The sequence below is a fragment of the Pipistrellus hanaki genome (assembly GCF_964339955.1).
Source record: "Pipistrellus hanaki genome assembly, chromosome: 2".
In the NCBI taxonomy this organism is placed as follows: domain Eukaryota; kingdom Metazoa; phylum Chordata; class Mammalia; order Chiroptera; family Vespertilionidae; genus Pipistrellus; species Pipistrellus hanaki.
Window position 1 is genome coordinate 192,029,060 of NC_140504.1, and position 69,147 is coordinate 192,098,206.

General features: G+C 60.1%; 1 protein-coding gene across 1 annotated transcript; it reads left to right on the forward strand.

Moving 5' to 3' along the window:
- Window positions 1-25,395: 25,395 nt before the first annotated feature.
- EPHA2 (EPH receptor A2) lies at window positions 25,396-54,020 on the forward strand. Its single transcript, XM_084875301.1, has 18 exons — window positions 25,396-25,620; window positions 30,111-30,178; window positions 32,007-32,676; window positions 41,045-41,200; window positions 41,296-41,628; window positions 42,090-42,205; window positions 42,647-42,800; window positions 43,269-43,368; window positions 43,794-43,849; window positions 44,176-44,301; window positions 44,394-44,579; window positions 44,970-45,031; window positions 45,134-45,343; window positions 45,535-45,684; window positions 46,702-46,895; window positions 47,583-47,738; window positions 53,072-53,432; window positions 53,465-54,020. The coding sequence occupies exons 1-17, from the start codon at window positions 25,539-25,541 to the stop codon at window positions 53,175-53,177; spliced, it is 2,925 nt and encodes a 974-aa protein (XP_084731427.1). The 5' UTR covers window positions 25,396-25,538; the 3' UTR covers window positions 53,178-53,432; window positions 53,465-54,020.
- The last annotated feature ends 15,127 nt before the right edge of the window (window positions 54,021-69,147 follow it).

Consider the following 69,147-nt stretch of genomic DNA (forward strand, 5'->3'; position numbering starts at 1 on the left):
GAGCCTGCTGCTTCCAGGGCCCAGCAGGGCCTGCCCAGGAGCCCCGGGCCTGGCCGGGCTCCCGTTACCCGCCCTGCACCGTGTTCCTGCCAGGCACCTGGCCCTGCTTCTCTGGCTCTCCTTTCCTCGTGCCCCACCCGCTGGCCCAACCATCACCTCATGCCCAAACCCAGCCCCTCATGTCAACCTTGATTGTTGCGGGGGGGTTAGACGAGGGGTTAGAAGACCTGGGTGTGAGTTCCGGGGCCACACTTACTGGCTGTGTGTCTCTGGATAAGTCCCTTGACCTCTCTGAGCCTCAGTTTCCCCACCGATGAGATTCCACCCATGCTGGTAAAGGGTAGACAGTGCCCAGGAGGGTGCCCGGCGAGCAGGAGGTGTTCAGGAAATGGTTCTACAGACTCTCCCCCGGCACGACCTGTTCTCCCAGGGCCTGTGGGAAGAAGGAAGCGGTGGAGCCTTCTGCTCGCCCATCTAACATTAATCAGCACGCGATCAGCACTCCCAGCACGCATGGTGCTCCGCTCTCATTGCGCGCTTGTGACATGGGCCCGGGCCTCGGCGTTCTCCGGGCCCCTGGCTCGGGCAGAGCTGGCTTGTGCACCAGGTCCGGGGCTCCTGGCTTAGCGGGGCCTGAGGGGTGGGTAGCGAGTGGGCACTGCAGGGGCTGCTGGCCGGGCGGGGTTGGGACTTGGGGGGATCCAGTCTGTCCAAGAGGGCAGTGGGCAAGGCTGCCCCGCGAGGGCTTCAGCGGGCACCCCCAGACTCGGAGGCCCGGCCACGGAGCCCATGCTGGAGGAGGGGCCCACACCCCGGTCCTCAGCACGTCACCCCTGCTTCAGACAGCTCCTGGTCAAGGGGGCTCCGAAGGCAGGAGGCAGGGATTGCTCAACAAGTAACCAGTGAAGAGGAAGTGTGTGAACGGGGGATTGAATGAGTGAGTGAATCAGTGAATAAAGGAGTGAGTGGGTAATGAATAAGCCAATACCTAAGGAATACTAACTCTTATGCAGCTCTCACTACATGCCCGACACTGCTCTAAGCACTTGACTGATCTGAACTCACTCGGTCTTCACTGAGACTTATGAATAGGCCCTATTGTTACTTCCACCGAACCGAGAATAGACACACACACACACACACACACACACACACACACACCCCTGCCCCTGCCCCAGAGGAGTGAAGTAACGGTGCCCAAAGTCACACCACTGGTAAGGGACTGAGTCGGCACTCGAACCCGTGCAGGCTGGCTTCAGAGTCTCTGGGTAGCAAACGGGAGCGCAGCCCCAGGGCTATGAAGGAAGGTCATCGCTGAGGGGTGAGAAGATGGGTTTTATAGTTTGGACCTTGGGACTTTAGACTTTGCGTTTTTTTTTCAGTGGGTCATTCATTCTTCGTGTATCTGTTAGTCACCTGCTCATTCATCTGCTCACTAAGTATTGGCTCTGGGAGAGGGAGGGGTGAGATGAATAACATTCCATCCTTCAGGGCTCAGCGCAGGTGCCACCTTCTCCAGGAAGCCTTCTCTGATTTCCTCTGCAGAGGGCCCCCGGGCTCCTGGGCTTCCCTCAGCATCACCTTCTCTGTGCCTGCCTCCCTTACCAGCTGCAGAGGGCTTTTTTTTTTTTTTTTTTTTTTTTTTTAATATATTTTTTACAGAGAGGGACAGAGAGTTAGAAACACCGATGAGAGAAAAACATCAATCAACTGCCTCCTGCACACCCCCCACTGGGGATGTGCCCGCAACCAAGGCACATGCCCTCAACTGGAATCGAACCTGGGACCTTTCAGTCCACAGGCCGACGCTCCATCCACTGAGCCAAACCAGCTTCGGCTGCGGAGGGCTTTTGTCTCTGAATTCTTGGTACACCATTGGTGCTCAATAAAGGCTGGATGAGGCAGCCCGTTGCTGCTGGGCCTCCTGAGGACTCCTGAAGCTCGCTGCTCTCTGCTGCTTCCTCTCCCCACTCCAGGCAGGATGCTCCGGTGTCCGGGCAGAGCCCGGTAGCCCCACACCCCCCAAAGGCCTTCCCAGCCCCTCGGTGGAGTGGAAACTCACCGGGCACAGAGGCCATGTCAGCGGGGCTGGGATTCACTCCGGCCTGTCCCGGGAGGGAGGGAACCGGGCCCATCTGGCTCAGCAGCCTCTTCCTTCGCTGGCTGCATGTTTGTTTTCAAATTCCTGAGGCCTTCGTCACTCCCACCCCGTCCCCACAGGGCCCCTGGCCTGCCTGGCTTCCTTCCTCCCCTCGCTTGACCAGGCTGGTCTGCAGGGTGGGGCACCCGGCCAAGCCTCTCCTCCCGCTGCCCGCCAGCCGTCAGCTGACTGAGTGGGGAGCCCCAGAGACTGGGGGATGAGATGGGGAGACTCAGGAACCTCCAGGGCCCTCTGCCTGGAGTAGGGCAAGGCCGTGTCTTCCTGTTCCCCCGGGAACAGCGGTAGGGAACCCCAGGCTGGCAGCAAGGCTGGGCTAGCTGGCTGGGGAAACCCGGAGGGGGGCGCTCCCTCGGAGGCCCAGCCCGGGCCCAGGAGGCCCAGGCGGACCAGACCTCACTGGAGCTCCTCCTAGCCGGCCCTGTTGGACGAGGAGGGTGACGCATCCCCACCTTGACCTCTTGTGCTGGGACCCTGACGCAGACACAGACTCCTGGGCCCGTGCACCGCGTTCCTGATCGCAGGTGGAGCCGGGGAAGCTGGGTCTTCCGCTCGCTCCCCTGGGGTCCCTGGGAAGGGGGTCCCAGCTGAACCTCCGCGGGGAGGAGGAGGAAAAAGGACAAAGCTGCGTCCGGTGGCCTTGGGGTCTGACCCAGCTCTGCCGCTGACCTGGCGCGGGCCTGAGGGGAAGGGCGCTGCCAGTTCAGTAGGCACTGGCCGCCGTCGCTGTTTACATCTTAATTAATTAAAATGAAGTCAAATGGGAGTTGGTTGCTCAGTGACTCCAGGCCCATTTCAGGTGCTCAGCAGCCACGTGTGGCTGACGGCCACCAGGTGGCACAGGGCGGACGGAGCAGCCAGCCGTCCTCCGCCCACAGGGACAGGCTCGGTCACCGCTGTCCCAGGACACCAGCCCCACAGAGGCAGCATCACCCTCCGCTCTCCTCACTGCCGTCCGCCCGAGGCAGCCAGCTCATGCCTGGAACGTGGCTGGGGATCAATAAAGACACTGTAGACTGATTGTTGTGATTATGGTAAAACATGCATAAAATCGACCACATAGCCACTGTAAAGCACTCCGCTGAGTGGCATTACGTAGGTTTATTTTATTTTTTTAAATATATTTTATTGATTTTTTACAGAGAGAAAGGGAGAGGGATAGAGAGCTAGAAACATCGATGAGAGAGAAACATCAATTAGCCGCCTCCTGCACACCCCCTACCGGGGATGTGCCCGCAACCAATGTACATGCCCTTGATCGGAGTCGAACCTGGGACCCTTCAGTCTATAGGCCGACGCTCTATCCACTGAGCCAAACTGGTTTCGGCTAAGTAGATTTATTTGACCACCACTTTCTGCAGAACTCTTGCTCATCCCAATCTGAAATTCCTTCCCCGTGAGACAGTGCCTCCCTATCAGTACACTTTTTTTTTTTTAACTGGATGAGTTACCTTGGTCAAGTCACTTCCTGCTCAGGGCTTCAACTTCCTTCCCGAAAGGAATGAGCATCAACCCTGGTGAGTCGGTTGTAAAGATTAAATGGGATGAAGCTGTGCTTAGCACATAGCAAGTGCCCATTCGAAGGCTAGCTGTTACTGTGTGGTTGCCCCATCTGGAAGTCTGGCCCGAGTACCCCACACCTCCCCGCTCTCTGAACTCTGCAATCAGGTAAACAGAAACGGGACCCTGTGGCATGAATCACACGGGTGTGTTCTGTGTCCGGGGCGTGATCCGCTGCTGATCCTTTGTGAGCCCAGCTGGGCTCCTTACCATGACAACCACTGCTTCACCAACTGCCTCCCCTGGGACCCAATCTCCCCCCACCCTGCCTCTCCCCTCCCCACCCCTCCCCAAGTGGGGAGAGAGGTTGCAGGGAGCCCTCACAGATGATGCCAATGTACAGATGGGAAAGTCGAGGCCGAGGTACCGCAGGAAGCAGCCAGGGGCAGGCCAGGACTCAGAGAGGGGTCGGCTGGCACACGGGAGCCATGAGTTGAAGGAAGAGCCGGCTGGCTGGCCGGCTGCTGTCAGGCTGAAGAGCCTCGTGCTGCTGCTGAAGAAACCGGCTCCGGGAGGTTAAGTGAGGTGCTGGGTAAATGTTTATGGAGCTGAGCGCACGGTGTCCGAGGGCAGGGCATGCTGGCACTCTGAACTCTGAACCCTGTCCACCTTTAGTCCCTGCTCCAGGGACGGCCAGGGCAGCTTCTTGCCCTGGACAGGAAGTTCTCGTGGTGGAGTCGACAGAGACGCGAACCCTTGGCGTCAGGAGGGAAGGGAGGAATTTCTTTGGCTTTGGACTCAGACAGGCTCAGATCTGTCACAGGCCTTGAGACAAGGGAGCAGTCTTGCTAAGCTCTTAAACTTTCTAAACTGGGGACCTTTCTGAGACACTATAAAAGCCGTGGCCTCCAGCTAGTGGTGAGCTGTTAAATGTTTAACACCTCGCTGCTCTCCGGATGGAAAACAAAAAGCACCCAGGTTTGTGTCATTGGCCGATTGCTGCGGTGTAAATACTTCAGCTCACAGTTGATTTCCAGGTACCCGTGACACCTGGCTCCCAAATCTGTAAAATGGTGTCAACCTGCTCTCTCTGAGCCAGCCCACCACCGGGTCTGCGTGCTCTTGGGCAAGCCTCTCCCCCTTCCCCGGCCTCAGTTTCCTCATCTGTAAAGTGGGGCCGATGGGTCCTGCCTGCAGGGGTCTGTGAGGATGACTTCCATGCTCCTCCCCAGCCAGCGGTGAGGAGAGCAGCAGCTGGTGGAAGGCCACGCCTCTGAGCCCCTGGCAGGGGCATGTTGTGGGGTATCTCATCCCCTTCCCACCCGGAGCCCCGGGGCAGCCTTTCTTTCCTTCCTGACCCCTGGCCCACGGATCTCTGGGATGCCTAGAGGGGGTGACTATGCAGCCCCCCGCCCTTCCCTTTGGGCCCCTTCCAGAAGCCACGCTGGGGGGCGGGGAAGGGGAGGGCAGAGCAGCTCGGTGGTGATGACAGAGTTCGCCCAAACCTGGAAAGACAGGCTCACCTGCCCCAGGCTGGCTAATCCCCCTCATTTATCCGGCTTAACTCCTGGCACCACAGGAGGGGGAGAAATCCCCTCCGCCACCCAGGCCGGGACCCCCTGGGATCCCTCTTCCCCTGCCTCCTGTCCCCACCTGAGTGCCCTGGCCACCCAGGGTCACACCTTTGACCATCGGGGACCAGGTCATGGTGACGCCCCCTACTCTGAGTCTCTCCTCTTGGGGTGGCATCTAAGGCGCTTGTACCCGGGGGTCAGTGACCCTGGAAGTTGAGGGGAGCGGGTCACGTGGAGAAGGGTCAGTCTCACGCTGGGGGTGAAGACTGCATCCCCGGCCAGGGGTTCTAGGCACGAGGACCCAAAATATTAGGGAGAAAGGCGCCTAGTGGCAAAGATGAGCCTTCTGTTAACAAAGGTGGGGAAACTGAGACCAGCAAGGGAAAGGCTCACGTGCACAGTCACACCAGGAGCTCCGAGGCTGAGCAGCGACCTGGATGGCTGGTCTCTCTTCTTTGCTGCCTGGTGAGCAGCAGAAGGGGCTGGAGGCCGGGGCCCAGCAATAGGGCTGTCCTGGGGCTCGGTGACCAGCCCAGGCCTACGGTTTCTCAGGGGGACTCTCGTGCTGGGGACCCCTTCAGGGCAAGGTGGTCACGCCCCAAGGAGCAGGCCAGCCTCTGGAAGACCCAGGACCTGGGAAGCCAGGTGGCTGTGAATCTGTTTTGTTGTTGTTGTTGTTGTTTTTTGTTTGTTTTTTTGGGGGGGGGAGTCACTCCCCTTCCTGAGGGGTCTGTGATGCTGCCTGCAAGTGGGGACCCTGGCCTGCCCCCCTTCCCCCAAATCCTCTGTGTGCTCGGGCAAGTTATGGTCCCCTTGGCACCCATCTTTCTGGCTGCCAAGCGGGTGGTTTGGGCCGCAGCAGTGGTTGGAAACTTGTTGCAGGCCGCAGAGAAGAGGATGCTACAGAGAAACGCAAGAAGGCTGGGCCGGGGGAGACGGGGCTTGGACGGAGGAGGGCAGGAGGGTGGGGGAGCTCGGCCCTGGGCCCAGCTGCTCTGACACTGGTGCCCTGGAGGGGACTCAGCCCTCCCTGGGCAGAACTCCTGCCTGGGGCCATGACACCCCCCCCCCAACCTCATCTGCAAGGAGGTGGCAATGCCAGCGGCCTGGGCCACACCCAAGCGTGCCACTCCTGACTCCTGAACGCTGGAGAGAAAGAGATGAGAGGCAGGGAAGAGATAGAGAGAGATAGAGACAGAAATAGAGCAAGACAGAGGAAAACAAACAGAGAAAGAGAGGCACCAAAAAAGAGAAATATTTGGAGATGAGATGGAGAGGGAAAAGGAGGGAGAGCTAGAGAGGGGGAGAAGGAGGGACACATGTTTCCACTCAGCGTTGTTTTCTGTTTAAAATAAAACCGACCCAATAATCTCTGCTGCTGACGGTTGGCCGGAGCCCAGGCCCCGGCTGAGTGTGACCGCAGGCCTCTGGCCCTCCGCCTGGGAAACTCAGCTAATAGCTGCCGGGTCCTGCTCTGGGCGGCTCGGCCACACTGCCTGTCCCCGAGGCTGGCTCCGGCCAGGGTCCCCGGAGAGACCCCCGAGCAGGGCGCCTGGGGTCCCCCTGCTCAGCCTTTGGCCATCTGGCCGACAACAAACAGCCACCTGGAGGCCGGGAGCCGAGGGCCAGCAAAGGGCTGCGGCCACGAGGAGGGCCTGAGCAGGGAGGGACAGGCTCAGGACCCGCTTTACCCCAGGGGCCTGGTCAGGAGGGGATCCAGCCTCCCCCAGAGGCTCTGAGGCCCTCACCCCGCCTCTCTAGGGTAAGGTGAGCAGACATCCCGCTTTGGGCGGGACAGTCCCGATTTCTAACAATTTGTCCCGTGGACTTATTTAAAACGCAGCGGGATGCGGGACAAATTGTTAGAAATCAGGACATCTGGTCACCTTACTCTAGGGACACAGTCTAGGTCTCTGCAGCCCATGCCCAAGCCCTGGGTTGGGTGAGCCATGTGCCTGGGGACTGTGGAGGGAGCTAGGGAGGCAGAGCAGGCCGGGGGCGGTCAGGAGCTGCCACCCAGAACACCTGGTCAGGCTTGCTTAGAGCCCAGCTCACACACGCGTGCACGTGTGCGAGTGCACACACACACCACACACACACACACACACACACACACACACACACACCTATATAGCGTGTCCCCGAAAAACGTATGCACACTTTAACAGCTGATAACTCACTTAATGTCCGCTCCTTTCCAGGTTTAACTGATTGGGAATAACGGGGGAAGCCAGACGACTAGAAAGCTTTGAACAAAGAAACTTTATCCTCAAGTGCCACTAGACTGTTTTTTACGGGGATGCATAAAAGATAAAGTTTACGGCCCCAAACCAGAACAGTCCACGTGTGGAGGGCGCACAGTTACGGAACGCAGTGGTTCTTGATGTTTGTGATTCCACTGCTTTGCGACCTCAGCAGGGCCTGGACCGGCATCGACCAGAACATTCTTCATTTCTGTGGATTCTCCTAAATCTTGAAAATGGACCGAATGTTCATAAACACTGACCCTATAATCAGTGGGTACATTTCTAAACGCTGGGGGGACACCCTATAGTTTGCGCTCAGGTCCTGTATTTGATCTGCCCTAAGCCCACGTCTCCCGGCAGGAAGGAAGGTGGCCATTCTGTACAGCACCTTCCGGGCCCCGGGCACTGCTGAGCCGGAACACATCCTCTGTCATCCTCTTCCCCAGAGGTGGGGCCAGGACACTGTCCACTTCACAGATTGTGAAACGGAGGCTCAGGGCCGTCAGCGCACTTACCCAAGTCTCACGATGAGTAAGACGTGGGATTTGAATCCAGGTTTGCGCCTCGACCCCAGCCCCACACCCTGGGGCAGTGGGCAGCTTCTGGGGTATGGGGCCGCCCTGGCATCCCAGGGCCCACGGAGAGGGCACAGTCTGCCCCCAGGCCCGGGCTCCCATGCCTTCCGGCGCTGAGAGAGGCAGGTCTGAGAACAGCTGATCCTCTGGGTTTTGTTCTTGGCACAAAGGCGTCCGGATCCAGGCTTAGTGGTGAATGGTGAGGGGCCGCAGCCCCCTTCCGCGGGCAGGCCTGGCAGGCTCCGCTCCTGCCTGCTTCCCCGCGGCTGTGAGCCCTCGGCTTCCTATTCAGAACCCGGCTCAGCCAGTGACAGGAGTAATCAAAGGCAGGCAGATCCGGGGATTAGAGAGACGGTGAGAGGCTGGGGCAGGCCGGAGGGGCCGGGGGGACTCACACGGAACTCCCCACTATGTGCTGGGCACTTCCTGATCCTGTGTCATCCTCATGGCAACGGGTGGGATGATGGGAAATAGAAGGCCAGAGAGGGGAAGGAACTTGCCCAAGGTCACACAGCAAGTCAGAGGCAGAACCAAGGTGCAAACCCAGGTGACCCAGCTCCCAGTCAGGGCTTTGTTTCATGCAACGTGGCTCCTCTGTGCTTAAGAGTCTCTGTCCAGCCCTAACCAGTTTGGCTCAGTGGTTAGAGCATTGGCCTGCAGACTGAAAGGTCCCAGGTTCGACTCCGGTCAAGGGCATGTACCTTGGTTTCGGGCATGTACCCAGTAGAGGGTGTGCACGAGGCAGCTGATCCATGTTTCTCCCTCATCGACGTTTCTAACTCTCTATCCCTCTCCCTTCTGCTCTGTGAAAAACCAATAAAATATATTAAAAAGAAAATTTAAAAAAAAGACACTCTGTCCTATGGTCTCTTCCAGAGGCAAAGAGGGCAAAGGCAGGCAGAGAGGGGGGTGCGACCCCAGTTGGCAGGGGCTGGCACAGAAGGGAGTGGGTCCTCCTGTAGGGCTTTCCCTGACTGCCTGAGTGGGACCCTCGGGGCCCAGCGAGCACTGGAGTGGCACTGCCCTGCCCCAGGCAATGCCAGGTCTGGTCTCAGAGCAGAGGGAGGGCAGGGTCCCCACCAGAGCCTCCTGCAGCCAGGTCTGCCCCTGGCAGTGCTTGGGGTGGGACCTGGGGACCCCCACAGCCCTGGGACTCAGACTGGCCCCGGAGGGAAGGGAGTGGGGGTCTCGCTGGTGATGGGTGCGGGAGGGCAGAGAGGACTGGAAGAGCAGAGTGACGGGCAGTTGGCCCTGGGGTGTGGCCTTGCTGTGTGGCCTCGGGGCGGTACAAATCCCTCTCTGGGCTTCAGGCATCTCCCTTTAGGGCCCCAGAGCCGGGCGGTCTCCCTCACAGGGACGTGGGCTGCATACTGAGGGCTGGTGCCCTGCGTTCTTTCATCCTCACCGCAGTTCCCCCGGGGGAGGCGGCTGCCATCTCCTCCCCACTTCACAGAGGAGGACCCCGAGGCTCAGAGAGGTCTTGTTCAAGGTCAGATAGCTCCCGGAGATTTCAGAGCCCCTGGCCTCCCTCTGCCCCTCCCCTCCCTCAGGGTGCCAGGCCCTGCCTGTGGGCCGGACCTCAGCAGGCTGGCTGAGGGCCTGGGTGGCTGCAGGGGAGCCCTGGAACCCGGTCTGACAACAGTCCCCCCACCCCGTGCCAAGGTGGCCGAGGAAGGTGCCTACCTGCCCCACCCCCAGGGGCAGGCGGCCGCACTCCCAGGAATCCGGCACATTCCTGCGGTGGGGGTGTGGCTGCCCAGGGCCCTGTTTGCCCAGGGCCGGGGCCGGTTGCTAGGCACGGCCCGCCTCCCGCGCTGAGTCAGCAGGCCGGCAGCCCGTGAGCCCGTGGCTCCCGCAAATCCCTCTCCCCGGGAAGGCCCGGCCAGGCCGGAGGGAAGAGGAAGCTCTACTTCCCGAGAACGGGAGGGGGTGGCCTTGGGGTTCACACCTGAGGACACAGGCTGGGAGTGGGGGAGGGAGGAGGAGGAGGAGGTCTGCACGGGGGAGGCCAGACACTCTCCCTCACTCTCCCCCCCACCCACCTCTCTCACCCCCTTGCCCCCTGCAGAGACGTGGGGGGTAGGGAGCTCAGGCTGAGCGTGAGGACTTCAGACTGGACCCAGGCCACCGCGCTGTCCTAAGTGCCTTCGCTGTGCCAGGCGCCGTGCTGGCTGCTCTGCCTGGCTCTCTTATCGCGTGCAATAAACCTGGCTCACGCGGGTCACCCTCCACGGCTCACATGGGGAAACTGAGGTGCAGGCAGGCCGCCGGGGAGCGCAGGGCACGGGCACCCTGTCCTCGGTGAGTGAGCCGGGACCGGCCCCTCCCCGGGCCTCAGTTTCCCAGCTCTGCCGCTCCCAGCGGAGGGTCTGCCCACGCCCGGAGAAGGATGGGTAAGCAAACGGGGTGCCCGCAGCTTCCAGCTCAGCACTGTTTGCTCTCGATAAGGGGAGAGTCACTTCCCCTGGACCGGTCTCGCCCTGCGGCCAGACTTTGATCTCCTCGCTGCCTTCGGATTCCTTTATCTTTATGGGCACTGCCATGGGCCCCCCGCCCCGCCCCCCTCAGGAGACACAAGGGCGGTGGTGGAGCCCCGGCCGGCGGCTCAATGGTTAGAGCCTCAGCCTGTGCCTCAGAGGATCTCAGGCTTGACTCCTGGTCACGGGCACCGACCTGGGTTGCAGGTTTGATCCCGTCCCAAGTCGGGGCATGTGTGGGAGGCAATCAATGGATGTGTCTCTCTCACATCGATGTTTCTCTCTCTCTCTCTCTCTCTCTCTCTCTCTCTCTCTCTCTCTCTCTCTCTCTCTCCCCCCCAACTCTTCCACACTCCCTGCAAAAAAAAAAAATCAATGGAAACAATATCCTCACTTCTCAAGTGAGGATTAAAGTCAAACAAATAAAAAAGAGGGGCGGAGGGACCGTGCCAGGAGGGGTGGGGACCTGGAGGCAGGCGTCCTGGATGCTGGTCTCGTGGGGCCAGTTCTTTCCAGCCCTGTTCTCCTTGGAACAGAATTGATGGGTCGTGGGCACTGGTGCCAGGGTGGGGCCGAGGGCACAGGCAGGGTGCGGTGTGGGGGTCAGGAGGCCAGGAGTTTCGATGGCTAGTTTTGGTGGCTTTTTGATAAGAGGAAAAAGGAGCGGTCAAAGTCTGTGGGAGCCGGTGGGGCAAGGGTAGCGGGGAGAGGGGCAGGGGGGCTGGTTCCCAGGCTGCTTAGCGGTTTTGTCCCACTGCCCTGGCGCCCTGTCAGGCTGGGGGGGAGGGGACTCCCAAAGATGACATGCTTTGGGGGTCAGGGAGAAAGAGGAAGAGCCTGTGGTACTTCCTCTGAGGTGTGCATCCTGGCGCTGATGGGCTGGGACGGGGGTGGGGGTGGGGAGATGGGGGGTGGGGTCCCAGTCTGATGGGAATGTCTCTCCTCCGAGAGGGGCACACACTCCATTCCTCAAAAATCCCAATCCAGCCCGGCCAGCATGGCTCAGTGGTTGAGTGTTGACCTGTGAACAGGAGGTCTCTGGTTCGATTCCCAATCAGGGCCCATGTCTGGGTTGCAGGCTCGATCCCCACTGTGGATCCATGTTGTAGCTGAGTCTCTCTCGCCATCGGTGTTTCTGTCTCTCTCTCTCCCTTCCTCTCTGAAATCAATAAAAAGATTTTAAAACAACAGCAGCGGCCCAATCCACTGGAGGAGCTGGCCTCTTCCCCGGTGGGTTCACCGTCTGAGGGTAGAGGCAGGCCGGCCGGATGCTCACTGGCAGGACCGCTTAGCTCCCGGCCTTTCCCCTGCTGAGCCTGGCCAGGCCCTTTGAAGATGAGGAAAGCAGGCAGGATCCAGAGATGTCCCGTCCCAGTTCCCTCAACACCCCCTTCCCCCGGGATCAGCCTGGGGTCAGGCCCGGGCTGGGGAGGGGGTCTCTGTCAGACGGGCAGAGAGGCACCTTTCAGGCTGTGACACGAGGTGGATCCTCTGTGCAAAACAGTTATTACCGCTCCCTCCTCCGGGCGGCGAGACAGGGAGGGTCTATTACAGGGTTGGAGCCGCAGCCCTCCCACCTCACCCCACCCCACCCCACACACCCCACCCTGCCCACCGCTCAGGCATGCGCGCACACACACACACACACACACACACACACACACACCCCTGCACACACACGCAGAGAGACACTTGGTTGTATGATTTTGAGCAAGTTCCTTCACCTCCCTAAGCCGGGCGCTGAGGATACCATGAGGCTCATAATGGCACGCACACCTGGAGCTACACCATCAGCCTGTGCCAGCGCCTTCCCACCCCCCACATCCCCTTCCCTGGGACATGCAGACATGGGCACCTCTGCATTCCTACACACTCCCCTGGCACACACATGCCCTGCTCAGACCCCCCCTCACATGCAACATGCCCACACATTCTTCTTTGTAAACTGTCATGGGAGAGCACATACATTTGTATGTGAAGGTGGGGGGCTGTGGCAGGATTCCCAGGACCCCACATGGAGCCTTCACCCGTCCCCCAGCAGCCTTCTGTCTCTGGGGTGGACCTCCACGTCAGCCAGGCCCCAGGCAGGCTCGGTGCTGACCTTACCCTCTCTCCTAGGAAAATGCCAGTTTGGCAAGGTTGTGTGTGAAAGACACAGAGATCTGGCTGCAAATGCCAACTCTGGCCCTGAGCCTCGGTTTCCTCATCTGTAAAATGGGGACATGAATAGCCATGGAGAGGTCATAGGATAGGGGTCCAGTCTCTGAGCTGGTCTGTGTGAAGTGTGATGTGTGTGAAGTGCCCAGGACCTAGTAGATGCTCAATAAATGCTGGTTGGGTTGATAGGGAGGCCGGGCCTTCCCTCCTGGAGTGTGGAGGGTAACAGACAGTATCAGGTGTGCTCACCGAACCTCTTATGTTCCCGGCCGTGGCCAGACACTGGGCCTCAGATTTAAAACAAAGCAAAGCAAAACCAAACCCTCTCCACTTCCCTCAGGATGCTCACCCCAACCTGGAGACGAGGAGTCAACAGCCAGTTTCCAGTCGGAACGGGGTGGGCCGGGAGACTAGTCAGAGAGGCAGGCGGGGGGGGGGGGGGGGTGCCAGGGAGAGAAGTGGGGCGGCCACTGTCAGGGGGTGATTTTAGTCCAGTTCACCCCGATACTGAGATTTGGTTTTCCCTCTTTGAGACTCAGTTTCCCCTCTACAAAGTGGGCATGAACACAACCAGCTCACTGGACTGTTGTCCACATTTGGGGGCGCTGGGCACAGCTCACCAAGCAGAAGGAGGAGGATTCTGTGTGGCTGCTGCCAGGAGGTGGTCCCGGGGCCCCTTTCTCCGTCTGAGCCCGAGTCGGGGAAAGTCAGAGGGTCTGGGATGAGTTTGTCTGTTTCCATAGCAGAGCCTGCATTTCTTCACCAGGAACCCCCCACATGGACCCCGGATCTCAGGGGCAGGATGAGGGGCAGGGCGCACCCCCAGGATGTGCTTGTCCATGGGCAGATGTGTCAGCCACCCCTTTGAATTTCTGGCAACCACAGACCTAGGGGAGGGGTTCAGGGTCGGGGGACAGAGCTTTACTTACCCTTGGAGGTGACTCAAGAGTCACCAGGGGCTGGGCCTGGAGACACCCACTCAGGGTCACAGGGTGGGACTCGCTGTGGGGAGTGGGCGTGAAGTGCAGGCCCTGGGATACACTGGAGCCTGCACATCCCATCCAAAGACCTTCGCCCGATCGTGGTGGCTCAGCGGTTGAGCCTCAGCCTATGAGCCAGGAGATCAGGGCACAGGTTCAATTCCCCGTCAGGGCACAGACCCGGGTTGCTGGCTCGATACCCAGCCGAGGGCCAGCAGGAGCAGGAGGCAGCTGGATCAATGATTCTCTCTCATTATTGATGTTTCTGTCTCTCTCTCCCTCTCCCTTCCTCTATGAAATCAATCATATATATATAAAACAATGTTCTTCAAAGTCAGGATTTCACACTCTCTTCTATCTCCTGCCCTTGGCTGGTCCGCTGGCGAGGTCTCAGCACACCCTTCTTTCTCCAGGTGGGAAACTGAGGCCAGAATAAGGTGGCAGTTTGCTGGCCGCATAGTTTTCTCCATCCCCGGGGGTTCCCGGGGGATGAGGACAGATGATGATGGACACGTGGTGACGGATGGGAAGCGCGCCATCCACCGCCTGGCACCGGGATGAGGCCCCGAAGCCAGCGGTAATAATGATTACAGCTAATTATTTCTGCTAGGAGGCCCACGGAGCCCGGGGCCAGGGGGTGCAGGCTCCGGAGGAGGCGGGTGTAAGGGGGGCGGAGGAGTCAGTGGGCTTGGGAAGGAGGCTGGGATCCGAGGGGAAGAACAAGCAGACTAATTGCCCAGCGTCCCCGCCCCCCGCACCAGGGCGCCCCGGTCCCCCCGCGCCGCCCCCCCGCCCCGTTTCCATGGAGACGGCGGCCCCGCCCCCGCCCCCCTCTTTTACAAGGTGCCCGGGCGGCTCCGCGCAGCAGGGACCGGGCTCGGCCCGGCTGTAAACCGCGCGCGGCGACCCTCAAAGGCAGCACCTGCGGGGCCGGAAGCCGGGGCGGCCGGGGTGTGAGACGGGGAGGGGGGCCGGGGGCAGGGCCTCGCCGCCTCCACAAAGCGCTGCCCGCGGGGCCCCTCACCCCCCCCCCCCCCCCGCCCCGCTCCTGGGGCAGGAGCTGCAGCCCGCAGGGCACCGGAATGTTACCTCCGTGGTCTCTCTCCGCCTCCTCCCCCTCCCCCTCCCCCTCCTGCAGGCTCGGCCCTCTCCACCTGCCCGGCTCTCAGGGCCTTTTCGGGGCTCCCCCCACGTTTGCACCTCCCTGTCTCTGTCCCTCCGGGATGGGGCATGTCTCTCTGCAGCAGGACCTGGACGGGGAGAGGACCGCATGGCCTCAGGCGGGACTTCCAGGCCTGGGAAAAGCACCAGCGGTGCACGGGAAGAATACACAGAAACATATCCTCCCTCCCCCCCCCCAGCCCTGCCCCTGCCCCTGCCCCTGCCAAGGTTCCCGGTCTACCCCCCATCACTCCCCACCCCCGACACACACACACACACACACACACACACACACACACACATATATATATACACATACACACACACACACACACACATATATATATATACACATACACACACACACACACATACACACACACACACACACACACACACACACACACACACGGCTCCACAGCAAGCTCCTTAAAGCAGGGCTGTGTCCAGGTCCCTAGTCCCCTCAGGCTCAGCACAGAATTCAACAAAGTGCGTGTCAGAGGTCACAGAGATACCTGCTACCTACCGATGTGAACACGTGTGTCCGTACACACATACACACACCTCAGGGGGCCCAGCCCCGGAATACGTGATTGGTGGCGAGTATGGACAAGTGACGGTGGTGTGATGGATGGGACGACAGACGGATGGATGGATGGGCCGGTGGACAGGCTGATAGCCGGGAGCCGCCAGGAGGTGACTACCTGGCTGGGCAGGGCTGTCTTTGAAAGTGATGGATGGGACACGGAGGACTGAGAGGAGCCGGGCAGCTGCGGGAAGGAAGGAAGTCAGGATGGCTGGATGGACAGACAGACTGACAGATGAGGGAGACAGATGAGGGGGTGGGGACGGATGGGTTGGGGTTGGTAGAGGAGTGATGAGAGACCCTGCTGAGAGAGGGGAAGGGGTCTTGCTGGGGAGGCTGTGGCAGAGATGAAGCATGGGACCGGGTGAGGATGGATGGCTCACTGCTGGGCTGGGCTGGCTGTAGGCAGACACGGGGACTCACCGATTGACGGGAGCTGGGGAGGAGTGACCAGGGCCCCGCTGGAACCGGTTGACTGGTTGATAGAGATGGACAGACACGTGGAGGGAGACAGGACAGGAAGGGGGGGGGCCCACCTGTCCTGAGGTGGTCCCTACAGATCCCCTGAGACCTGCGTGTGGGAAAGGGGTGTGTGTGTGTGTGTAGACATGTGGTGTATTTTCAGCACTCATCAGTGTGTGTGTAGACTTGGGAGGACATAGGCCTGGTGATGGGCGAGGAGATGGGAGCCTGGAGCTTGTGCTCCCTGCCCTTTCTCGGGGGTCGGATGGGTCCCGATGGTTAATGGGGGAGGGGAAGGAGTCAGAGGTGGAGGGCCTCAGAGAAGAAACAGAACAGCTTCCCTCCCCGTCCTCCTTTCTCCTCCTGAGCCCCCGCAGGCCCACAGCCAAACCGTCAGGACTGGGGAAGGGGGTGGCACCTGGCAGGTACTGTGCCTGCCCGGGCCCTCAGATACGGTGTCAGTGATAAAAATAATCACCGCTGGCATTTACAGAGGACGTGCCATGTGCCAGGCATCCTGCCAAGAGTCTCTCACACGTTCACGCCCCCCCCCCCCCCACACACACACGGTGGGCAGTGCATTATTTTTATCCCCACTTGGCCGGGAAGGACACAGAAGCTCTGAGTGAGGGGGGACGCTCCGCCCTCGGGCCGCACAGTAAGTGATGGCACTGGGAAGCCAGGAGGTGCAGGAGAGCCTGAGGGCTTGGGTTCAAGCCCGGCCTGAGCACTTACGGTGTGACCTTGAGCAGTCCCTAGATCTGTCTCAGCCTCAGTGTCCTGGTCTGTGAAATGGGGAGCACACCGCGCACAGGGATTGTGGTGAGGATGGAAAAAGACAAATGTAGGAAAAGCACCTGGCGAGGCAGAGTACCCCAGGGGACCCTGGGCCTCAGGGAAGGCCACTGGGGCCCCTTCACGCTCTGATCTTGAGCAAGTGACTGAATTCTCTGAACCTCAGAGTTGTCATCTGCAGCATGAAGGTAGAGTCCCTTCTTGCCAGGGTGCCTGTGTGCATGAGATGAAGTGATGCTGCAAAGCCCTTAGTTCAGGGCCTGGCTCAAAATCGGGGTTCAGCAAGTGGGGCACTACCTGTACTTTGATTTTTATTTTATTTATTTAAGGGTAGGGTGATGTGGCCAGGTGGGGAAGGGAAGACCAAAGAGGAATGGAATGAGGGGTGAAAGCCGGGATCCAGGAATGAATGGGAGGAGCTGCCCCAGCGACACAGGCGGCGGAACCCCAGCTGCGGGCTCAGGCTGAGGCCCCGCCCCGCCCGGAGGCCCCGCCCCGAACCCAGGCCCCGCGGGCAGGATTTGTCCGGAACCCACTTCAAAGGGTCCCAGGAAGCGCAGGAAGCTCCAGCAACCCCCAAAGGAAGCGGCACAGCCTCTAACCCAGCTTTGGGGGTGGGGGAAGCCCCGCAATTATGGCAGGGCTTCCTCCCACGCTGCCCCCCTCCAAACGGGGGAGCCCGCATTGAAGTTTCTCCTCCCGGGCCTCTCGAGGGGAGGGGAGCGCAGCAGAACTGCTCAGGCAAGTTCACGCCACAAACCTCACCTGCAACGCTGAGCACTGAGCTTCCCTCTGCAGCTACAATTGGGGAATGCGTTCTTCTGAGAAAAAAAAGATGGGCCCCTGGTCGCCCCATGTGCGTGCAACCCACAAACAGTTACTGAGCGCCTGCTGTGCGGCAAGATGGGATAAAACCGGGGCTCTGTCCCTCAAGGAGTTCCCTGCCTCAAGGGGAAACTCCGGCGAAGAATCCATAACACAGTGCGGGAGCTGAGGTTTATTCCATGGTGAACGGATTTATTGGACCTGGGAGATCTCAGCTGGTTTTTCAGAAGTGACTTTAAAGAAATATACATGGCCGAAACCGGTTTAGCTCAGTGGATAGAGCGTCAGCCTGCAGACTGAAAGGTCCCAGGTTCCATTCCGGTCAAGGGCATGTGCCTTGTTTGCGGGCACATCCCCATTAGGAGGTGTGCAGGAGGCAGGCTGATCCATGTTTCTCTCTCATCGATGTTTCTAACTATCTCTCTTCCTTCCTCTCTGTAAAAAAAATCAATTAAAAAAATATATTTTAAAGAAATATACATGGCCCTAACCAGTTTGGCTCAGTGGATGAGGGTGAGCATCGGCCTGGGCACTGAAGGGTCCCAGGTTCGATTCTGGTCAAGGGCATATACCTTGGTTGCGGGCACATCCCCAATAGGGGGTGTGCAGGAAGCAGCTGATCCATGTTTCTCTCTCATCGATGTTTCTAACTCTCTATCCCCTCTCCCTTCCTCTCTGTAAAAAATCAATAAAATATATACTTTTTTAAAAGAAATATACATATATATATTATATATATATATATATATATATATATAGAGAGAGAGAGAGAGAGAGAGAGAGAGAGAGAGAGAGAGAGTTGATTTCAGAGAGGAAGGGAGAGGGAAAGAGAGATAGAAACATCAACGATGAGAGAGAATCATTGACTGACTGCCTCCTGCACACCCCACACTGGGGATCTTTCAGCAATCGGGGCATGTGCCCTGACTGGGAATTGAAGCATAACCTCCTGATTCCTAGGTCCATGCTCCACCACTGAGCTACACCGGGCAGGCCAGGAGGGTCTTTGACGGTGAAGGTAAGACTAGCTAAGAGTTAGCACGCACTTGTAGTGTGCCAGCCGCTGGGCTAGGCCTTTCCATGTATCACCTCATCTAACCCAGCAGTGGTCCTGCAGGGCGGAAACCATTTCTTCGCCCGCAAAAACATTAGCTTGTCCTCCCAGGGCTGCGGGGAGGGTTAAATGGGTCCACAATGGTGAAAGGGGCTTGGCACACAGTAGGCCTTTAAGAAATGTGAATGGAAATAAATGGGGGGACTGGTTTAGAGCGTCACCATCCGGGGTGAGCACCTGCTGATGACTCCTGTGTACGCAGCACTGGCTGGTGCCAGGAAAGCAAAGCCATGTCTGACTCACTCCTTGCCTTGGGGAGCTCCGTCTCTCTCGGGGAGACAGTTTGAGGCTCTGGAAGACAGAGTTCAGCGGGCTGAGGCCAGGTCCAGGGGAGCATGTGGTATGGGTGCTCCCAGGGCTCAAGGGGAGGGCCTGGCCCCCGGGAGCTTGTCATTAGACTGGCCTGGAGACTCTGGCATCAGAGAGCGGGCGCATCATGCCAGGCTGGGGGACTCTTCTCTGGGTCCTGTGAGATCCAGTGCTCTGAGAGGCAGTGGACAAGCGAGATACCTGTGAGGGTGTGTGCCCGATCCAGACTGTGGGCTAGCATGCCAGCTCCCACTTTTACATGCAAGTGTGTTCCTCTGCAAAATGGGACAGTAGCAGTGCCCGCCTCATGGGGGTACGATGAGAAGCAAAGGGTTCGGTGTGGTGCCGAGAATGGGCCTGGCCAGAGGAAGCACTTTCTAAGTACTAACTATGAGGATCCCGCCCCCCCCCCCCCCCCCCCCCCGCCCTCTGGACCAGAGGCAGGCACAGAGCAAAGGTGGGGTAGGTGAAATTCTGGTTTGAAAGTTTATCTTTGTCCTCTGCTGGCCCCAGCCCCCGGCCAAGTCCTAGACAAGGCTGGTGGGCTGTAGGTGGGGTTGAGCAGGTGAGGCCGGCAACCACACACAAGCACGCCTGGCTCCACCTGCCTGCGCCAGAGCCGTGCTTGCTGCAGTGGCACTCAGGCCCTGAGGGCTCTTTGGGGCCTTTATGGGGTAATTCCATCTCCATTAGGGCTTATTATGTCACTATAAATACCACTGTTTGGTGCCGCGTTATAAGACTCACCGAAGAACTTTCCTTCTCAGCATCTAGTCACTCAGAGCGGGAAGGCCTTCCCGTTGGAACAGGAAGAGAGGGAAGAGTGGTGTCACCAGGTACATGACCAAAGACCAGGAGCTGCCACTACCCACACCCTCCTGTCACCTCACACACTACCCTTCCCACAGGTCTCTGCTCATATTGCATGTCATAGATGAGCGACACCCAGTTCTGAGCTCTCTGCCCCTAGCTGGGCACTAACCCCAGCTGCAGCATCCACACAGCCCGCAGGGTCTGTCTGCAGCCCGGGCACAAGGGTTCAACTTCTTGGAGTCATTCATGGAAACCCGTACATGCCACACGAGGGAGGGACCAACCAACACCCAGAGACTTTCACGTAGAACCCATACTTTCATTCACACATTAGCACATTAATTCATTCATTGTTGAACTAGAGGTTTGATGCACGAAAATTCGTGCAAGAATGGGCCTTCCTTCCCCTGGCTGCCAGAGCTGCCTTTCCACCTTCCCATGCTGCCCAGAGGCCCTGCATAAATTAACCCGCCATATTTGTTGGGTTAATTTGCATACTCACTTCTGATTGGCTGGTGGGTGTTGAGAGGGTATGGTTAATTTGCATCTTACTCTTTTATTAGTGTTCATAGATACCTGCTATGTGGCAGAGACTCTCTGTTTTGTACAGACAAACATCCCTTCCCTCTTGGAGCATATACTCTAGTGACACATTCAACATGCAGAGCCTGCAAATGGCATGTAACACACAGGTATAGGCAGAACCTTACATATAGCACACATGACATTTTATTTTAAGTATTTATTTATTTTTAAATATATTTTTATTGATTTCAGAGCAGAAGGAAGAGGGAGAGAGAGGAGAGAGATAGAAACATCAATGATGGGAGAGAATCATCAATTAGCTTCCTCCCACACACCCCACAACTGGGGATCGAGCCCACAACCTGGGCATGTGCCCTGACTGGGAACTGAATTGTGACCTCCTGGTTCATAGGTCGACACTCAACCACTGAGTCAGGCACACATGATGTTTTACCCTACCCACCACGTAGTGTCTATAGTCCCGAGGTCCAGCACAATACGAAAAATACTTAATCATACTGACGCAGGACAGTAAGAAACTAGGAAAGTTCCTGGCAAGTGGAATGGTGAAAATAAGACAAGATAGTTAAAATAAGGTCAAACAATTTTGAACGATTTACAGTCAGCTAGTGACTCACAAGACCTTATGTTCCCCAAGACACCTGACAGCGAATTGTTTACACCTCAACTCCCTAACCAGAGAGCACGTAGCTTAAGTCACCCTGGTTGAGCTGAGACCGGTTTGGCTCAGTGGATAGAGCGTGGGCCTGCAGACTGAAGGGTCCCGGGTTCGATTCCGGTCAAGGGCATGTACCTTGGTTGCGGCCACATCCCCAGTAGGGAGTGTGCAAGAGGCAGCTGATCGATGATTCTCTCTCATCGATGTTTCTAACTCTCTATCCCTCTCTCTTCCTATCTGTAAAAAAAACAATAAAATAGATTTTTTAAAGATTTACTAGGTTTTATTAAAAAAAAAAAAAAAGTCACCCTGGTTGAGGAGACAGAGGACAGAAACCCAGTTAAAACTATTTGTGTCAGGCAAAACCAAGGATGGCTGAAGTCAGGGGAACAAATAACAAAAACCCAATTAGGGCCGGACAGACCCAATATAACAGTAAAGTAGTAAAACCATCCAAAGAATAATCCCAAACTCCTGTATGGGCTCATTTGGATGCATTCACATATTAAAGACGCATCTGAAAAGTTGGTGAATATTCTACTATGACCCTCCACTTAGATTCTCACCTGCCTTCAGAAGAAAGATAAAAACCCTTAAGACAAAGACCCCACTGGGGTCTCTCTATAGCACCCATACCTGTTCTGGGGCATGAACTTTTAACTTTCTTTCTCCTAAACTCTAAGGGTCCCCATGAGACTTGCAACCAGGGAACTGGCGGGCAGTGGCAGCTCATCCCAGGCTTACCCCTGAACCTGTCTGCAAGGTCCCCTTCTTCTCAGACTTTCCTACGAGCTGACAGCAACCCCGCCCAGGCTCATTTCTTTCCTATAAGGTGTCTAGGGAACCGAGGCTCTCTCCTGTTTCTTCTTCTATCCTAAGCCCTTCCTGTTTTTCACGGTCCCCAGCTTTAATAAACATGTTCTCAAAGTCACCTGGACTCATCTTGTGAAATCTTTCCTGCTTGAGGTCAAGAACCCACACACTATGGCCAGCCTGAGGCAGAGCTGCTCCAGGCCTCCTGGTCCTTGTCCAGTGACATGTACCACGTATCTCTCCTCTCTCTCTCTCTCTCTCCCCCCACCCCCCTTTCTCCATGTGCCAATGAGGTGCCCATGCATACCAATGCCCCGCCCACCCCAGATGCTGCTTCCTCTGGCTGCACCACGTGTAACCGTAATAGCAGCTGAGAGTTAACAAGGGCATTCTGTAGTCATGGTCCATGTGATTTACATGCATGACCTTATTTGATCTCTGAAGTAGGTAGGTTTATACATCTTCCCGATGAGCAACATGAGACTCAAAGAAGTAAAATTTCAAAAACTTAAGGCTGACTCCTTAGTCTATGTTCACTACCACTGCCAAGTATGGCACCCTCACCCTCACACTCATCCCCAAACCCTCTCCTGTCCACACATGCTCTCACACACATACACACATACACCAATACGCCCACATACGCGCACACTCACTCTCACGGGCACTTGCACACTCACACGCTCTCCTCCCACCATCTTGGTCAGAGGCTTTAATTACACTACCCTCGACACTTGTAATTAACTCCCTCCCCCCCCCCCCCTATCTAGGGGAGATGTCTGGACCCGCATCTCAAGGGTAGGCATCAAGGCCAAGAGGCCAAGAAGTCCACATCTGGCAGGGAAGACCTGGGTACCAGAGTAGCTCTTGGGCCAATGTCCAGGGGAGTCCAGGAGAGGATGGGGTCTGACAGAAGGCGGCGGGCAGAGGGGGCTGGATTTTCCCAGGAAATCAGGTTTGCTACAGCGGCTCCTCCCAGGCTGGCCAGGAGGCAATTGGGCAACAGCAGCCGTGGGTGGCCAGGCAGGCGGGTGAGAGGACATTTCCCGTTTGTTTCACTGATGTCAGCCGCTTCCGTCAGGCGAGAAGGTGAGCTCATGTCTGAGGAACCTCTGGGGAGAGGCCCTGGGGAAGGGGCAGGTGGGAAGCAGGTGCCCTCCAAAGTGTCAAACAGAACAACTGGTTCTGTCCTTGCCGGGGTCAGGGGTAGGTGCTCTGCACAGCAGCACCTTGCCCACCCTCCCCCTGGAGGGGGCCTTGGTTAAAGCCCTTCGAACCCTTTATAGAAGGGTTTATAGAATTCTTTATAGAAGAATTTCCTCTTCTATAAAAACGGGTATAATGATGCCTACTTCCCAGATGAGAATTAAATGAGATAATGCATGTCAGACTCATTTCTAGAGGTGGCTGCTCTAAGGTTGCTGCATTCTTTCTCTTTTCTTGTTTTATGTTCAATGACCTTGGAACTTTTTATGGGCCTCCTGCCCCTCAAAGAGGCGCTCTTCTTCCGGCAAGTGCTGGTGAGTGGTGATCTCAGCCGCCAGCTGGCCTTAATGTTCAGCAGGGTCTCGTGTTCAGCAGGGTCTCATACGTACTCCTGGCCTTGACCCTGCCCGTGTGCGGGGGTCTGGGTCAGCTCTGACCACAGGTGCAGCAGGGTCCCGTGGAGCTGTTCCGTCTGCACGGCAGAGCACACCTCCCCCTCCCCCAGGCTGTTCTCCCGGATTTCTCATCCAGTCCAGGTCGATCGCCAAGGACTGGACCATACGTCTCAGCTCTGTGTCCTCTCCGCAGCCCCTCTCTCAGCGGTGTCCGGGGTGACCACTGGGATGCCCCCCTCACTCTGCTGGGACAGTACGTGTCTAGCTCCTCTTGGTTCTTCCGAGCCAGCTTGTCATCCTGGGCCCAGTTTGTCCGCTGTGATCTTGTTGAGGTCCTGAGATTTGGGGACATCCAGCTCCCCAGGCAACAAAGAGTTGGCAATCTGACCATTTACTTCCTGTGTGCATGGTCCTTCTTCATGAACAGCAGATCCTCCCTGGAAGCCTGAGCTCTGTCTCTGACCTTGGAGCAATGCCCCTAGTCCCTGACCTGGGCTTCTTCCGATTCTGCTCTCCAGCCTCCGTCTCTGATCATCAGCCTCCAGGCTCCTCACCCTGTCCAGGTGGGAGGCCAGGCTGTCCCTGAGGCATTGTGTAGTCTCTTTCTTGCTCTGGCTGCCTCAGCCATTCCCAACACTGGTGGAGTGGGACATGGAAATCTGAGAGCCAGAGCCCCTGGCGCCTGCATAGACACTGGCTGTGCCGCTGACCGGCTGCACGGAGCCCAAGGTCTGGTCGTTGGTGGGGAAGCTGGAGCTGGTGCTGAAGCTCCTATAGTTCAGGGAGGAAGGCAAGGGGCCGAGACTCAGGTTCGAGATGAAGGCTGCTGCATTCTTTTTTTTTTTTTTTAAATATATTTTATTGATTTTTTACAGAGAGGAAGGGAGAGAGATAGAGAACTAGAAACGTCGACGAGAGAAAAACATCGACCAGCTGCCTCTTGCACACCCCCTACTGGGGATGTGCCCGCAACCAATGTACATGCCCCTGACCGGAATCGAACCCAGGACCCTTCAGTCTGCAGGCCGACACTCTACCACTGAGCCAAACCGGTTTCGGCAGGCTGCTGCATTCTTAGAGGCTCCTGAGCAGAGATGCTCTCCCTGGCGTCAGAGGTCCAGGCATTGGGGTCTATTTTGCAGCTTCCCTTCTAGGCAGGCTGCTAAAGAGGCAACTTCTTCTTCTTCTTCTTCTTCTTCTTCTTCTTCTTCTTTTAAAATATATTTTATTGATTTTTTACAGAGAGGAAGGGAGAGAGAGAGAGAGAGCGCCCTAGAAACATTGATGAGAGAGAAACATCGATCAGCCGCCTTCTGCACACCCCCCACCGGGGATGTGCCTGCAACCAATGTACATGACCCTGGCTGGAATCGAACCTGGGACCCTTCAGTCCGCAGACCGACGCTCTACCACTGAGCCAAACCAGCTTCAGCAGGCAACTGCTTCTTGCTCTCCATCCCACCCCAGCCATTTCAGCTCAGGTTTCAGGCCACACTGTTCAGCAAGGTCCAGAAGGCCAAGAGTGAGAGTGGGGATGGCTCAGAGCAAAACCATCCCAGAACGGGGATCCAGACTCAGAGATCACCTAGGACTAGCCCTGCAGGCACTGGCCCTTTAAGACACTCAAACTTGGGAAGGTCTTGGGGGCATCAGCGAGTCCTGAGGGCCTCCTGGCCCTTTCCAAACCTCTAGGGACTTCCTCTCCCTTCTTTCCAAGAAGGTAGCCCGGCCCTGGCCGCTTTGGCTCAGTGGATAGAGCGTTGCCCTGCAAACTCAGGGGTCCCAGAGTCCATTCTGGTCAAGGGCATGTACCTTGGTTGCGGGCTCATGCCCAGTAGGGAATGTGCAGGAGGCAGCTGATCGATGTTTCTAACTCTCTATCCCTCTCCCTTCCTCTCTGTAGGGAATTAATGGGATATATTAAAAAAAAAAAAAAAAAAAAAAAAAAAAAAAAAGCAGCCACAGCAGCTAGCCCTGCCCCTTTAAAGACATTCCTGGGGGCGTGGTTTGGGTGACGTCAGCTCGGGGCATGAATGAACAGGAGCCGGTTCTCACCCAACTTCCATTAAGGATTGGGGCAGGAGGTGCTGAAGTTGCGCGCGGGCCGCGGGCGGGAGCGGAACACCGGAGCCGGCTTGCGGGCGTGCGGGAGCCGGGCAGGGGTCAGGCCGAGAGCGAGGAGCGTGGCATGGAGCGACGGAGGCCCCGGACCTGCCTCGCCCTGCTGTGGGGCTGCGTGCTGGTCGCCGCCGCGGCGCAGGGCAAGGAAGGTGAGTGTGTGTGCGCGGCGGCGCCCCGGCCCGGCTGCCGGCTTCCCGGACCCCGGCGCCTCCCCGAGCCCCGTGCGCCCCGCCGCGCGCAACTTTGGGGACCGACCCGGCGCCGCCCAGTCCCGGAGCGCTGGGGTCGGGAGGCGCGTGGGCCGCGACTGGGACAAACCCGGGACCCCCCTCCCGCACCCGGGGTTCTGGAAGCCGAGGGGCAGCGGCCCGGGAGCGCGGGGCTCGGAGGCCGCGGAGAAGGGAGCGAGGCGCGCGGGCCACGCGGTGGCAGCCCCGGCGCCGGTTCGGGGACGCATCCCGGCGGGGGCGCCGGGGGGTCCCTTGGAAAAGGGGGCGTCGGAAGGGCTTTCGGGGCGCGGACTCGGCTTCTTGGTGATCTGAAGTCACTAACCCGTTTGCTCCGATGTTGCGGAGAAGGCATTCCTGTGAAGGCCCCTCATTTTGGGGAGGGGGCTCCTGGGCCGGCGGGGAGCACTCTGCCGAAGCCCCTGCTCCTTAGATTTTCTCCACCCCCCCACCCCCCTTTCTGCCTCCAGTCTGGGAAGAGGGCAGGGAGGGAGTTTCGGGTCAGTCTGCCCACGCATAGCCTTTCCCCCTCCCCACTCCGCGCTCCCAGGCGCACTCACTCCGGGGCGCGGGGCACAGGTTCGCGGCCGCCGGTGCCGGCAGGAAGTCCCAAAGCCAGGCGTTCTGAGCTGAGCCAGCCCGGGGTGACTCAGAACGGGGAAATGCGGCAGGTGGGGGCGCGGCCCCGAGGTGTGGAGCCGTCACCCCGGGGCCACCGGGGAGTGCGGGCACCCGAGGCCGGGCACTGAATCACCCACCCCGCCCCGCGCTCCCCGCGCCGCGCTGGGTGCGGGGCCCCCGGCCGCCCCGGCGGGGAGGAGTATGTGTGTGTGTGTGTGTGTGTGTGTGTGTGTGTGTGTGTGTGAGTGGGAGGGGCGTTGCTCCGCAGCCGTGGTCGGGGAGAGGATGGGGGCTCCTGCCCGCGGCCCGGGACCTTCCTGTCCACCCCGCAGAGGCGGCTTCTGCTCCCAGTGGCGAGTAGAGCTTTCCGCGCCGGCCCGGGCCGAGGCTCCCGCGGCTCCGCCAGGGGGAAGTGCGGAGGAAGCCCTGGCCGGCGAGAAGTTTCCTTGAGCCGTGCCTCCGTTTTCCGCCTCCCCAGCGGAGGTCAGAGGTTTTGCTCCTGCGTGTTGGGGGCTGGGGCTGGGGCTCTGGGGGTGGAGGTGTGGGGTGGCATTCTGTCCCAGTCTCTGGGTCAGCCTAGGCTGCTGGCTCCAACTCGCAGGAGGGAATGGATGGCAGGGATTTCTCTGGCCCTCGATGCGCCCACCCCCACCCCCTCAGCGTTTGGTCCTCCCCCTTCCTTGGGGACTGCGGTTGCAGAGAAGGGGAGAGACAGCTGGAATCACTACAGCCCCTTTTCAAAGGCGGCCGTGGGGGCTGGGGGATTAGGCTGCACCGGCGCTGCTGGGTGATTGTTATCCCGCAGCGGCCTTGTCCCCGCGCTCCCACGTGGAGCCCTCGCCAGCCTGAGTGGCTTCCATCGGCTGGGGGAGGGAAGGGGTTTGGGGCAGAGTCCTGGGATGGGGGACTATTTATCTGTAGGCTCCTGGAGTCCCTTGGAGTCTCCCGTAGGGAGTTGAGCCTTGGGGTGGGGTGTGGTGGAGGGACGGATGGCCCAGATGGCAGCTGCTGGTGTGTTATGTTTTGGGGGATCTGCCTAGGGGTGGGTTGGGGGTGAGAGAAGGACACACATGTCCCCTTCTCCCTTAACCCGGGCTGCCGCTCAGTTCCGTGCTTCCTTCTCCCCCCACTCCCCGTGGGTAGCAGCCAGGCTGCATTTGGAGTCTCAGATGGAACCTGCTGGATTCTCAGAAGTCACTGAATCTTTGCCACAGGAGAAACTGAGGGAGGGCCCTGTGCACAGCGAGGGTCAGGTCCGAGCATCTGGCTCCTTGGGCTGCCAGCGCTCGGGGCCCCTTGCCTGGTGGTTTCACGGTGGATTTTCCGGGGAAGTGGGAAGAGCTGGGCAGGGGTGTGGGGCTGCTGGCTTGAGGTGCTGATGCAGGGGTCTTCAAACTACGGCCCGCGGGCCACATGCGGCCCGCAGAGGAGTCTGATCCGGCCCGCCAGGTTTTTTGGGCAGTGAGCGCAGCCGAGGTGTTACAGTAGGAATTAGTAGTTCATATAGTCCGGCCCTCCAGCTCTCTGAGGGACCGTGATCTGGCCCCCACTTTAAAAAGTTTGAGGACCCCTGTATGGGAAAAGGCCTGGCGAGTGCTCAGGAGGCCTGGAAAGCCCTTGGCTTCTTGATTCTGTAGGAGCTCAGCTCTATCTCCTTCCCTTTTCTTCACACCCCCCCCTCCCCCCCCCCCCCCAGCCAGTCTTGGTTGCAGAGAGATGGGGAACAGGGAGGTGACGGGACGGGACGGGGAGGGGAGTGGGGGGTAGAATTGCCTTGGGACCTGCAAAGGTGACACTGATGCCAGAACTTAAGTTGCAGGAGGCTTTCCTGGCGGTGGAGGAGGGACCCAGGGCTCCTGGCTGAGCCCCGCCCAGCCCAGGCCCTCTTTGGGGGCATCGAAGGCCCCCCCCCCCCCCCCGCTTCCAGGGAAGCAGGTGCCTCAGCCCTGGAAGAGCAGGTGGAGGACAGCGGGGCTGGGCTCCCGTTCCCGGTGATCGGTCAGAGGGAATTTCCCGGGAGGGGGCTCCTTCCTGAGTGAAGGCTTTTTCCTCCTCAGATTGACCCCTGTGATACTTCCAGAGCCAGGCCTGAGGGGTGGAAGGGGAACCCCGCTCTGGCAGGGGTTGTGGGGTTCCCGCTGTGTCAAGCGAACCCTTCAGAGCCTGGGAGCCATGAGCCCCCTTCCTTGGCATGGGAGGCGGGTGTGCGCTCACCATTGTCCTGGCAACGCCCCCCCCCCCCCCTTCCCCCCAGCTGCAGCCAGGAACCTCCGATTTCTTCCTGTGTAGCCCAAACATTCCATTTGCAGAGGAGTTAGTGAATTTTCCAAGCCCGGGCCCTGGGCATGTCTGAACAAATCCCTGCCCATCCCCCCTCCCCCCCCTCCCCTCCCCTCATGGTCCTGGGGCAGGTGCCACCTCATATTCCCTCGCCCCTGCCCCTCACTCCTGTCCGGGCTACTGGGCTCTTCCTCGGGTCAGACGGCAGTGCCTCACACCCAGGGGAGCGGGCAGTCTTACCTTGGGGCAGGGTTTCGAAGACTTGTCGGGTCCCTGGTTTGGCCACCCCCGGCACCCATCTCTGACCCAGGCCCCTCTGTTCCCTGCTGCCGGAGTTCCGCCCTCTGGGGTCCAATTCCTCGGGCTCCGGGGCCCAAAGGCATGGGTGCTTGGTCCCTTACCTCTCCCCTTAGGGCTTTACCCTCTGGATGTGTGGACCTGTCTTAGGTCCCATGCCTCAGTTTCCCCAGTCTCCTTGCCCTCCAGGGTGGGTGGCACCCGTTGGCAGCTACCCCGGCTTTACTTGGAAGTGGAGGAGGAGCAGCACCCATTGGGCCTTGGCTGCAGCCGTTGAACCTGGCAGAGAGCCAGGGTGGATGGGTGGGAGCTGCCCACGGGCAGGGCCGGGTCTAGGGAAGCCCCTGGCGGCGAGCCCCTCCCTCAGGCTCAGAGGCCGCCCTGGGGCCAGCGTGGCCCCTCTGGGCCTGGAAGTCCCCTGCCAGGCTTTCCATCCCCGCTCCCACGGGCACCTGTGCGGGGCGGGGGCCAGGGGATGCGGGGCAGGGCAGCGGGAGCGACTTGCCTAAGGAGGGGACCTCGCCAGCTGTGTGTCTTTGAGCTCCTCCTCGAGGCTCCGTGGGTTCCGGGCTTTATCCCCCTGCTCTGTGGCTTCTGTGGTGGGAAGATCGGTTTCCAGACACCCCCTACCGGGTCCCCCTCCGCTCCCTGGAGCCGCTCCCACCTGTGAACAGCCCTCTCTCCTTGCAGGACCGCGAGGCGTGTGTGCACATATGTGTGAGCATACACGTGTGCTATGTGGTTTGAGAATGGGGCAGGAATAGATACCAGGGCCCCCAAGGCCCACGTGCCTGTGAAGTGCTGTCCAGAGGCCTTGGCCCAGGAAGCAGACAGGGCAGCGAGGTGTCACTTAACAGCTCAGCCTGACAGCCCCAGCCCTGCCCAGCTGCTGTCTCCCCGCTGGGCTAAGCTCTGTCCCGCTCTGCCCAGCTGGAGGCTGACCGAGAGGCTGGTGGCTGGAGCCGTGGCCGACGAGACAGGAGGCTTGTCCTCACGCGTTGACGGGGTCCCGTCCCTCCGCTGGGCCTCTGTTTCCCTGGATGTTGAGGGACAGGTCTCATGGATATGGTGACCCCGTACACTGGGGGGGTCTCTCTGGGCTGAAGAAGCCGACAAGGACTTGGGGTTCCTGGAGGACTCTGACCTTTCCCATCATGGCCTGACCTCCTGAGATACCCCCCCAGCTTACTGGCCTCCCCTCCTGTCTCTTCCAGTTGTTTTGCTGGACTTTGCTGCAGCCAACGGGGAACTCGGCTGGCTCACGCACCCATACGGCAAAGGGGTAAGCTTCGGGGTCGGGCGGGGGCATGGGAAGGGGGGCGCTGAGACCCAGGGAGCATGAGGCCAGTCTAGATCAAACAGCTCAGCCAGGGTTCATACTCAGTGTCCTGCTTCTCACACCACTTGCAGGGAGACATCCCAGGGTGGGCTGGGGACCAGGAGGTGGGAGGGTGAAAGATGGAAAGAGCGGGGAGACAGCTGAAGGGACACTTGGGAGTTCCCTTTAGCCTAAGGCTGGGAGGGGTGGTGGCAGCCGCCCTGGGCTTGGATACCCCCAGGGCCGGGGGTCAGGGGGGACTGTCTTGGGAGGGAAAGGGTTAAAGGCCCCCCTGTGTTCCAGGTCCCAGCCCAGGAGGTGCGGGTGCGGGTGCGGGAGAGACAGGGAACAGTGCTCCCAGGTGCCCGCAGCCCCTGCCTGGGAAAAGGATCAAGTTCCTTTCTGCTCCCGCAGCTGCTGCTCCCCCTTCCTGCTCGGGGCTGAGTTGGTTTTGCCTCATCCCCATCCAAGCTGTCTCCCCTCTGCCCTGGCCTGTGATGACCCAGTCTGGAGGGCAAGACGCTGGGGTCCTTTCTCCAGACCTGGGCATCCCTGCCATGCGGTCTCGAGGAAGACATTGCTGCTCCCGGGGCCTCAGTTTGCCCTGCTGTACAATGGGCCCTTGCTGAGTTTGTCCTGGGGCCCGGAGCCACGGAGAAGTGTGTCTCCAGGGGGCTGGCGGGGACAGCTCCCACCCCTGGAAAGATGTGCGTGAGTGAGGTGCTTGGCCCCGGTCCCCTGAGCTTCGAGGAGGCCTGGATGGTCACTCTAGCGGATTTCCTGGATCCTGGAATGTCCAGCTGGGAGGCATCTCAGATCATTTCATCTAACCTAGTCATTATGCCGACTGGGAAACCGAGGCCCGAGGGCATTGGAGGCCTTGGGTTCTGTCAACGGTGCGGCCCAGGCTTCTTTCCTCAGCCCCCCTGCTTTCATTCCTTCATGCACTCATTCATTCCGCAAGTACTTTCCCGAGTACCTACTCTGTTCCAGGCAGGCCCTGTGCATACAGAAATGCATTAGACCCAGTCCCCACCCCAAGGGGCTCAGAATCTAGTGTGGGAGCCGGATGTAGGTGTCACCACGTAGGTGCCAAGTACTTCGACGCGGGGGACGGGAGACTGGGAGCCAGAGAGGGGCCCGTGGCCCAACCTTGGTCCAACCTGGGACGTCTTCCTGGAGGAGGCCACGCTATGTGCTGAGGAGGGAAGAAGACGCGCTCGTCTGTCCCAAAGCCCAAACCTAGATGATGGGAGGTCAGCCATGGTTTCTGGCTTAGCCTCTCCCCCTGCCGCTCACACGCGCACACCGTGAAGAAGAATAATGACGACGATGATGTTGATAATGCTGATGACACAGCTCTTTCATCTTACCCTGCCGGGCAGCGTGCTCAGCAGTCTGTAGACATTCTGTCATTTGCCTGACACCAGTTCTGTGGGCTAGATCTTGTCCCCAGTCTACAGATGTAGACTCGGAGGCTCGGAGAGAGCTTCAGTGCTCCCCGTGAGGTCACATGGAGTCCTCCCCCTTCTTCTCTCCCCCCCCCCCCCCCTCAGTCTAATACAGAGGTTCAGCACCCTGACATTGGGCTCCGAAACAACAGGGGACAGCTCCCTGGCTCCCTCGGTACTTCTAGTGTGTGGGGGTGACACGGAGCACCTCTCTGGGCCTCAGTTTCCTTCCCTGTAGGATGAGGATAGCGAGAACCACCCGGGCATTGCCTCTGCGCCTCGGTTCCACCCCCCCCCCCCCCCCCCGGGGCCTCCCCACACTAACTCGTTGGCCCCCACAGTGGGACCTGATGCAGAACATCATGGAGGACACGCCCATCTACATGTACTCCGTGTGCAACGTGGTGGCCGGCGACCAGGACAACTGGCTGCGCACCAACTGGGTGTACCGCGGCGAGGCCGAGCGCATCTTCATCGAGCTCAAGTTCACCGTGCGCGACTGCAACAGCTTCCCCGGCGGCGCCAGCTCCTGCAAGGAGACCTTCAACCTCTACTACGCCGAGTCGGACGTGGACTACGGCACCAACTTCCAGAAGCGCCAGTTCATCAAGATCGACACCATCGCGCCCGACGAGATCACCGTCAGCAGCGACTTCGAGGCCCGCCACGTGAAGCTGAACGTGGAGGAGCGCTCGGTGGGGCCGCTCACCGGCAACGGCTTCTACCTGGCCTTCCAGGACATCGGCGCCTGCGTGGCGCTGCTCTCCGTCCGCGTCTACTACAAGAAGTGCCCCGAGCTGCTGCAGGGCCTGGCCCGCTTCCCCGAGACCATCGCCGGCTCCGACGCCCCCGCCCTGGCCACTGTGGCCGGCATGTGCGTGGACCACGCCGTGGTCCCCCCTGGGGGCGAAGAGCCACGCATGCACTGTGCCGTCGACGGCGAGTGGCTGGTGCCCATCGGTCAGTGCCTGTGCCAGGAGGGCTACGAGAAGGTGGAGGACGCCTGCCAGGGTGAGTAATGGGAAAGGGGTGGCAGGGGAAGGGGGCTCTGGGGTGGAGCCTGTGATCCCAGGACTGGGGGATCTTGGTAAGGACATCCCTGCGCGGATGTGGTTCTCGTAGTGGAAACCGCAAAGTCTTCCTAGACTTCAGGTTGTTTTTTAAAAAAAAAAATTTTTTTTATTGATTTCAGAGAGGAAGGGGAAGGGGAGAGAGAGAAACATCAATCCCACAGGCCTCACACTGGGGATCAAGCCTGCATCCCAGGCACATGCCCCTGACCAGAATCGAACCTGGGACCCTCCAGTCTTCAGGCTGACGCTCTATCCACCCAGCCACACCAGCCTGGCTAGACTTCAGGTTTTTTTATTTCATTGAGAACGAATGAATTGTGAAACGAATGAATGGAGTCTAGTTTGGAGGTTACAAGCAAGGACTCCGGGTCAGGAATGCCTGGCTTCAAATCCCAGCTTTCTATTTATTTAGCTCTGTGACTTTAAGCCCATTCCTTAACCTCTCGGTGCCTGTGCTTTCTCACCTGTAAAGTGGAGGTGAACATAGTGCCCATCTTGTAGAGTTGTTATGATAATTAAATGACTTAATGCTCATAAACCGATTAGGTCAGTGTCTGACACGTAAGTGCTTTTACGTGTGATTGTTATTTTTGATTCATCCCACAAGAATATCTTGGGTATCTACTCCGTATAGATCAGCACTGTGGGCATCTAGTGCGGACCCAGGAACTAGTTCTATCTCACTGTGTGGCCTTAGGCAGGTCACTTAACCTCTCTGGGTCTTGAGCTCCTTTTTCGTACGTGGAGGTAAGCGATTTGGACTCAGGATTCACATCCCCTTGGTTTCTCAGAAAAATTATCTGGGAGCTTTGGAGAAATGCCTCTGGTGTTGGGGGAAAGGTGGAAGGAAGATAGAAGATCTGTGTGCCCCCTCTCTTCACCTGACCCTCCACGGGCCATAGACCCAGATGCTGTCACAGGGGCTTCTACTGATGGCAAATCAAACCAGAGAGGAGGCCAGTGAACCTAGGCATTCTGGGCTTTGGTGAGCTCACGTGGGGCGGCTGTGGCTTGGCACGGCCAGGGCCTGTGACAGCGGAAATCGCTACGGCAACATGGCCTTTTTTCAGCGGGCGATTTTTTTTCTTCTGGAAACGGCTGTGGGGCAGGGCATTTGTGGAATGCAGGCCGACCTTTGGAAGGCCAGCTCATCCCCTTTCTCTGGGCGCTTCTCTGCTGAGGTACGCGGGGCGTTGAGAAATTGGGGATTGAGTCCATGCCGTTGCACATCCCCCCTGGGTGACCTTGGGTAAATCTCTATTCCTCTCTGGCCTTTCCATGTCAATAAAATGCGGAGTTCACGTGTTACCGCTGACCTGGTACCTGGATTTTAGCCACAGGTCCTGCAGCCTGGGAAGTGGGGTGACGTGTCGGAGGAGCCTGGAGCCCTTTCTGACAGGCCCCCCTTGCCTCCTGAGACAGATCCTCAGGAGCCTGCCTAACACAGCCCGCAAACCCTGGTCCCTGGTCGGGAAGTTCCCTGAGAGCCTCTCAGGCCACAAGCCTGTGGTGCGGTCCCTGTTCTGGCCGTTCTCAGCACCCCGTTGTCCTCCCAGCTCCCCTCTGCTGAGTGAGGCGGCCCCTGGTTTAGGTGACCTCAAGTGCACGCTCCCAGTTTCAGACAATGACGAGGGGGTGGGGTGGGGGGGCTGAGGCAGCCCAGTGGGTTGAGCAGACTCCTCCCACATGACATCCTCACACAGGAATGCGGGGGTGGGGGTGAGGGGCAGCTGAAAACTTTCCACAGGCTGGTGATTCAGGCCCTGGAGAGATAAGTGGATGGTTAGGACTGGGGTGGGGTGTGGGGGGGTCTCCAGCCAGCAGGGCAGCCTTCCCTCCCCCAGAGGTGGGGGGGGGGGTCAGGATTCTGGCAGGCTTTGTTTGTGAAGAGCTAGCAAGCCCCGGGTAAGGAGGACTGGTTTCCGAGAGCGAAATCTTGGACTCTGCCGGTGGGTCCCTCTCAACTGTCAGCCACCTGTTGCCTGCTTTTCCCTCTTCGGGATCCTTCTTCCAAAATTCCCGTCAGTGCTCAGGGGTCCTCTCGATGGCTGTGAGCCTGCAGCCTGGCTTCCCGGTCTCCCTCCAGGCTTTTCCTGGCAGCCCCTGACCATGATGCCGATGGAGAGAGTAACAGTACCTTTCACAGACAAGTGCTCTCCGAGGGCAGGCACCAGCCAGGCAAGCTCTTTATCCAGACACTCTTGCTGAGTTCACACCACCTTCCTGCCATTCCTTTAAAAAAAAAAAAAAAAAAAGAGCCAAAGCCGGTTTGGCTCAGTGGCAGAGCGTCGGTCTGCGGACTGGAAGGTCCCAGGTTCGATTCCGGTCAAGGGCATGTACCTTGGTTGCGGGCACATCCCCGGTGGGGGGTGTGCAAGAGGCAGCTGGTCGATGTTTCTCCCTCATTGACGTTTCTAGCGCTCTATCTCTCTCCCTTTCTCTCTGTTAAAAATCAATAAAATATATTTAAAAAAAAAAAAAAAGAAAAAAAAAAAAGAAAGAAAAAAAAATATATATAATTGATTTCAGAGAGGAAGGGAGAGGGAGAGAGAGATAGAAACATCCATGATGAGAGAGAATCATGGATTGGCTGCCTCCTGCATGCCCCCTACACTGGCAACCGAGCCTGCAACCCAGGGCATGTATCCTGAATGGGAATTGAACCGTGACCTCCTGGCTCATAGGTTGATGCTCAACCACTGAGCCACACCAGCTGGGCTGTACCATTCCCTTTAACAGTCAGGGACTTGCCTAGAGTCACACAGCGGAGATGTGGCTGCATCAGGGTTTGAATCCAGGCGGCGCAGCGGCATCCGGGCTAGAGGATGGATCAGGAAACGGGGCGGGAAATGACCAGTTCCTTTGGAATCCCTGACTCAGCTCTTGGCCTTGGGACCAGCTCTCAGGGCAACCCCAGGCTGGCAGGTCCTCGTGCAGGAGAGGGGGTAGTCAGGGGGGTGTTGACTGCGCATGTTGAGGGAGAAATTGAGAGAGTGTCCTCTGTTCCTGATGGGAGGACCCTGTTGACCTGGATTCCCCCCCTTGGAGCTTGTATAGATGACAATCTGTGCCCAGAAAAGGGGCGTGGGTACCCCGAGGTCACCTAGCAGCTGGTCCAGGTTATTCCCAAGGTTTGGTTCTCCTCAGGGGTCTTTCCCCAGGAAGCCCCGAGCTCAGGAAAGAGTTAAGCGGACGGCGGAAGGAGGCACCTCCCAGGTGCGGTGTCGGACAGGTGGGCACGCTGCCCGGAGAGCTCCCGTGAGCTATGTGAGGAATGAGCCAGCTTCCCTCCGGCACCCCGCCCCCGGCCCCGCCTGGAGGACAGTGGAGTCACTCAGGCTGACCCGCATCTCCCCTGGGGCGGCTTTGTCTCCCTCTCGGCTCCGCTTCCTGTGCTGGCATTGGCCGCCGGGCTGGCGGGCCCCCGGCTGGCGCCTCGGCCAGGGGACTGCTGGCCAGGTGAGCAGGTGGCCAGCGGCTTTGGCCAGAGGCTCAGCCCGGCAGCTGGGAGGCCAGAGCTGGTGGGGGGAGGGAGGGGGATTTGGGAATTCCCTCCTTGGAGACTCCTGCTCCCTTACGGGGCTCAGGACCTCGGGAATGTCCCCTCTCTACCTTAGTTTCTCTATTCCTGTCCATAGGGACACCCATGCCAGACACCATGCTAAGCATTTCATAAGCAAGGTTTTCTTCCGTCTTCACCAACAACCCAGAGGGGCCGAGGATTTTATTCCCACGTTACAGAGGAGGAGACTGAGGCCAGAGAATGGGAACAGTGACCCAAAGAGCTGGGGCCTAGAATGAGGAGGGCGGCACATTGTCCCCAATTGCCCCTGGTCAGTGTCCTTCCAACTGTAGCTGGTGACCTTGGTGGGTCCCCTCTGGGCCTCAGGGCCCAGGGTCCACTCCTGTGACTCTGTGTGTGCTGTGGCTCAGGCTGAGAACCTGAGCTGCTCTGCCAGACTGTGGACCATGGGACCCCACCGTGTGCCGAGGAGCAGGGTCCTAGCACTGGCACCCCCAGTGGGCCCAGCCTCGTCCGGGGTCCGTAGCTGAAGGGAGGCATCCCCTGGGCACAGAGGCTCCGGTGGAGGTGGGTCTTGGGCAGGTGGCCCTGGGCCTTGGCAGGAGCCCTGCTTTGTCAGGACATGGCTGGGGGCTCTGGGGGCCACCGGGCCTCAGCCCTTGGCCTCCCAACCCCCCTCTCCATACCCTGTCTGCCCCACCCCTCAGCTCACACTGGGGCAAATTCAGGTGCTGGCAGCTCCTTGGGAGCGGCCCCTCCCTCCCTCCTTCACCGGAGGTTAGTGGGTCCCCAGAACGGAAGGAAGGAAGGAAGGAGGTGAGGGAAAGCAAACAGAAGATAAAAGGCTGGTGGTGGGGAGAGAGCAGGAAGCTGGGAGGCTGGGGGTGGAGGGAGCCTTGCTTATCACGGCCGGGTGGAGGAATGCCCCCAAGATAATGCCCCAGAGCGTGCGTGCGTGTGTGTGTGTGTGCGTGTGCGTGTGTGTGTGTGTGTGTGTGTGTGTGAAAGCGTCAGGTGCTGGCAGCAGTCACCTTGCGGGCAGCAGCTGGGGCCATGGGGGACACCTGCTTCTGTGGGGACCCCCAGGGCCCGGAGCTATCCGGTTCCCTCATTTGCTGGGTTAGTGACTCTGGGTTGCCTCTGGCTGCCTGTGAGGGCAGGAGGCAAAGCCCGCACTCTGCCTTCGTGGGCGGAGGTCACGCCAGCTGGGCACGGCTCGAGGAGGTGACGGCCCCAGGGGAATTGCTGCGGTGACCTCCTGACCCTGTGACCTCCCCACCGCTGGCCTGAGAGGCGGTTGGGCCCGAGGAGAGGAGCTCTGCCAGGGGCTGGATTTGCGTCACGCCAGAGGGCGTCTGTCCCTGAGTCACCCCACGCTGCCACCTGAGGGGCGGGTATCGGGAACTGGAAAAACTGGGGTACGGCCCAGGGTGCAGCCACCGTGCCCCAGTTCCCCTGCTCAGAGCGATACGGGCCTGTCAGGTGAGTGGGGCCAGGGAAGGTCTCGGCAGGTGTGCCGAAGCCAGGTGCATGCCAGGCAGCTAGGCAGGTGGATGCCCTAGCACGCCATCCCCACAGGGTCTCCCTGGGCATCGAAACACTGCTCACTCCTTGGTCCTAGACCGTGTGTTTAATGTGCACGTTGTAGGTTTTGCCATTTACTCATTCATTCATTCATTCATTCATTATCTCTCCATCCATCCAGCCCACACATAGTAGCTAAGCACCTACTGCGTGCCAGCCCCTCTGCTGGGCCCTCAGACTCAGAACACTTGGACTCCCTTCCGGCTCTCCAGGAGCTGCCAGTCTCATGAGGCTCCTAATGTGAGCAGAAATAATCCCAGCCGGAGCACGCCAGCCAGGCCGTGAACGCCCCGGGAGCAGAAATGGTGTTCACCTCTCGCCGTGGTCTCCCGGCACCCAGCGTTGTGCCCGTGTAGGAAGTGCTCCGTGTCTGTTTGGTAAATAGGAGATTGAGTAATGGATGCCCTCCTGGGGCAGACAGGGAGCCAGCAGCTGGGCAGTGTGGAAGGGCTGTGCACAGGTGCTCTGTAAGAGCCAGCCAGGCTGGGTCACTGACGGATGCATAAGAACCTGCCGGTTGGCTAAGGGACAGGGAGCATTTTGGTATGTGCCTGTGTGTGTGTGTGTGTGTGTGTGTGTACACCCAGCGTGTGACCCCCTGTCCCCGCTCGCCGGCCCAGAATGCCAGGAAATCCAGTCGGGCAGAGTGAGGAAGGCCCAGGAGCCTGCCGGTGCCCTGCCCGTGAACTCCGAGGCCCCCCGCGCGCTCCGCGGCCCCGGGAGAGCCAGCCCCTCGGAGCGCGGTGGTGGGAGGAGGGGGCGGCGCATTCTGGTCAGGCAGGCACATGCCCCGTGGATGCCGCCTCTCCACCCTGTTATCTGGCACATCCGCAGCGGAAATCTCTCCAAATTCCCTCTTTCCTGCCGGCAGCGGGCGGGCCACCCCCAGGCTCTGGGGCCAGAGAATGGAACCCGACGCTTCCTCCCCTTGGCACAGGGCTGGGGGGCTGGGGCGCAGCCACGTGGGTGTGCAGTGTGGGGGCACGGTGGGGGGTTTGCAGGTGCCTGAAGCCTTGAGCAGAGCCAAGCCCGCACTGTGGAGGCTCATGGTCCCCCCTCAAAGCTCACCCCAGCCTGAGAGCCGGGACCGGAAAGGTGCGATTGAGATTCTAGGGGCCCTGAGCACCCCCCTCTGCTGGGACGAGGCCTCCTGCAGCGCCACTCGCCCAGGGGGTAGACCCCGGGCAGACACGTCCGAGCTTCTGGGGGAACTGAAATCCCAGGATAAACATGGCCCAGCTTTCTGGAGTCCCATTCTCACCCGAAGATTTGGGAGAGGAGGGAGCTGTTTTTGTCTTCTATGAGATATGAGGATGAATGCGTAATACCCAGGGGTTTCCCAAGGACGTTAGGACACTTGAAGGAGACTTTGGCCACCGCACCCCACCCCGGGTTTGATTCCGCCCTTCTCGTCCCAGAGGACATAAATGTGCCCAGTGTGAGAAGTCCTGTGTTGGGGACCCCCCGGCACCCCCTTTCCCAGCGGTTCTGAAGTCAGTCTTGGGATGCTCTGGCTGCGGACCAGGCCATCTCCGCTCGGGGCTTGTCCCAGAACACGGATCCCTCCTCTTCGCTCCGAATTGAGATGCTCGCGGGAAAGGAGAGGGGCCCAGAGTCCAGCATGCTGGGCTTAGGTTTTGTTTTTGTGTCCCGGGAGCTTGCTGAACGGGGGCAGGTTGTCTGCCTCTCTGCACCGCCATTTATTTCCCCGCCTCCACGCGGAGTGAGCGGTCGCAGTGCCCACGTTTAACAGGCTTATCGTGAGGACTGAACGAATGTCAAGCGCAGGAAGTCGTTGCAGGCCGTGAGGAACTGGGTGTTCTTAGAGTCCTCTCCCCCGACCCCTGTTCCGGTCCCACCTCTGCTTACACAGGGGACGGGGCAGGAGGGAGACTTGGGCAGTGCCAATCGGGCTGCACCATTATTCTCTACATCAAACCTTCCGTGTCTCGTGGGCCTGGCGTTAACGGCCTTTCTCAATCTGGTTCCCGGAGGCCTCCCAGCCTTTGTTGCCTGATGCCCCCACCATCGGTGCCCACAGAGCCACTCATGCTGTCTGTTAGTCTTGCTGTTTCTCACCCCTAATTCCTCCCGATATTTCTGCCCTACCGAACTCCTACTCAGCCTTTAAACCCCAGCCGAAATTTCTCCTCCCTGACTCCTCAGACCCCTGGCCAAGGTTGTTCCCACCCCTTTAGCCCGTTGCCCACCCCTTTATGGCAGACACTGTCACATGGTCCTGCTCCCTGTCACACCTCGGGCCCACGCCCACCCCGGGGGCCAGTGAGTGTTTGATCCACAGATAAGCCGAAGGAGGGCTCCGGGAGATGCCCCTCGGATGACCCCTCTCCACTCTGGCCACTTCAGGCCCTTGGGCAGCCCCACACAGTGGGCCTTGTGTCTGGGCAGCTTCCTGCCGGTGGGGCCGGGAAGGGGCTTGGGGCAGGGGCAGGAGAGGCCAGTGTGGGAAAAAAGGCATGGGAGTCAGGTGCCTGCGCCCCTCGCCGGCCTTGCCAGGACAGGGCCTACCAAACGGGGGAGGAAGAACCGCTTCCTGGCTGCCTTTGTGAGTCGGTTCAGGAAATGACTCGGGCCTGGAAACAGACCCAGAGAAAATGCTGGGGGCCTGGCCTTTCCTGCTCTCTGGCCGGCCAGCCCTGGAACGGAAGGACGGTCGGATCTGGGCGTGGGGGGAGCACCTGCAGGGTGGCATCCTGAGCTGGGGTGCCTGGCTGAACAGTGGAGGTGGTGGTGGTGGTGGTGGTGATAGTCATCAAAACAAACAGTGAAGACGACGCAGTTATTGCCCTGGGCAGCCTGACGTGCAGGCGGGGACCCGCCAGGCTGGTTTGCACAGATGAAAGGAGGTGCAGCAAGCTCTGTCCAGTGCTGAGCAGGGGTGAGAGAGGGCTCTAAGGAAGCCGAAGGGTGAGACGTGGGCCTTGAATGCCGAGCTCAGGGGCATGGCTCTTCTTGCAAGAGCCGGTGGTACGTGAGGCACAGGCTTAGAGCATGCAGAGAAGGTATTTCCTGTGTCCAGCATGAGACACTGTGTTCTCACATCGCAAGGCATTTCACCGTGAGAAAATAGGCCCATAGCGACTTAGGGACTTGCCGGGAGTCCCATGGCCAGTGAGTGGAAAGGTCGTTGCCGTGGGAACGGGTGGAACTGACCGATGTCTGTCCCTGTGCCCACCAGCCTGCTCGTCTGGATTCTTCAAGTCTGAGGTGTCCGAGGATCCCTGTTTGGAGTGCCCCGCACACACGCTGCCGTCCTCCGAGGGGGCCACGCACTGCGAGTGTGAGGAAGGCTACTTCCGGGCGCCGCAGGACTCGCTGTCCATGCCCTGCACGGGTGAGTGTGCAGCGGGTCCGGGAGGCTGACCGGCGGCCGGGGCCTGGTGGTGGACCTGTCCTGGGTTCGAGCTCTGCCCTCTGCCCTCTGCGCAGGCCCGCCCTCTCCCCCAAGCCACCTCACGGCCGTGGGCATGGGCGCCAAAGTGGAGCTGCGCTGGAAGGCGCCCCTGGACAACGGGGGCCGCGAAGACATCACCTACATGGTCACCTGCGAGCAGTGCCTGCCCGAGTCCGGCGAGTGCCGGCCCTGCGAGGCCAGCGTGCGCTACTCCGAGGCCCCGAGCAGGCTGACCCGCACCAGCCTGGTCGTCAGCGACCTGGAGCCCCACATGAACTACACCTTCGCCGTGGAGGCCCGCAACGGCGTCTCGGACCTGGTGGCCAGCCGCAGCTTCCGCACCGCCAGCGTCAGCATCAACCAGACAGGTGAGCGCCCGGCGGCGGCGGGCCCGGGGGGAGGGCCGCCGCCCAGGGCCCAGCTGAGTTCAGAGAGAGAGAGAGCAGCAGCCAGTAGTCAACGGCACAGTCTCTGGAGCCACTTCCCAGCTCGGTGACTGTGGGCACGGCACCTAACCTCCCTGAGCCTCGGTTTCCTCACCTGTGAAATGGGTGCCAGGGCTACTGAGAGGATGTAACACATCCTCCTGTGTGAAGCTCTTAGAACAGTGCCTGATCCATAGAGAGGCGAGAGCAGGAGTTTGCTTTTATTGTTGACGCATTCCTAAGTGCCCTCGGGGCTCTTGTGAGGAGCTAACTGTGTGGGGCCGGGGTCTGGGGATCTGTGCTTAGAGCTGGAAGTTCAGAATCCCAGGTGGGGGTTTAAAAACACTTGCCCCCCGACCCCTGGGTGGCTCCTCACACCCCTCCCCCGCCCGCTGTTCTGCCAGAGCCCCCCAAGGTGAAGCTGGAGGGCCGGGGCACCACCTCGCTGAGCGTGTCCTGGAGCATCCCCGTGCCGCAGCAGAGCCGCGTGTGGATGTACGAGGTCACCTACCGCAAGAAGGTAACTCGCCGAGGGCCGGGGAGGGGTGTCGTGGCCTAGATCCTCACCACACGGCACAGCCGTCCGGAGAAGCTCCATTCTGCAGATGGGGAAACTGAGGCCTGGGCTCTTCCTGAGTCACCTGTCCCAGGCCAGCACCGTGGAGATTTGGGGGAGGGGAGGCACAGCACAGCATTCTGGAATTCCCAGACGAGATAGCTGGGGGGGGAGGGAGAATCCAGATCTTGGGGATCAAGCCGACCCGGGTTTGAGTCCGGGTCATGCCTTTGCTGGCTGTGACCTTGAGCGAGCACTTGGCTTCTCTGAGCCTCAGTGTCCCCCTCCGTAAGGAGAGCATTGAGTTTGCTGCGTACGTGAGCTGAGCAGGGGTGGTCTCTGCGGGCAGAGCTGACGCCCCTGCCTGCCCTCACCATCTGCCTCTGCCCCCGCGCCCACCCCCAGGGCGACGCCAACACCTACAACGTGCGCCGCACCGAGGACTTCGCCGTGACCCTGGACGACCTGGTCCCGGACACCACCTACCTGGTCCAGGTGCAGGCGCTGACGCAGGAGGGCCAGGGCGCCGGCAGCAAGGTGCACGAGTTCCAGACGCTGTGTGAGTCGGGGGCCCGGGGCGGGAGCCAGGCCAGGGCCCTGACACGGAGCCGCTAGGACATCCCGAGGGGAGGAAATGGGTCCACAAACTCAGACACCCACCCTCTGGTCAGCCTGATTCTAGGGCAGCCCCGTGTGGGCTGACGGCTTGGGGAGGGGGCTGAACTGGGCGCTGGGGGAGGGGACCCCGTGATATTTGTTCAGAGTGGAAGGGAGGGGATCTGAGCTCTGGCATTGGCAGGCCCAGGTCAGATCCTGCATTATAGAAAGAGCCCCACACCCAGGAGTGCCTGCTGCATTCCCGGGGTCGGCCTTTTATTGCCCATCTGTGAAATGGGGATAAATGGCATTGTGACCATCACACGTAAAAATACCCAGCCTGTACTTCGGGTCCCTAAGGTGGGGTGCAACGGGGTGTGGAGTTTGGGGGGGGGAGGGCTTCCTTCTCATCCGCTGGTCTCCCCAACAGCCACGGAAGGATCTGCCAACATGGCGGTGATCGGCGGAGTGGCTGTGGGCTTTGTCCTGCTCCTGGTGCTGGCAGGGATCGGCGTCTTCATCCATCGCAGGTTCATTGTGGGACACGGAGGGGTGGGGGCCCCGGTTTCCCGTCTGGAAAACGGGCTGATAGGGATCTGCGCCTGCCGCGGGCGGGGGTGAAGGTGCCATGAGCTACGAAGGACACGGCGGGCGTCCTCTCGGCCTTGTTGTTAACCGTTAACGGTGTGTCCGCATTTCCTCTGGGCGCGCGGGCAGGAAGCGCCGGGGGAGCGCTAATGAGGAAAGCCCTCCTCGTGGCCGTGACGGGCACCGATCCCAAAGAGCGAGCCCACTTCTCGCTTCCTGTCTGCCCCGCCCCGGCCTGCCCTCCACCCTCTGCCCGCGGAGCAGGGCGCCGAGCACACGTAGGCCCCGCTCGGGTTCACTGCGGGGTCAGGAGGCTCCTGACCGGAGCGGCCGCTGACCCCTGTGTTGGGTTCCTGTGGGTTCTCAGGAGGAAGAGCCAGCGGGCCCGCCAGTCCTCGGAGGATGTTTACTTCTCCAAGTCAGGTGAGATGCCGCCCCCCGTGTCCCTCCCCCTGGTCCCACAGGCCCCCCGCCCCATCTCAGCCCGCAGCCCGGGCATCCCAGGACTCTCCCTGGGCAGCTCCGAGGGGCTGAGCCAGAAGCTCCATGTCCCATGTCCTGGTCCCGGTCCCCTGGCCCCTGGTCCCCTGGTCCCTGGTCCCTGGCCCCTGGTCCCTGGTCCCTGGCCCCTGGTCCCTGGCCCCTGGCCCCTGGTCCCTGGTCCTGTCACTTCCACTCTCTCCTTGAGGGCAACCCTTCCCAGGGACCCTCCCTGGCCTGTCGGTGACCAGCCCCTCCTCCCCCTCCAGAACAACTGAAGCCCTTGAAGACATACGTAGACCCCCACACGTACGAGGACCCCAACCAGGCCGTGCTCAAGTTCACCACCGAGATCCACCCGTCCTGCGTCACGCGGCAGAAGGTGATCGGAGCAGGTGAGGCCGGCGCGCCCGCGAGGGGCCAGCTGCGGGCTGGGAGTGCCCGGCCCTGGCTAACTGGGGTGCTCCCCCGCCTTGCCCGCCCGCAGGAGAGTTTGGGGAGGTGTACAAGGGGACGCTGAAGGCGTCTGGGAAGAAGGAGGTCCCCGTGGCCATCAAGACGCTGAAAGCCGGCTACACGGAGAAGCAGCGGGTGGACTTCCTCAGCGAGGCCAGCATCATGGGCCAGTTCAGCCACCACAACATCATCCGCCTGGAGGGCGTGGTCTCCAAATGTGAGGCTTGTCTCCCGTGAGGGGGGAGGAGGGGGGACCCTGGGGGGCCTGACCTACAGGGGGGTAGAGAGGGCTGCCCACCAAGACTATGATACAGGGGCTCTGTCCATAGCTGTACCCACCACGCCCCCATCTGTGCCCACACCCCCATCTGTGTGTCCCCTTACACCTGTGCCCACCCCCCCACTTGTGCCTCCTCCCCATTTGTGCCCCCCCATCCGTGCTGTCTGTCCCCTTACACCTGTGCCCACCCCCCCATTTGTGTCCCCCCATCTGTGCTGTCTGTCCCCTTACACCTGTGCCCACCCCCCCATTTGTGCCCCCCTCCATCTGTGCGCCCCCCCCCATCTGTGCTGTCTGTCCCCTTACACCTGTGCCTACCCCCTGCAGACAAGCCCATGATGATCATCACTGAGTACATGGAGAACGGGGCCCTGGACAAGTTCCTTCGGGTACGTGGGCGAACCGGGGCGGGCAGGGACCCTCGGCGGCGGGGTTGGGGGTGCCCTGCGGGGCTCCGGGTGGGCGGGCGGCTGAGGCCTGTGCTCTGGCAGGAGAAGGACGGCGAGTTCTGCGTGCTGCAGCTGGTGGGCATGCTGCGGGGCATCGCGGCCGGCATGAAGTACCTGGCCAACATGAACTACGTGCACCGCGACCTGGCCGCCCGCAACATCCTGGTCAACAGCAACCTGGTCTGCAAGGTGTCCGACTTCGGCCTGTCCCGCGTGCTGGAGGACGACCCCGAGGCCACCTACACCACCAGCGTGAGTGTCGGGGGCTGTGGCCACCGGGGTCCCTGGGCTGGAGGGTTCTCGCACCTGCTCAGCTGGGGCACGGGCCTCAGGAGGCAAGAGCACCCAGAGGGAGCACGGAGGACGGCCCCGCCCGCAAAGTCTGCAACAGTCCTGAGGCCGATGGGCGAGGACAGTGGTGACTGGGCCTGGGTCCCCTACAGGGTGGCAAGATCCCCATCCGCTGGACAGCCCCGGAGGCCATCTCCTACCGCAAGTTCACCTCGGCCAGCGACGTGTGGAGCTACGGCATCGTCATGTGGGAGGTGATGACGTACGGCGAGCGGCCCTACTGGGAGCTGTCAAACCACGAGGTAGGCCCCTCCTCCTCCCCAGCCCGGCCTGCCCTGAACTTAAAACTCTCCTCATTCCTGAGCCCCAAGGAGAGATTTGGGTGCCAATCTTCATCTGCTACAGACCATTCCTGGGTTTATTCAATCAGGTTTATTGAGGGCCTACTGTGTGCTAGCTAGGTCTTGTGCTGGGTTCCAGGTCCAGTCTCTTACTACAGTCAGAGAGAAGACAAGGAAACCAGTTAGTGGTGTGTGTGCATGCAGTTGTGGGTGTGTCTCTGCGTGTACATTCATGTGCGTCTGCACGTGGGTGTGTGTGCACATGCCTGATGCCTCTTCCAGCCTGGAAGTCTTCTCGGAGGAGGGCACATCTCTGCTGAGACAAAACACAGCAAGGTAGCCAGGCAAACACAAGGAGGCGAAGAGTGCTCTAGGGCAGTGGTCAGCAAACTCCTTAGCCAACAGAGCCAAATATCAAAAGTACGACGATTGAAATTTCTTTGGAGAGCCAACTTGTTTAAACTTAAACTTCTTCTAACGCCACTTCTTCAAAATAGACTCGCCCAGGCCGAGTTATTATGTGGGAAGAGCCACACTCAAGGTGCCAAAGAGCTGCATGTGGCTCTCGAGCCGCGGTTTGCCGACCACTGCTCTAGGCCAACCATGTCAAATTTGCGGCTGGTGGGCTGCACGCCGCGGGTTTGACATGTTTGCCTGGGCGAAGTGGGCAGCTTGGATAGCTGTCCAGGGACTGGAGGGAGGCTGGCTGCAGGGCTCACAGCGTGGCTGCTGCTGGTGCCTGTGAGGGGCCAGGTCAGGGTCCCTTTCTCCATGGAGTCAGCCCCTGGACGCCGGCCGTTTGTCCAGCCCTGAGGGCTGTGTGTGGGCCCACGAAAGGAGGCCCAGCCTGTCTGTTTCTGGACTCCCCGTTCGTTCCTCTCCTCTGCTGCCCACCTCCACGTACCGGCTCCCCGGGCACCTGCGTGGGGTGAGGGCCGTGAGGGCACCCTGACCGCCTTGCCTCCCCTGCCCCACTAGGTGATGAAAGCCATCAACGAAGGCTTCCGGCTGCCCACGCCCATGGAGTGCCCCTCCGCCATCTACCAGCTCATGATGCAGTGCTGGCTGCAGGAGCGTGCCCGCCGCCCCAAGTTCGCCGACATCGTCAGCATCCTGGACAAGCTCATCCGCGCCCCCGACTCCCTCAAGACCCTGGCTGACTTTGACCCCCGGTGAGTCCCGAGTCACGCACAGCTTTGCTTAGACTAGACGGGGTGGCGAGGGCCATGCTGGTGAAAGCCATCAACCCATGTGCTGTTCTCGGCCTTGACATGTTTTAACTAAGGTGACCAGATGTCCCGCTTTTGGCGGGACAGTCCCGATTTTTAACAGTTTGTCCCGTGTCCCATGGCGTTTTAAAAAAAAGTCCCGATTCTTTCCAAAAATCGGGACTTTTTTAAAATGCCCGGGACATGGGACAAATTGTTAAAAATCGGGACGTCTGGTCAACTTAGTTTTAATTCATTTAAACAACCTCCACGTGGGTCCTAGAGTCCTCCCCCTTTTGCAGATGAGGAACTGGGAAGGGCAATTAAGTAGCTTACGTGCGGGCACGTGGCCAGGCTGGGACTGTGACCCCGGGAACCTGAGTCTCGCTCTTAAGGTTTCGCTATTTTGTGGTTTTCGGGGATGGTCTTGTCAGGAGGGGCAGAGGGGGCAGCAGTAAGCTTCCAACACTGAGTGTTCCCAGCATGCCAGGCTGCCTCCCTGAACCCACCTGACTTGGCTTTCCCCATGCCCAGGGGAGGGAACCGAGGCCGGGGCAGCTGGATGAACTGCCCAGTGAGGGAGCCTAGGCTCTGGGCCTCGGGCAGGCTGGGTGTGCAGCCCTGATCGGAGGGTGGGTGCCCGTGTTGCAGAGTGTCCATCCGGCTTCCCAGCACCAGCGGCTCCGAGGGGGTGCCCTTCCGCACGGTGTCCGAGTGGCTGGAGTCCATTAAGATGCAGCAGTACACGGAGCACTTCCTGGCGGCCGGCTACACGGCCATCGAGAAGGTGGTGCAGATGACCAACGAGTGAGTGTGGGCTCTGCCCGTGCCGCCCGCCGCCGCCTCCTGCCCCGGTTCCACCGCCCTTCCTCTCTGCTCTCCGCCCTCCTCTCTCCTCTCTCCCTCTGCTGTGGGGAGGAAGGGCAGAACCAGGCCGGCAGCCAGCAATTCTGCTTGGCTCCCTCTTCTTCCGGCGCCTTTTTCCCAGAGTGGGAGAGTCATGGTCACACGAACAGGGGCATTTTTTGAGGGAGCCTGGGGGCCGGCTCTGTGGACCAGCACCTGGGGTTAGTCCTTTGCTCCCTGGACTCCGTCCTCCTGCTAACCCAGCAGGTGGGGCCTGCCCGCGTTCTCACTGGGCAGGTGAGACGTGAGTGCAGGGAAGTGCAGTGACCTGTCCAGGGTCCTGCAGCCGCTAGGGGCAAAGTTAGGATTCCAGTCCCAGCCAGTCCGGGTCCCGAGCTCAGGCACCCTGGAGGTCATCAGGGGAGGAACTGAGGCTCCGAGATTACCTGGCTTCTGTCAGGTCACACCGTTTAGAGCCGGGCTTCTGGGAAAAGAGTGACTTCCCTTCATCGCCATTGCGGATTGAGTTCTGTTTGCCTTTGGAATAGGTGCTCTTATCACTTCCCTGTTTTACAAATGGGGAAACTGGGGCCCAGAGGTTGCAACACTTGCCTGGGGTGACAGCCAGTTAGGGGCAGCCTTCCTCTCCAGGGCCCTTAGACACCCTGGCTGATGCCCAGGAGAAAGGGCCCAGGCCAGCCCCTCCCACGTGGTTCCTGTCATGGGGGCACCTCTGCCCACATGGTGACTGTCAGCCCTTGGTCCAACCTGGCAGAGTGTGCCAGTTCCCCTTGCCCCCCAGCCCCGCTTCTGCCCTCCGACAGGCTGTCCTATGGAGCTCAGCGCCCCTCCCAGCCCCAGCATCGGGGGGACCTTTCCCGGCAGGGCCTTGGCAGGGATCCCTCCTCCCACCCCGGAGGGAGAAGACACTATCCTCTGAGCCTCTTGTGCTTCTAAAAATAGCGTGGTGTCCTCCAACAGCCCCACTTGTCCGGGGTTCAAGGCCACGGCAGGAATGGCGCGGGGGCTAGGAGGTTTTGGGAACCACATGGAGGGGATGACCCCGGCCTGTCACGGTTCTGGGTCACAGAGGTTGTGGGACTTGGGCCTGTGCACGAACATTCTCCAGATCCTCGGAAAACCGCTCCGCTGGGCTTCCAAACTGCTCATCAAGGCCTCTCCGACCAGGCCGTGGCCCATCCCAAGGGACGGCTGGGGATGGGAGCCAGGGGAGGACAGACTGAGCGGAGGGAGGCACGGAGATGTGGAGAGAGGAGACGGGTCCCGGGGTGTCTCCTGTTGCAGCCAGCTGCCAGGGTCCCAAGCTTGGGCTCCGTGGTCACACCTGGGCTCCAGTCCCACATCTGCCACTTCCTAGCAGGAGACCTTGTTCAAATTCGGTTTCGTCTTTGAGTCTCGGTTTTGGGTTCCCCCTGTGGGGACTGCGTGGGCACCATGCCTAGGACACGCCTGGTGCACAGTAGGGGCTCAACCCTCTATTCCTTTGCTTTCCGCCCAGCCGTGGGCAGATGCCCGGGTTCCTGGGTCCCCGCCTTTTCCCTGGGAACCTGGACCAGCCCCCTGGGCCCCTCCAGGGGGCTCCCCCGAGGACAGAGGACAGCACAGCTTCTCTTCTGGGCGAGCGGGGCTGAGGGCAAGAGAAGTGCTTACAGGAAGCACGCTCTCAGAGGCTTCCCGAAATAGCCCGGGGTGCTCCGCGGCCAATTCCTTTCCCACGAGCCGGGACACGGCTCTCTGGGATGGACGGGGGCTGTGTGTGTGTGCGTGTGTGTGTGTGTTTTGAAAAGGCCTGGATAAAGGCAGGAAGTCATTCCACACTGCTTCCCCCTCCCACCAACCCGCTGGTGCTCGGAGCTGGGGTCTGCGTGACTCACAGCACCGCCTCCTCCTTCTTTTCTTCAAATAAAGGAGATGGATGGGGATCGCGAGCACTTTCTCAACCTGAGGGCCGTGTCTGCACACGCGTGGGTCCCAGGGGAGGCCCTGAGCGGGGCTCGGGAGAATCCCGCTCTTTCTCCATGGGGCCTAGATTTAGGCCTCGAGGTCGTCCCCGGTCCCTTGGCCTCCCTGCTTCCTAGGCCTGTCTGTCCCGAGGGGCTGGCTGCATGTTCCCCGGGGTCCCACGGTGGCCGCCTCTCCTCAGCTTGAGCCCTCGGTGCGTAGTTTTGTGGGAGCCACTGAGTTTCCAGCTGGACCAGTGGCTCTAAATGGTTTTGAGGAGCAAATGAGGTGGTGGTTTTGCACCCCAGAAAAATGTCCATCCTCACAAAAGGCCCTGGCCTGTGTCTGAGGCTGCTGCCCACAGCGTCCTGTGAGGGTCTTAGGGTCTCCGCGTGCCCTCAGCCTTGGCCTGGCGCTGATGGATGTCTGCGGCGTGAATGACGGGCCGGGGACTCGAGGCCCTCTCTCATTCCCCGCTCCTCGGTCCAGGCGGGAGGCACGAAGTAGGTGTTTCCCGGGGAGGTGTGGCCTCTGAATCTCCAGGGCCAGGGCTGGCCTTGCAAGTGCCCAGGAGAAAGGCGGCCTCAGCCCTGCGTGTCCTCCTTCTGGATCCCCAGGGGGAAACGGGAGCCGGTGTCTCTGGTTAGGAAAGGAGGCAGGGGAGGCTTGGGGGCGTGGTATTGAAAGAGAATGGGGTGGGGCAGGGGGCTCAGAAGCATCTAATCAGAGCCTCCCATTTACATGTAAAGAAACTGAGGCCCGAAGACAGGACAGGAAGGCCCAGGAGTGGAGTCCTGGACTGGAGTTTGGCCTCCTCCCTCCCAGCCCAGGGCTTGTGCCTCTGAGCTCCCACCCTGTCACATGAACCACACACCATGGTGGGAGACAGGCCCAAGGTGGCCTGGGCAGTGAATCAGCATCCACGAAAGCATTCATCCATCCATCCATCCACCCATCCATTCATCCATCCATCAGACACTCCTTGAGGACCTACTGTGTACCAGGCCTATCCTAGACCTTAGGAGGGCATGGGGATGAAGGGGTGGGCCCAGCCATTGCCCTCCTACAGCTCTCATGTCTCACTGTTTTTTTGTTTTGTTTTTTAATATATTTTATTGATTTTTCACAGAGAGGAAGGGAGAGGGATAGAGAGCTAGAAACATCAATGAGAGAGAAACATTGATCAGCTGCCTCCTGCACACCCCTTCCTGGGGATGTGCCCGCAACCAAGGTACATGCCCTTGACCGGAATCGAACCCGGGACCCTCAGTCCGCAGGCTGATGCTCTATCCACTGAGCCAAACCAGTTTCGGCTCATTGGTTCTTTTTTTAATTTAACAAAGCTTTATTTTTCAAAATGTCTAGCCGGTGGGACCTGTTGTTCCTGCATCTTCCCCAGCCGCTGGGGCATCCCCACGCCTGGCGTTTCTGGGGTACATGACTTAAGCTCTGTGCTTGGAACTAGTTCAGTGAGTCCTGCACTGAGGACCCTGCAGGGCGGCCCCGGCCAAGGAACTGGGGTCTCCGTCTCAGGGACAGCAGCTGGGTCATGGCTGATCGCTGGGAACTTCCCTGCGAAGTTTGTCAGAGGTGGCTCTGTCCGACAAGACCAGGTCATTGAGCTTGTCCCGAACGTTGCCCTGGGCCCCCGTCTACTTTTTGGCTTTGCCCCAGATTTGTTCTCTGGTCTCTGTCTGTCTCGGCCGACTTTCCGGAGCTTTCCTGCTTCTTATCGACTTGGGCAGGAGCAATGGCTGCCGCCGCTGCCTCATGAGATGGACTAAAAGCAAACCCCGGGCTGTTAAACCTGAGGTCTCTGAGGGCCGGCAAGCTGCAGGCTCCCGGCCCCCTGCAGAGCTGCAAGGCCAGGGCCCCTGGAGGTGGGCCCGGGACCCTCCCTCTTTCCCCGCCGGTGCAGATGTTTCTCCGGGAGCCACCGGGAAACCTACAGGGGCGGGGAAAACGGCTTGTAACACCCCTCAAATGTTTAGGTTAGAAACGGGAGCACAGACTGAGCGGAGGGCGGCACGGAGATGTGGAGAGAGGAGACGGGTCCCGGGGTGTCTCCTGTTGCAGCCAGCTGCCAGGGTGCCAAGCCTGGGCTCTGCCGTCACACCGGGGCTCCAGTCCCACATCTGCCACTTCCTAGCAGGAAACCTTGTTCAAATTCGGTTTCGTCCTTGAGTCTCGGTTTTGGGTTCCTCACAGTGGGGACTGCGTGGGCACCATGCATGACACGCCGGTGCCCAGCAGTGACCCCTGGCCTTCCTGCCGCAGTGGGAGCCGCCAGTCCCTGAGCCGCCCGCTCCCCCACCTGGGTCTGCTCTCCCCGCTCAGCCCTCCTCTGAGGGTTCCCAGCGCCAGTGGGAAAGTCACGTCTCGGGATTGCAAATAGGAACTCGCACCATATAATTAGCTCCGGTTACAGCCAGGAGACGGCCCGTAAAAACCTGGGTGTTTTCATGGGTTTGGGCTGGTGGGTGAGGGCGGCGGAGGAGAAAACTCCCAGCGTGAGCAAGAACCGTCCTGCTCCGGGGCCCGGGAGCGTAAGTGGTTTTACGAGGGGATGGAGGCTGCCTGGGAAGGGCTGTCGGGAGGGGAGGGGGGCTGTGGGCTCCTGGGCACACCCTGCCATCTGGGACCCGTGCCACCTTCCCCCACCACCGGTTTCGGGGTCTCCCGCCTCCAGCTGGACACTGTTATTTTGTTTTACCCGTGGGACATTGAGGGTCCTGAAGGGGAAGCACCTGCCTCAGGGGACCCGTAAGCAGAGCGTTAAGCCTTGGTGGTCTCTTAGCAAGTATTTCCTTGGTCAGTTAGCGGCAGTGAGGACTTGGGGGGAGCGGGGTGAAATAAGGTGGGGGCTGGGGATGGCATCAGTGCTGCCTGGGCAGGAGGCCTTAGCTGGGGACACACAGGACAGACCCCGGTGGGGGAGGGGATGCAAGGTTCACAGCTGGTTTGGTTTCCAAGCTCTCCCACCTCCGAGCTGTGTGACTTTGGGAAAGTCCCTTTACCTCTCTGAGCCTCAGTTTTCCAGTCTACCGAAGGAGCGTGAAAAGAGCACCTACTCAGAGTACTTCACAGATAATCCTGCAGATTTGATTTAAAGGGGGGGGAAAACTTCACCGAGTTGGCTTTTCTGTCTTTTTTTATTATTTTTTTGTCAAATCAGCATGCTTTCAGGAGATAGATTTTTTCCGTCAGGCCTCTGCCCTGCCAGATCCCCAAGGTTCCCCTCTTCTCCCCCCTCCTCAGCCCCCCTCCCACAGCTGCCCGCCTGTCCCAGCTGTCCCAGCCCCTGACCCGCCCTCTCTCCCTCCCGCCCGCAGGGACATCAAGAAGATTGGGGTGCGGCTGCCCGGCCACCAGAAGCGCATCGCCTACAGCCTGCTGACCCTCAAGGAGCAAGTGAACACGGTGGGGATCCCCATCTGAGCTCCGACAGGGCCCCGCGCCCCCCTCGGCCCGGAATACTTGAAGAAGCAGTGGCCTCCCTGCCAGCGGTGCGCCTGGCACGAGGGACCTTATTTATTTCCAGTCGTTTCTTACGGACGTCACCCTGAGGCCTCTGCGGGGGGCAGGGCGGGGTGTCTAGAGGTCACTTTGGCCTGAACTGAACCGAGGAGATGGATGCTCAGGGATCCCGGGCGGGGGGTGCTTCACCCACAAAGGACAGCAGCCAAGCACTTAGCAGCGGCACCGCCGTGGTCCCGGCCCCCCAGGCAGGAGCCCCGCCGAGGCCGTGGGACGTTTCCACAGCTCCCTTTCGCTGTCCCGGGAGGTGAGTGGCCACGGGAACAGGGTACCTCAAGCCCCAGCCACTCGCGGGAAGAGGACCGACGGCCCAGCCGCTGGGAGAGGCCCAGAGCTGTTTCCCGCCTTCTAGTGCCTTCCGCAGGCCCTGTGCTCCGCCCCCAGGGGCCAGCCCCTCGCCTGCCCAGGGCCCTCGCAGGATGCTCGGTCGTGTTGAGGTTTTTTTAAAAATATATATTTTGTACTTTGTGGAGAGGATGTGTGTGTGACAGGAGGCCCAGCTAGGGCCTGGGGCAGAGGACGGGGTGTGTGTGTGTGTCAGACATTCCCGGGCGGGGGGGCTGGTCCATCCATCTCTCGCCTCTTTGAACAACATTCGTGACTCCGTCGTCAGTGTTAACGATTTTGTTTTGTGGGGAGCTTCTTTTTTTTTTTCTCGAACCTTAATTTATTATTATTTTTTTTATATTTATTGTTAGGAAATGACTTATTTCTGCTCTGGAATAAAGTTGCAGATGGATCAAACCGGCCTTAGTGTTTGAGTTTGGGTGGGGCAGAGGCGCAGAGAGGCCTTCTGTGTTGGAAGTGGGGGGTGGGGGTGAAGGTCGCCCCCACGCTGAGTATTTCGCAAGGCACACATGCCACGTAACCCTGGGAGTGGGGGTGGGTGGGAGGTGGGCAGGGAGCCAGGGAGCAGGCCCAGCCAAGCCCAGCCTCCATGCCAACGGGCCTCTGTCACCTTTGATCCGAAGGCTTGAGGGGGGGCTGAGAGACGGGGGCGGGGGGGGGTGGACGGCGAGAACAGCCATGGGCCCCTCCTACACATCTCCGCGGAGCTGATGAAATACATTCTTCCGCTGCCCGTGCTGGGCTCTGAGTTTTACAGATCTTCACAAGTGTTGGCTTGTTGGGGCCTCAGTGCTCTGAGTTTTATCGTTAGCCCCATTTTACAGAAGAGGAAAAGTGAGGCCGGGTCCAGGGACGGGGCTTGCCCATGGGCCACACAGCAAGTCCGAGGCAGGAGCCAACATTGAAAGCAGGGCCGGAAATCCCAATTAGAGGCTTTTCTCACAGCAGGGGAGACCAAGGCTCAGAGCCGTGCAGGGACTTGCCTCAATCACACAGCGGGAAGGAGCAGGGCCCTTGAGGGAAGCCAGAGACCCGACTTCAAACCCTGGGCCCTCTCTGCTACGCCAGCTGGCTGCCCTGAATGGAAGGTGTGGCCCGCAGGTGAGCGGAGATGACCTGGGCACAGGAGGAAGGCTTCCTGGAGGAGGTGACCTGGAGCTGAGACCTCGGGGATTAACCGGGGAAGCAGGAGAAGAGGGCGGCGCAGGCTGTGGGAAGCCATGTGATTGTGTAAGGGGGAGGCACAAACAGTTTGCTATTATTAGGGTAGACGTGGGTGCGGGGGGATCTCCGGGGCCTGGTAAGGCGAATCCAGCGGCGGGACTGTTAAGCTGAGGGCAATGGGGAGCCATGGGAGGTTTTAGCCAGGGTGAGGCACCATTGCCGTGCCCCAGACAGAAGTCACTGGGAGAGGCCTGACTCCCCGCCTGTGGCGAGACAGGAGACAGGCTGGGCCCTCCCTCAGCTTGCCCTGGGGTCTCAAGGCCAGCCTGAGCCTCTGCCGACCACCCTGCCACTCACTGCAGGAGGGGAGGACCACCTGCCACTCACTGCAGGAGGGGAGGACCACCTGCCAATCACTGCAGGAGGGGAGGACCATCTGCCAATCACTGCAGGAGGGGCGGGCTGCTCTTTGGCCTACTGAGCATCAGTGAGCTGTGCAGTGGCGGGCAGGGCTGGGGTTGGGGAAGGTGAGGGAGTTCAGGGACCAGCTCGCCAGGCCGCAGGGGTGCGCTGGGCATGCGGCTGAGTCAGGCCTGCCCCATGTGAGACGTGGCTCTGTTATGGGCTGTGGCTACTGCCACCACCACTGACAGAGCTGTCCTTCCAGCAGGGAGCAAGCCTGCAGCCCACAGCAACCTGAGCTGCAAGGGTGGTGAGGCCAGGCCGGAGACCCATTACCGAGGCATCTCAGCCACCCGTGGCCCCAGGGTGAGCAGGAGTGGACACAGGCCGGGGCTCAGCAGGGGGAAGGTGACCTCATGTGCTCCTCCCTCAGAGCCCTGGGAGCCAGAAGGCCCTCCCAGGGCACGTGAGATTGCTCAGGCCTGTGGGCTGTAACGGGGTCTGTATTTGAAAGCCGGGCAGCTGACAGAGCTTCCAACAGACCCCACAATTGCTGAGAGGGGAAACTTAATTTAAAAAAACAAAACAAAACAAAAACCCTCGCTCTGTTCCCTAGAAGCAGTGACGCCCTGGTAGCAGATCTTGGATCCTAAACACCACTCTCCATAGAAGGAACCAGGGTTTTTAGGGAAACGACTGATCCTCCCACCGAGACAGGGGAAAGAGACAAGGAGTCTAGAGCAGTGGCCGGCAAACTCATTCGTCAACAGAGCCAAATATCAACAGCACAACGACTGAAATTCCTTTTGAGAGCCGAAAACCGACCTCTGCACATGGGCCACCAAGTTTCCATCGCACTGTCTGTGTGCGGCCGCACGTGGTATTTTGTGAAAGAGCCACACACAAGGGGCCAAAGAGCTGCATGTGGCTCATGAGCCACAGTTTGCTGACCACTGGTCTAGAGCATATTGTAGTTCTAGAGAGGATGGAAACACTCGAAAAATAAGCCGATGGGGTGTGTGTGGGAGGGGGGTGGGGGGGGCGGGAGGGGGATGGCAGACACAGGAGGCAACCTGGAAGCGATTCCACATGGCCACACCTAGACCAGATTGAACAACAGATGACACAGAATTGGATTATAACCCACAGTAGGAAATAAATAGCCACCCGTCCATACTGCTATACGCGATGATTGAAGAAATGCATAAATGGGGAGACCAGACAAGCCTTCCTTTCAAAGCGATTCCAAATAACCATGGAGTGTGGGCTGGGCCTAGCGATACCCTCTGGAAGGAAGGGTGTGCAGAAAGGGTTAAATGTGTGTGTGCCTGTGTGTGTGTGTGTGTGTGTGTGTTCCACATTGGAGAAACATGGCCAGCACCACAGTAACCAAGTTAACATGAAAAAACACAAGGAAAAAACAAGCACACACACCCAGAGCAGCAGGAACGGGCTGCTCGCATTGAAGATCAGGTGTCAGCAAACACACAGGCCTTCCTGGGTGCCACCCACCGCTCTGCGTGTTGACTCACTTAATCCTCCCAGCAGCCCTTCCAGGCGGGCACCGATATTAGCATTTGACAGATTTGAACACTGAGGCCCCCAGCTCAGGCACGGCAGGGGCAGGGGCCCGGGCCGCAGGGGCCCTGAAGCCCAATGGTTTTTCCACCTGCCGCTCTCCACGGCCGGGACAGGGGGTGCTGCCTCCGAAGACGCAGTCTGAGAAGCACTGGTTCTGGGGGAACCAAGGCCGGGGGACCTCCCCGAGGTCTCCAGATGCCCCGGTGCCCCGAGACCCAGGCCCCAGATTGGGGGGGGGGAGGAGAGGATGAGGTGAGTTCACCACCTCACCCCTTTCCACAGTGGCATCTGCTGCGTGCCAGGTGGGCACAGGGGCTCGGAGAGGACGCTCTCTCTGCCCTCCTGGAGCTCTCAGGTGGGTGGGGGCAACAGTAGCAACGGGGCCCAGGCTAAGAGGGGGAGGGTGTCATAGGAGCCAGAGGAGGACACTGGTTCAGCCTGGAAGGTTCAGGTGGGCTTCCTGGAGGAGGAGGAGCCATCCACGCTGAGGCCTGAGTCCGGGAGGAGTTCACCAGGGGAGGGGAGGGGTGTCCCCAGAAGAGCCTGTCCCTGCCCCCCGGACTCCAGACCTCTGTGGATGAGGCCCGAGACCCCCCGTTTGACCCGGACAAGCCGGAAGCCACCCTGGCCCTGACTGTCCTGTCCTGAGCAGCCCCAGGACACCAGCCTGGCTCTCGTTCCCGCCCCAAGCAGAACCTTACTCTCTGACCTCAGTCGTCCCGGCTGAGAAGTGGGCCTGCAGCCCACAGCCTGTCCTGGGCTCCAAGCCGCGGGGCCTCGGCAGCCCTTTGATGCACCAACAAAGCCCCGAAGGAGGTGAAGGCAGCAATTAGGAGGGTGCCTGGCCAGGAGTCGCCCCTTTACCCGCTGCTCCCCGTCTGGGTGGCAAGTTAAACGGTATCACCAGGCAGCAGCCTTGGGTTTCCCATGTGACCAGCCAATCCTGGAGGAGTGGGCACGCTCCCTGCCCCTGCCCCGCTCCCGGCTGCGGCCCCGGTGGGAGGACAAGGCCTGGCACTCCGCGGGTGCTGCCAGAGCAGAGGGTGAACGCGCGGGTGCCTGCTTCATCTCTCCGTCGCCCTCTTCCCCGGAACAGTGCCTGACACCCAGTAGGCCCTCAGTAAATAAAGGAATGAGGGGAGCTTGAGGGCCCAGGGGGGCCACACGGAGCCAGATGGTTTAGGATCCCGAGACGCTGGTGGTGCGGGGGCACTTGCTACGCAGACACCCGGCTCCCCCTGGCTGGAGGGAGAAGGGACCCAGGGTTTCTGAGTACCTACTATGTGCCAGTCCGTGTGCCAAGCCCGACACCCACATCTGTCTTATGGAAGGATCGTAATGACCCTGTAAGACATGGATTTACCCTCGTTTTACAGACGGGGACACGGAGGCTGTGGGTTATGGTATCAGAGCAGGATCCCGCAGCTGGGAGTGACGAGCAGCTCTGCCTGCTGCTGTGACACCTGGGGGCCCGGGGGGTCTCGGGAGGCAGGCAGCAGGAAGGCTCTGGGCTGGAGGAGGTGGGCTGGCTTTTTTGGGGTACCCGATGTCTCTGGCTCTCAGTGTGCCCCTCTGTAACATGGAGGCTCCAGGAAGTCCATCCTGAAGACACACCGAGGCGCCTGCTCCCCACGCCTGACGCCCTCTCCCCGGGCAGCAGGCCCTGCTCCAGCCCCTCGGGGTCCGTTTTCCAGGCAAACCTTGTTAGCCAGTCTGTCGGCAGAACCAGACCGGGTTTCTGAGAAGCTGTGGCACGCCCCGCCCTGCCAGGGGTGAGGGCCCCCCTCCCTCTGGGCCTGGACCCCGTTTCAGCAGCCTCATCACATTCCCCGGCAGCCTCGCAGCCTGGACAGACGGATGCAGTTTCCACAGTGGTCTGGCACAGCGAGGCAGCCCGTGACCAGGTCTCCTGCTGGGGAGAGGAGTCCGCCCCCCCCCCCCCCCAGGACCAGGCCTCGGGGGCCAGGCAGACCCATCTCAACATCTGGGCATGAGCAGTTACACCCCAAATCCCCAGGTTACAGCTACCCTGCCCACTGCCCCCAAATCCACACACCTCCCATTTCACTCTTGTTCCACCCAGACCCCCCCCCCCCAATGTGTCTTCACTTCCCATCGGAGCCCTCCCACCCCCACCCTGCCCTCAGTTCTCCTGTAGAAAATACACTCACCCTCCCAGGCCCAGCTCAAACCTCCCCCCCTCCAGGAAGCCCCAGAACCACCCCTGCTGCCACTGGTTTGGGAAAACCAGTCCCACCCCATCCCCATGTCCCCGTCTCAGCACCCGGACCCTCAGGGCTGGAGCAGAGGTGTGTCCGTCTGTCCCTCTGCTCCTCTGAGCAGCCCCAGTCCTACTCTCCCTAGAACTTTCTTCAAGAACTCTATGGCCCTAGCCAGTTTGGCTCAGTGGATAGAGCATCAGCCTGTGGACTGAAGGGTCCCAGGTTTGATTCTTGTCAAGGGCACATGCCCGGGTTGAGGGCTAGGTCCCTGGTAGGGGGCGTGCAGGAGGCAGCTGATCAATGACTCTCATCACTGATGTTTCTATGTCTCTCCCCCTCTCCCTTCCTCTCTGAAAGCAATAACATTTAAAAACAAACAAACAAACAAACAAACAAGAAAAACCCAGAACTATCTGCACCGGCATGTTTATCATCCATCCCATGGGCAGGGGGACTGTGTCTGTACCCCGCTGGCTCAGCGCCTGGTTTAGGCCCATTGCTCTGTATACTGAGTGAGAGGGTCCCCTTCCACCCCTGTCCCAGTTGGGATGGCATTTTACTTGGTCACCCAAACGGGAGGCCTAGAGAAGGAAGGGTTTGCCCCGAAGCCCCGAAGCTAGAGAGAGGCAGAGGCAGGATTTGAACCTGGCACCTAGCCCGAGCCCTCCTCCACGCGGATGGGTTTCAGAGTGAATGAGCCCAGGCCCCTAGGGCCTACTGTGTGCCACCACAGCCCCTCACCCTCGGCACAGCCCACCAGCCTCCTCCTGCATCTCAGCTGCTGTGTCTCAGCCTGAGAGGGTCCGCCCACCACCCGTCTTACAGGCACCCTGACCCTCCCGTGTGTCCTTCGTGCACGTTTGGCTCTCTGCAGCTATGGGCCCACATATGATAACTGTCTGTCCTTGAGCCCCACCTTCTGCTGGTGGCCAGCTCCCTGAGGGCAAGGACAGACCTGTTTCGCGGCTCCTGGACCCCCAGACCTGACACGGGGTGCCCCCACATACTTGAAGATGGAACCAAAGAACGGTGCTCGGTGCCAAAGAGAGGGTGGGCGAATCCAGGTGGTGCCCTCCCCGGTTGCCCAGCCTGCCAGAGAGAGAGACCCATGGGGACATGGAGATTGCTCAGAAGATAAATGCTGTGGCTTGAGCAGCACGAGGACTGTGGGACCCAGCGAAAGAGCAACTCAGCCTGGGCAGGTCAGGGAAGGCTTCCTGGAGGAGGTGGTGTCTGAGCTGAAGGATGAGGGGATAGGGGAAGGATGAAGGGTGTGCTCAGCTTGGAAGCCGAAGGAAGGCCAGGGCAGCTGCCGATTTGAGGGACGGTCAAGGCTGCAGGGGCGGGCAGGGGTCTGAAAGCAGAGGGCCTTGTTATAATGCTGAGGGTTTTATTTTTAGCCTGAGGGTAAACTTTCATTTTTATTTTATTTTTTGCAAAATTGTGCTGTCCCCTTGTAAAAAAAAAAAAAAAGCTATCTAAGTGTTGGCTTCTCATTCGCTGAGTGTTATCTGAGTGCTGCCAGCCATCTGGGAGACTGAGCCACCGAGAGCCTGGCCCTCCACCAAGGACGCAGGTGCTCCTGCCCTGCCCCCGCCCACCCCAGGCCCGGCCATCTGTCTGGAAAGGCCCATTGTGGTGGCCTCTGACATCACAGCGGGGGGCAGCGTGATGTCACAGGGCCCCTTTGTGGCCTGGGAGCGGGAAGTGCCCCACCAGAGGCCCGCTCCCCGCCCCCGCCCAATCCTGTTAAGCACGGGCCCGGGGACAAAGGCGGCCGCTTTGTGTGTTAGCCCCGTCTGAAGCGAAGGACAGGCGGCGGAGGGAGGGGACAGCGAGAGACCGTGCATTCCAGAGCCCGCCACCTCCCCCAGCGGGGGCTAGAAACCCGCCGCCCCCGCCAGCCACTGCCCCCGTGTTCCCAGCCAGTGGGCAGCAGAGATAAAAGGGCCCAAGCACCATGCTCCCCCCACCCTGTCCACCCTCGCCCTCCGCCCCCACAGTCCCCCTCAGATCTCAGGCGGCGCCTGTGATGAGGGGCTGCAGGCGGGAGCCGTGGGAGGGCCTGACCGGCAGCCTATGAGCTGAGGCCGGGAGGCCGGGAGACCTCAGGGCCTTGTGGGGGGCAGCGGGACCAGCTGAACCAGAGAAGGCAAAGGCCCCCAGAGACAGACCTGAGCAAAGGCCTGGGGGCGCCGATGGGGGCCGAGGCCCGGAGAGGAACAGGCCTGGTCGCCATGCGTCAGGGAGCGCGATCAGACGCCTCCTGAGAGCCACCTGGTCCGCACTGTGGCCGTCGGAGCCTGAAACGTGGAAGGTGGTGGCCTGCAGCCACCCCAGACCCTGCCGCGCTGGGCGGGCACTCAGAGGGGGCCCGGCTTGGGGCTGGCCAGGGCGCCCTAAGGGAGGAGGAGGGAGCAGGACTCCCCAGGCCCAGGCTCCGAGGCCAGGTGGCCGGATTGGCCACCAGCCTGCACGGCCTCCCCTCGCTGAGCCTCTGTTTATTGGTCCATAAAAAGGGATTAGCGGTAGCCCCTCACGAGGTGGTGTGAGGGGCCCCAAGTCATTAGCTCGCCCCTCAGCCCATCCCAGCTGGGGAGGGGGCAGGCCTGCCCAGCCCTAACGCCACCCCAACCTCCATCTGTTCCGGGCCCTTTTGAAGGGTCTGCTGAGGCCGGGAGGAGGCTCAGCGGACGGGGGACAGCCAGGTGGGGGAGGCTGCGTCAGGAGAGGCCTGGCACCCCCGCTGTCACCCAAGTGGGTTTCTGCATCCCTGGCAGAGGGCCCGGGCATTTGAGGAGGCCGGGGGTGGCTCAGTTTCAGGCAACAAAGCCCCCTTTCTCCCCAGCTTGAGGAATGCTTGGCACCCCCTCCCACCCCGACCCCGATCCATATCTGCTCCCCAGACCCAGATACCCCCCCAGTGTTCACGGCGGGGGGAGGGGCCAGGCCGGGCCCCGGCTCTGCCCTGAGCCTATACGGTGGCCCTGCCCCTTTATGGGGGGGACGTGCATCCCTGCTTCTCTCTCAGTAACTCCCCCTGCCCGCCACACGCAGGTGTGCACACACATACACACACGCACACACATGTGCACGCATGCATACGCGTCCTCCAAACAGCCCTCAGGTCCCAGCCCTGAGCCCAGCCCAGCACCGGAGCCGCCGGCTGGGAGGGAGAAGCTGAGAGTCGGGGCCCGGCCTCACCTTGGCTGTTCTCATGACTGGGTGCTGGAGGGTGTTTTTAAAAATATCCTAACGTGGCAGAGCGGAGTCACAGCCCCACCCACACCTGCCCCACTTTTTGACTGATAGTGGAGTCGAGCCTGGCTGCTCAGGCCCCACACTCTTACAGAGGACGGTGCAGGCCCAGCGTGGCCGGAGGCTCACCCAGGGCTACGGGGCCTCCTGGGCTGGCTCCAGGGGGCGGCAGGGGCTGGTGCCGGGCACGCACGGGAGCCGGTGGGATCTCATTGGATCCTGGCCAGGGGCAGGGAGACGTGGCCTTCCTGGTGCCGGTGGTGCCCTGTGTTCAGAGGAGAGCACTGAGGCTCAGAGAGGAGAGACGGAGGTCGCCCTGTGAGGAGCAGAGCACGGATCTGAGCCTCAGCCCTGGGTCCCCGGGAATGCTGAGCCCCCGGGCCCCGCCCTGGCCTCCTGGAGGAGAGGGCTCAGGCCCAGGCTGCATGCTGCCCTGGCCTTGACCCCTAGACGGGATCTGCCCCTCCTGCCATCGCCCGGGCCAGACTCCGCCCAGACACCTCGGGAATGGAGGGGGGTGACTCAGGGATGATGGAACCTGGGGTCTAGGGGTGGACGGGACAAAGAAGCCACCTGTCTGGACTCTCCCTGCACCCCTGGGCTGGACCACAGCTGGCACAGGGAGCCCCCGAGGGTGGCTCAGGCATGTGTCCCTGCTTGTCACGTGACCCTCAGCATGCAACGGCCTAGCTCTGGCTGCCGGGGCTGCTGAGGCCGAGGCTGAGGCTGGGGCTGGGGCTGAGGCTGGGGCTGAGGCTAAGGCGGGGGCTGAGGCTGGGGCTGAGGCTGAGGCGGAGGCTGGGGCTGAGGCTGAGGCAGAGGCTGAGGCTGAGGCAGAGGCTGAGGCTGGGGCTGAGGCTGAGGCTGAGGCTGGGGCTGAGGCTGGGTCTGGGGCTGAGGCTGGGGCTGAGGCTAAGGCGGGGGCTGAGGCTGGAGCTGAGGCTGAGGCGGAGGCTGGGGCTGAGGCTGAGGCAGAGGCTGAGGCTGAGGCAGAGGCTGAGGCTGAGGCTGGGGCTGAGGCTGAGGCTGAGGCTGAGGCAGAGGCTGAGGCTGGGGCAGAGGCTGGGGCTGAGGCTGGGGCTGAGGCTGGGGCTGGGGCTGAGGCTGGGGCTGAGGCAGAGGCTGAGGGAGAGGCTGAGGCGGAGGCAGAAGCTGAGGCTGGGGCTGGGGCTGAGGCTGAGGCTGAGGCTGGGCAGAGGCTGAGGCTGAGGCTGAGGCTGAGGCTGAGGCTGAGGCTGGGCAGAGGCTGAGGCTGAGGCTGAGGCTGAGGCTGGGGCTGGGGCTGAGGCTGAGGCTGAGGCTGAGGCAGAGGCTGAGGCTGGGGCAGAGGCTGGGGCTGGGGCAGAGGCTGGGGCTGAGGCTGGGGCTGAGGCTGAGGCTGGGGCTGAGGCTGAGGCTGGGGCTGAGGCTGAGGCTGAGGCAGAGGCTGAGGCTGAGGCTGAGGCTGAGGCTGGGGCTGGGGCTGAGGCAGAGGCTGAGGCGGAGGCTGAGGCTGAGGCGGAGGCTGGGGCTGGGGCTGAGGCAGAGGCTGGGGCTGAGGCTGAGGCTGAGGCTGAGGCTGAGGCTGGGGCTGGGGCTGAGGCAGAGGCTGAGGCTGAGGCTGAGGCTGGGGCTGGGGCTGAGGCAGAGGCTGAGGCGGAGGCTGAGGCTGAGGCGGAGGCTGGGGCTGGGGCTGAGGCTGAGGCAGAGGCTGAGGCGGAGGCTGAGGCTGAGGCGGAGGCTGGGGCTGGGGCTGGGGCTGAGGCTGAAGCTGAGGCTGGGGCAGAGGCTGAGGCTGGGGCTGAGGCTGAGGCTGAGGCTGGGGCTGAGGCTGGGGCTGGGGCTGAGGCTGGGGCTGAGGCAGAGGCTGAGGGAGAGGCTGAGGCGGAGGCAGAGGCTGAGGCAGAGGCTGGGGCTGAGGCTAAGGCGGGGGCTGAGGCTGGGGCTGAGGCTGAGGCGGAGGCTGGGGCTGAGGCTGAGGCTGGGGCTGAGGCTGAGACTGAGGCTGAGGCAGAGGCTGAGGCTGGGGCTGGGGCAGAGGCTGGGGCTGAGGCTGAGGCAGAGGCTGAGGCTGGGGCTGGGGCAGAGGCTGGGGCTGAGGCTGAGGCAGAGGCTGGGGCTGAGGCTGAGGCAGAGGCTGAGGCTGAGGCTGAGGCTGGGGCTGAGGCCGGGGCTGAGACTGGGGTCTGAGCCGGCAGGGGGCAGAGAAGCGGGGCCAGCCTGCGGTGGGCTCCTCTCCCGGCCTCCGGCCTCCTCCCGCAGCCTCAGGAATCGCGTTAATTACAGCGTCCGCTGGGCTGCGCTTCCTGCCATAAACCCAGGAATCTAAATTAGAAGGCAGGAGGCCGGCTCCCCCTTCCCTCTGACCCCCCAAGTCTGCCGGGAAGTTCTCCTGGAGACAGGCCGCCCGTGGGGGGCTAACTACAGAGTGCCCAGGGCTCAGGCTGGGGGCCCGCGGGGCCGGGCAGGCGGGTGACTCGCCACAAACCCTCGGTGCCTGTCCTGCCGAGCCCCCGCTGCGTGCGGGCACCAGGCTGCATGAGCCCGTCTGACCCCTCCCTCCCCGCAGACAGCCGGGCTGACGTCAAGATTCCCTTTCTCCGAGGAGGACCCTGAGGCCAGAGCCCACGGTCAGCCCTGGTGCTGGTGGCCGAGCCAGCTGGACCCGGGTCCCCGGCTCCCAGGCCCGGGCCGCAGCCTCAGCAGAAGGCCCAGGGGAGGGTGGGGCAGTGGTGAGGGCTGGGGGCAGGGGAAGGGGGACCCTCAGCTCCAACAGGAGTGGGGAGGGCTGTGATGGGAAGGGCTGAGGGGCTGCCATGCAGAGACCAGGCCCCGAGTGCCTTCTTCAAGCCTGGCCCGGGCCTCCCCCTGCCCGGGGCCCGGCCGGGTGGACCAGGGCTGGGGGTGGGGCCCTTCGGGGTCACGGTGAACCCCAGCCAGAGACCTGAGTGTGTGAGGACTTGAGTGTGACAGGCAGTGTGTGTGCGCATGCGTGCGGTGGGGAAGTGAGGTCATCTGGGCAGAAGGGAGCTGAGCCCGTCCAAACCACTGGAGCCACTGGGGGAAAGAGAGACAGACTGGGGGGGGGGGGGGGGGGGCGGGGGGTGCCAGGGACCGAGGGAGGGAAAGAGACCAAGGCAGAGAGGAGAGAGAGAGCAAAAGACAGAGACAAAGAGACTGAGGGACAAGGTGGGGCAAGGGCAGACAGACATGATGATGGAGGACGTAGGGTCAGGGATTTGAGCAAGAGGGAGCCAGAGAGCAGGGCGGGGCAGCCTGGAGGGGAGAGGACTTGGTTATAAGGGGTTTCCTATCAGGCACCTTTGACAGGGGGCTGAGGGGAGACCCCTCATGTGTGTGTTTTGTCCTGGTCAGGGGTTCTGTGATCACCCATCCCTAAGGCAGTGTTTGGAGGACCTGTTACATGTGCCTCCTAGGGGTGAGGTCTTGAAGAAGCCAAAGTTCAGAGGCTGGAGAGCCCAGGGGGTAGTACTGGGGTATGCGCTGAGAGCACGGGGAAGGGGGGGGAAGGCAGGGAGGGCGACGTCAGATGAAGAGGCCTCACGGAAGCTGGTCCAGAGCTGGTAGGGCCCACACCCAGACAGGCCCCATGCTCACCAGCCCCGGCCCAGCCCCTGCGATCTTCCCGCCACCCATCTCCCCTCCGGGGGCTTAGATCCCTGCCACCTGCTGCCTTCTCCCCCACCCTGCTCCCCGCTACCCAGTGGTTCTCAACTGTAGCCGCCATTTTATTCGTCCTAGTTGGAGAGGCACGCTCTGGAGGGCCGAGGCCAGGGATGTTGCTAACCATTCTATAATGTGTAGGACAGACAGTGCCTACAGAATCCAGCACGCTCACCGCCTTCCTTTCCCGAGAGCGTGCCAGGTCCCCCCTGCCCCAGGCCCTTTGCACTTGCTGCTAGCCCTCCCTGGACTGTGCTTTCCTCAGCTCATCACACAGCTTCTGCCTTCTCATTCCCCCAGAATCTGCTCCAATATCCCCTCTCTAGAGCCTTTTTCCCTGACACCCCTAATCCCTCCCTCACGCTCCATCCTACACCTCGGATTATTTCCCTTCCAGCACTAATCTCCACATCAGGACAACCTCACTTATTCCTTCAAATCCCTATTGTCGTCCGTCTACCCTCCGCTCGGCTGGGAGCTCCGGTGCTCAGCAATATTCAGATGCTAAGTGCGTGGTGTGAAGATTAGGGCTTACTCAGAACAGCCAGGGGCTCTTTCAAACACTTTGCCGGGAACACTGTGCACGCATTAGCTCATTTCGGGCCTGTGAGGTATACGCATTGTTACGCCCATTTCGCAGACGGGGAAACTGAGATTCAGGATGTCCGGTGGCTCGTCAGTGCCTGAGCGGGAATTCAGACCAGGCAGGCTGGCTTCAGGGCTCATGGCCTTAGCTGTGCCCCACGGCTGTCTCCCCGCAAACGTGAGCTGAGTGGCCCCAGTCCCTGCATGTGAGCTGAGTGGACAACCACAGACCCCCGTCTTCCTCCATGAGAAAGCCCCGCCGACCCTGCCCTGGCCCCCTCGTCCCCCACCTAGAACTGGGGTGCTGCTGTCCGGAGAGCTAAGGCGTCTGGGAAAGGGAGGTCGGGGTTCTCCTCATGTTCGCTCCGCGTTGTTCACGGGGAGATAAGCCCTGTTGGCAGGTCCCTACGAGGAGGAGGCTCAGGGACCCAGAGATGCGGGCTCCTCGCCCTGGGGATCCCCCATCAGTCACTGCACCGGGGCCACCTCTGCCGCCCTGAGTCACTGTTGACTTTCCCAGACACTCCTGGGCGCGGGGGCAGAGACCCACCCCTTCCTTGTGCCTCCTGGCAGGGCGGGGTGGGCCGAGCAGGGGTGAGTCTGAGGCCTGCGCCCAGGCCCCTCCCTCCGGCAGCGGCAGCACCCCGAAGAGGAACCACAACCCAGAGGGGTCCTCGCAGCAGGCCCAGGAGGAAATGGTGGGTGCCCTGGCCTGCTGGGGGCGGGAGAGGAACATAGAAGGCTTCCCGGAGCTGTGTGCTGCCCAGGTGCCTGGGCCAGGAGCCCCCTCCCAGTCCAGAACCCACTGGCCACCCCTCCTTCCATATCCCGGAGTCCTCTCTGCCAGGCATGGTGCGCCCGACTAACCCCGCAGCTGCAGGGTCCTGTCCCAGTGTCCCCAGAACTTCTCTGCGTGGCCATGGCCTCTCTCCCGGGGTCTGTGGAGCCAGTCAAGTGGCAATCTGGACCTAGGCTCTGCTGGGAACTCCACAATTCTCCTGCATGCATTCATGCATTCATTCGTTCATTCTTTCGTTCACCCACAGTGCGGTGGTGAGGGCAGGAATGCCAGTCTATACGGCTGGATTAATAATTTGCCACTTACCAGCTGCGTGTGTGATCCAGGGCAGGTCCCACCATTCCTCTGAGTCCCCAGTTTTGCAACAGAAAATATGAAGAAGGTGCAAATGGTGTGAACCTATGGTTTTCACTGGGAGGAAGAAGAGTGGTGAGCACAGCGCCCAGTTTGTGGCGAGTGTTTAACTCAAGGGAGCCTTTTTATTTTTTATTTTTAAAAATATATATTTTATTGACTTTTTACAGAGAGGGAGGGAGAAGAATGAAGAGTTAGAAACATTGATGAGAGAGAAATCTCGATCAGCTGCCTCCTGCACACCTCCTACTGTGGATGTGCCCGCAACCAAGGTACATGCCCTTGACCTGAATCAAATCTGGGACCTTTAAGTCCGCAGGCCGACGCTCTACCCACTGAGTCAAACCAGTTAGGGCTTAATTTTTATTTTTATTTTAAATATATTTCATTGATTCCTTACAGAGAGGAAGGGAGAGGGACAGAGAGTACATTTTTAACATGGTGATCCGTCAAAATGAGCGTATTGGGGAGTTTGGGATTATTCTTTGGTCGGCTTTACTATTTTACTTTTGTCTTGGGTCTCTCTGGCTCTATTTGTTTTTTTGTTATTTGTTCCCCTGACTTCAGCCATCCTTGGGTTTGCCTGGCACAAGTGGCATTACCTGGGTCTCTGTCCGGTATCCCCCCGACCAGGGTGACTTACGCTATGTATTCTCTGGTTAGGGAGAGAGGTATAAAGTATTTACTCTCAAGTGTCCTTTTTTTTTTTAAGACGATCAATGGGGAAAAAACTTAAGGTGAGTGAACTTAAGGTCTTGCGATTCACTAGCTGGCTGTAAATTGGTCAAATTATTTGGCCTTATTTAGTTATCTTGTCTCCATTTCCCCATTCTACTTGCCCAGGAATTTCCCTAGCTTCTTACTGTCCTGCCTCAACCCTCAGTGCCATCTAATTCCAGATCATTTTCATCATCCTAAAATGAAACCCTGTGCTATTAGTCACTCCCCACCCTCCCTCCGCCCCCACAACCACTAATCTACTTTCTGTCTCTAAGGCTTTGCTTAGTTTGAACAGTTCATATAAAAGGAAATATGCAGTATTGTGTTTGGCTTCCTTCACTTAGCACACATGTGTCAAACACAAGGCCCGCGGGCCAAATCCAGCCCGCCAGGCCTTGCAATGTGGCCCGCACCGCGCTGTCATCACTGCACTCCGCTGTCAGTTTATGACATTGTCAGTTTATGACTGTTCAGTAAACCATTCGGCCCGCGATTTAGGCTGGATTTTAGATTTTGGCCCCTTCTCTGATTGAGTTCGACACCCCTAACTTAGCACAATGTTTTAAAGTTTGGTCCATGATATATTGGTATTTAATTCCTTTTTATGACTGAATAATATTCCATTGTATGGATGGGTGTGCCGTATTTGTTGACAAACCATTGGATTGTTTCTACTTTGGGGCTATTCTATATAATAAAAGGCTAATATGCAAATAGACCAAATGGCTGAACAACCAGTCGCTATGATGTGCACTGACCACCAGGGGGCAGACGG

Bases quoted from the DNA above. Each gene is read 5' to 3' on its own strand.
- EPHA2 (XM_084875301.1), top strand. From the start codon at position 25,539: ATGGAGCGACGGAGGCCCCGGACCTGCCTCGCCCTGCTGTGGGGCTGC. The intron at 44,302-44,393 runs GTGAGGCCGGCG...GCCCGCCCGCAG, and splicing joins GCAGAAGGTGATCGGAGCAG to GAGAGTTTGGGGAGGTGTAC. The intron at 46,896-47,582 runs GTGAGTCCCGAG...CCCGTGTTGCAG, and splicing joins CTGGCTGACTTTGACCCCCG to AGTGTCCATCCGGCTTCCCA.